The 72089-nt window shown below is 27.6% G+C and overlaps 4 protein-coding genes across 5 annotated transcripts; 3 read left to right on the top strand and 1 right to left on the bottom strand.

Annotated features, from left to right (window-relative positions):
- Positions 1-24297: 24297 nt before the first annotated feature.
- Positions 24298-25870, bottom strand: LOC113389296 (GATA zinc finger domain-containing protein 4-like). Its single transcript, XM_026626345.1, has 3 exons — positions 25559-25870; positions 24828-24921; positions 24298-24638 (listed from the first exon to the last, which is right to left on the bottom strand). Exons 1-3 carry the CDS (start codon positions 25868-25870, stop codon positions 24298-24300), a joined length of 747 nt encoding a protein of 248 aa, XP_026482130.1.
- Positions 25871-31728: 5858 nt separating this feature from the next.
- Positions 31729-36679, top strand: LOC113389295 (cytochrome P450 9e2-like). The gene is made up of 8 exons (XM_026626344.1): positions 31729-31931; positions 33963-34126; positions 34225-34359; positions 34729-34940; positions 35013-35241; positions 35344-35577; positions 35799-35966; positions 36383-36679. Exons 1-8 carry the CDS (start codon positions 31729-31731, stop codon positions 36556-36558), a joined length of 1521 nt encoding a protein of 506 aa, XP_026482129.1. The 3' UTR covers positions 36559-36679.
- Positions 36680-45603: 8924 nt separating this feature from the next.
- On the top strand, positions 45604-54618 carry LOC113389369 (cytochrome P450 9e2-like). Of its 2 annotated transcripts, none has more exons than XM_026626417.1 (9): positions 45604-45730; positions 50126-50289; positions 50414-50548; positions 52741-52943; positions 53020-53254; positions 53431-53664; positions 53727-53818; positions 53879-54047; positions 54442-54618. In XM_026626417.1, the coding sequence occupies exons 2-9, from the start codon at positions 50145-50147 to the stop codon at positions 54615-54617; spliced, it is 1389 nt and encodes a 462-aa protein (XP_026482202.1). In that variant the 5' UTR covers positions 45604-45730; positions 50126-50144; the 3' UTR covers position 54618. The 2 variants fall into 2 exon arrangements, with proteins under 2 accessions (XP_026482202.1, XP_026482201.1); XM_026626416.1 differs by lacking the exon at positions 45604-45730 and adding an exon at positions 48769-48930.
- A 9531-nt stretch (positions 54619-64149) lies between these two features.
- LOC113389294 (cytochrome P450 9e2-like) lies at positions 64150-71977 on the top strand. The gene is made up of 11 exons (XM_026626343.1): positions 64150-64251; positions 66015-66221; positions 67195-67358; positions 67445-67579; positions 70108-70310; positions 70386-70508; positions 70541-70619; positions 70796-71029; positions 71092-71183; positions 71249-71417; positions 71785-71977. Exons 2-11 carry the CDS (start codon positions 66019-66021, stop codon positions 71958-71960), a joined length of 1578 nt encoding a protein of 525 aa, XP_026482128.1. The 5' UTR covers positions 64150-64251; positions 66015-66018; the 3' UTR covers positions 71961-71977.
- The last annotated feature ends 112 nt before the right edge of the window (positions 71978-72089 follow it).

Below are 72089 nucleotides of genomic sequence, written 5' to 3'. Positions count from 1 at the left end.
AAAACATTTGACTTGTATTGATAAGATAAAGAATTGATCAAATTTTCATAAAGGCAGGTCTAGCGGTTTCGGAGATATAACAAAAAAAGTAAAAAAAAATGCCATTTGGCGGTCAAAAATGATCATTAGACATATACACATCAAATTTTCAGATATTTTATAGAGATTTTAACAATAAGTATAAATTTTGTTTATTTTCCTATGGGTTCCGTATCAATGTTTACCCGTTAGACAGCGACGCCGCGCTTACGCGCTTTATATTTCGTCTCTATGCAGTTAAAGCAGTACGATTGCTCTGAAAAACAAGTTCAGATCTTCCAAAATATGTCAAATTAAAGAAAACATTTTTAAAAAAAAAAAAAAAAAAATTGAAAAAAAATTTTTTTTTAAAATTTTTTTTAAAAAAAATTTTTTTTTCAAAAAAAAGTAATTTTCTGTCCAATTTATAGTTTCTTAAAAATCTTATTTTTTCAAAGTACATTTTTTTCAATTTTTCAATTTTAATCGTTTTTAAAAAAAATAATAATTTTTGGTACGGGAAGTTCCAGCAATTTGCCCTAAGGCACGATGCCCTAATTGCCTTAAGACAGAATTCCACTTACAGCTAGTTACTCTCTTAATTGATATAAAAATGTTATACTTTTATTTTGCATATTGATTGAAATCATATTGAATTGTTCAACAAATAATAATTGTTGAAACTTACTTTTTAACTTTTTTTATTTTGATTTTGATAACGTGAATCAAAATTGATTTTTATAATTTCGAATGATAATTTATTGTAACTAATATGATATTTGCATTTGAATAAAGAATTCTGAAATGTTGAATAATAATTGTTGCAACTTATTTTTCCATATTGTTAAATTTAAGCATTTTTAAGTGTCTACTTATAATTTTAAAATACTTATAATAATTTTTATAAATCGAAATCATATAGAAATGGCAAAAAATCAGAATTTAAATTTGTTTGATTTCTGAAAACAAAAATAATTTATATAATAATTTAAATTGTCAGTCTGAAATTATACAAACATGCTAATGTTTGCAATATAATATAATATTATAGCTTTTAATTTTTACAATGCGAATGAAATAAAAATATTGAACCTTTATTATAGTGTTACAAATTAGAAATGATCAAACTTTCTCTTATAATTAGGAATTTGTCAATGAATTCATTTAATATTTTTAACTTCCCGTAGGGCAAGTTATAGTAATCGCAAAAAAATCGAAAATGAAAATTTTTATATATCTTTACGTTTCAGAGGTTTCTGAACATTTTGGCATACCTTAGAAAAAATGGATGTATGTGTGTGTGTGTGTGTGTGTATGTGTGTGTGTGTGTGCGTGTGTATGTATGTATGTATGTGTGTGTATGTATGTGCGGATACAAATTTTCGTCGACGATTTCGGGAACACGGATCAACCGATTTGAATAATTCAAAAAACATTCGATCCGTATTGATAAGGAGACGTGCTGATTAGTTTTTGGCAAAGGCAGGTCAAGCCGTTCCGAAGATACGGGGCAAAAAATTCCGAAAACGGTAACTCAGTTTTTAAGAGAACGGAGCGTCCGATTTTAATAATTCAAAAAACATTTTATTTGTATTGACAAGATGAAGAATCGATATAACTTTCATGAAGGTAGGTCCAGCGGTTTCGGAGATATAGAGGAAAAAGTAAAAAAATGAGCCATTTGGCGGTCAAAAATGATCATTAGACATATGCACATCAAATTATCAGACATTTTATAGAGATTTTAACAATAAGTATACATTTTGTTAACATTCCTATCGGTTCCGTACTAATGCTTATGCGTTAGACAGCGACGCCGCGCTTACGCGCTTTATATTTTGTCCCTATGTAGTTAAAGCAGTACGATTGCTTTGAAAAAAAAGTTCAGATCTTCCACAATATGTCAAAATAAAGAAAAAAAAAATTTTTTTCAAAAAAAAAAAAAATTTTTTTTAAAAAAAATTTTTTTTAATTTTTTTTTTTTTCAAAAAAAAACTAATTTTTTGTCCAATTTATAGTTTCTCAAAAATCTTATTTTTTCAAAGTAATTTTTTTTCAAAAATGTTAATCGTTTTAAAAAAAAATAATAATTTTTGGTACGGGAAGTTCCAGCAATTTGCCTTAAGGCACGATGCCCTAATTGCCTTGAGTCAGAATTCCACTTACAGCTAGTTTAAATATTTTTTTATTCTGGTTAGTGCAACTGATTTAAGTTTAAATCAAAACATATGATATTTTAGTACATTTACGATTTATTGACTTATAATGCACTAATTATAATTATTTATTTTCATTAGCCTGTTATTTCAATTAAAAATCTGACGATGAGCTTTTCTACGTTTTAGTCTGTTATTTATTAAATTAGATTAAATAATATTTAATCATTAACAAAAGTCCATAACATCATTTAAATCATATAATATATTATTTTATTTTTAATAAATCTTTCAATTAATCTATTGATCTGATTTTTAAATATTGTTTTTATGTTTCATACTAATTTTCAAATTTAAATAAAAATTTTATCTGCAAAATACTTTAAAGTAAACAAGAAATAAATATTAACAAAATCATTTTTAAATCATATACATACAATGCATGCATTTAAATATTTATTAGTGTATTTTGTATTAACAAAACTACTCGTGCTTTCTGAGCTTTTTAGATGAACTTTTTGGCGAATTTCAAAAGTGAGGCTAGAATTTGATTCTCGAGGAAAATTGTATTATTTACTACTTCGTAACGAAATAATTTGTAATAAAATGTTCAAATTTTTTTAGTAAAAATAATGCTATTAACAATCAACATGCAGTCAACTTTTTACATAGATCATATAAGGTCTCCCCAAAATTTGAAAAAATTATTTTTATTCCTAAAAAATTTTAACCTTATTAATAAAAATAATGCTGCCAGCTATTGTGTTTTCATTAAATATTAGATTGGCTATTAGACATAAACTGTGTATTTGTTCCTTCAAACTTGAAGTATTTTCCTGCTTTGAATATATTTAAAAAATAATATTTTTTATTGATTCATTTATGATATCTCTCTTTTTAAATAATTTTTGTTAACTTTTTTTAAAATAAAAAAATATTTATATCCTCATGTAAATATATACAAAAACTTTTATTATGTGCACTGTTCTTATAACTTATTTTCAATATATTTTTTCATGTTCATCATTCAAAGACTTTCGCAAAATTGAGGAAAAATAATTTTTATTCCTGAAGAATAGCCCAAATAAAATAATACTGTTATTTTTGAAATTATTGATGAAAATGATGCATTTTTCATGCTTGAAATGTTTTTCTTATTTGAATATATTGAAAAAAAAATATGAATAAATTTAGTAAAATATTTTTCATTATTCCCACATCTAATAAATTGATGTGTAATTGAATATTACCTCTTTCGAATAAATTTTTACAATTTTGTTTTCAAATTCTGAATGATTATATGAACTTTGTTTTGTAAAAAGATTTTTGTTTTTAAATAATATACCAAGATACCAAGATCAAGAATTAATTTTAATTAAAAATAAAAATGTTATGTAACATAAACTATATTTTTACATTTTTACTTAAAACGTTTTACCGCTCTGAATATATTTTTTTAAATAAAATATAACATATAGGAAATTTCTTTTTATTATATCCATTTTTATAATTTTTTATGTATTATATTCACTCTCTTGAATAAATTTTTGCAACTGTTTCGTTTGCCAATCAAAAATAATTATAAGAATTTTCGAATAATTTTTTATGCATATTATGATTTTAGGCAAATTATATTCATGACTCCTAATTATTTTTGTGGTTTTCTATGCTAATTATATATCTTATTCTCTCAGCATTCTGGAAAAAAAATTTATAATCCTGAGAAATATTCAAATAATCTATCGAAGCATCTGTACTTTAATATTTCATATTCCATCATTGTTTCGAAATATATTTGCATTTAAATATAATGTAAAATTTTGCACCCAAGTAAAAATATTGGTGAACAAATTCTCGATAATAAATTCTTCGATAGAATTCCCTAGTAAATCTAGAGAATTTAAATACCAGGTGAATTTTTATATCAGTCGGTCATGATTGATAAAATTTTGTTTCAAATTTAGAAAAATACTTATAAGCTGATCTGTTCAGAAAAAACAATATATATTTTATATCTTCACGAAAAATAATTTTGCTAATGGTTATTTTTAATGTTAAATAAATAAACAATATATTCTTGATATTTAAAAAAATGTAAAGAATTTCTCAATATTGTGTACATTTTTTGCTTATTTTATAAATTTTATATTATTTATATTATTATCGATATTATTGAATCCAATTAATTGTTTAAAAATGAAAAAAAAAAAACAAAAATAAAGTTTCATAATAATTGAGCTGTCAGCCATTTACACGTTGGTAAATAATTTAGCTTTTACATATGATTTTAATTCATTTTGGTTGTAGTATTAGTAACACAATATTTAAACAATTTCAAATGAAAAAACATAATAAATTAATTTAGTTTATACGGATTTATAATTTGATATTACGTTAATACAAAACAATGATTATATCTGAAGAAAGACTATTATTTCGGTATAAAAAACTAATAATATACTGTTTTTAAGGTATAGTTTCACTAGCATTTATTTTTTATTAAGTCAGATTCACTTGAAATCTATTATTCTTGTGAATCGACTATACAAGATATTAAAATATTATCTCATTATTAAAATATGAAAGCTCTGATTGTCAATATGCCGAAATTCGGTAGCATTTTTCACTTTCTGAACAAATGTTAACATTTTCAAAATAGTTCATTATTAACTAATTAATTTTTTGAATAGATCTGGTGTTTGAATTAGTGAAAAAAAATACATGAGAATCTTATTTTTACTGAATTAATTTTATTAGTAATGCCTTTTTCTTCTTATTATCGAACAAAAAGGCAAAGAAATATTTATTAAAAATTTTATAATATTAATTATGTGAATTATTCTCAAACCCCATTGTAAAAAGATATGTTAAATTTATGCATAAATATATTTTCAAACTTTCTTTTTAAATATATAAAAATATATTTACACTTTTCATATTCATTTTTAATTTTTGGATAATTTTTTTTTAATTTCAAGATTAATTTGTGCAAGTCTGTTGATGAATTAGTCAAATTTGGATATTCTTTTATTGAGTCTTGATACTTAAATTAATTTATGTGAATATATTTTTGGGATACAATATGATTAATAATACTTTTAATAATAAATTTAATTTTCATTTTAGTTTCAATAATATACAATGTATGCATGTAAATATTTATCACTGTATTAATAAAACTACTTCTGATCTCTGAGCCTTTTAAATAAGTTTTTATGGCAAATTTTAAAAAACAAACTAGATTTTATTATCTGCTCATATTTTTTTGTACAATTTGAGTTTTTGTGCAAACAATTTTATGAAAAGTGGATTTATGAAAAAACAATAAATAAAATGATTTGATTTTTATGGTAAATTTTCTTAGCTATTTTCTTCGTGATAATATTATTTTTGTACTGGAATGTTAAATATATTTAGATAGAAATGATAGAAATAATTCATGTGTATTATTCAAAGTTTTTCTCAAAATGATTTTAAGTTCTATAAATAGAATATAAAGATATAGATAAAATATACATATACATGATATATAAAAGCTACTGATTATCAATTTCAAAAATATTAATAAAGATAATGCTGTCAACTATTATATTTCTGATAAATAATTTAACATAATTTGTATTTAACATAATACCATTTAACATAATTTGTATTTCTTCCTCCAAACTAAAAGTATTTTCCTGCTTTAAATATATTTTGAAAATGTATAGAATATAGTAAAATATTTTTCATAAATTTATATGTAAAATCTCTTTTGAAATAATTTTTGTGAACTTTTAATTAATTATTCAAAGTTCAGAAAAATAATGATGAAGTCCTTCAAAATGATTCCTAATTATATAATATTAATTGTTATGAATATTGTAATAATTTTTCATCATATTCTCTCAACATTATTTAGATATTAAAAAATAATTATATAAACAATGTTTTTTTTAAAATATTTTCAAAAAGAGTAATGAATTACTTAATATATAGCTGTTTATTTTTTTGTATTTATAACTACTTTTACTAAATGAGCTTTTGCGGCAAATTAAAAAAAACAAGAATATTTTTATCCTGTATACAAACAATTTTAAGAAAAGTTAATTAATGAAAAAATAGTAAAAAAATTATATGATTTTTACTGTAGATTTCATTTCCAAGGATTTTGATCTTGATGAATATTCCGAATAAAATAGTGATATTAGTTATTAATTTCATTATTAATAAAAATATTATTGCAGTTGACAGTATTAATTTTCGTTGAAAATAATATTATATATGTAACAAAAGTTGTATGCAACATAAATTTTGATATGTAAATATATATATTTTCTCTCTTCCGTAATCCGTATACGAACTTTTGTAACTGCATTTATTTTTCAAAGCTGAAATAATTCTATGCACTTTACTGTAAAATGATTTTTATTCCTAAAAAATGGGAACATCAAATACTTCTAATAATTATTAATTTTAACTTTAATAATAAAAATAATACTGTCAGCTAACAATTTGAAATAATTTTATTCTCTGAATATTTTAAAAAATAAATCTTGAATTAATGTTTGTAACATGTTTTTTACTATTTTGTTAAATCTCTTATATAAAAAAATAAAAAAACTGCAAAAGTTGAATTAGTATTCTACTATCAAATAATCCATTATTGTATACTGTACTATATACTAGTTTTATGTGAACAAATTTATGATATATTACAAAATATATGTTGTATATGATCGATTATTCTTTTATTTTGTGAGAAACTTATATAATATCATTTGATTCTCAAATATTACAATGATAAAAATATTAAACAAATGATTGTTTTTTAAATTATTTATTATATATTGCATATTTATTATTTAAATCAGATTTATAGTTGTAGGAAAAGAATGTGTTAAAAAACCAAGATTATTATATTAATATTGAAACAATCTGTCGTGTTTTATACTCCACCAATTTATATGAATGAATTTATGATATATGAATAATTATAAACATATTTATTTATTTTATGAAACAATTTCGTGATAAAATATAATTCTCAATCATAATGATATTAAAAATACTGAACAAATGAATTTTTACAAAATTTGCAATATGTTTTCCATATTTATTATTTAACTCTGATTTAGAATTATTAGAGGAAGATGTATTAAAAACCCAATATTATCGTACTGATATTGAATTAGTATATTATATTTTAATTGATCTTTGTTATGAATAAATATGAATATGATATATGAATAAATATGAATATATTAATAGATTTTATGCGAAAATTATGTGGTATGATTTTATTTCAAATTTTATGATTAATGAAAATATATAAAAGTTTTTTAATATTTTTTACTCTTTTATAACATATTAATATATATTTGACTCTCTTATTATACATTTGGTTTGAAACCATTTTAAATTGTTAAACCAATAATAATTGTTGAAACTTACTTTTCAATTTCTTTTGCTGTTTTATCATATGCCTACTTAAAATATGAAATAAAATTGATTTGGATCATTTCGAATGATAAATTATAAGAACTAATACTGTTACAAATTCGTTTTAATTATTTATTTATAATTCTTTTGATATAAATCATTTTATTGTTAGTTATTTAAATTACTGTTACCTATTATCGCGTACTGCTGAAAGACTATGTGTGATATTTATTAACTTTGATAAAATTTAAAAACTTTTTTGGAATATACTACTAATATTTAAGGCACTTAGGATATTTAAGGCATCATTCGATTTTGACCTTATCATCATTTTTGGATAAAATATATTTAAAATAAAAAATAATGCTCTCAACTATTTTGCACTCATTAAAAATTACATTGGATATTTAATACAAATTATATTTGCTCTTCCAAACTTAAAGTATTTTCCTGCTTTCAAAAATCAAAAAATATAAAATATTGTAAAATACGACTTGTAATAAATTGATATGTAATACCTCTCTTTTAAATCAATCTTTGTTATATTTTCAAAAATAAACTATTGTATAAATTATTATTATGCCGAAACTTGGTTTAAAACTTTCTGGACAAATGTTTAACTTTGACTTTGAGAATATTTCTGGTGTGAATTAGTTGAAAAATAAAAATCCATAAAAATTTGATGTTATCTAAATTAATTTTATCAAAAAAATCTTTTTACCGCCATTGCTGCAAGTTTTTTTATTATCTAAACAATAAGGCAAAGTAATATTTATTAAAAATTCTACAGTTTTAATTATGTGAATTATTTTCAAACCCGAATTTTTAGAAAAGAATATGCTAAATTTATGATTAAATATTTTCGAAGATTTTTCTTTAAATATACAAATATTTGAATTTTTCTTATTCATTTTTAATTTTATGATCATTATTTTACATTTGAAGTTTAATTTGTACAAGTCTGTTGATGCATTATTCAATTTTGGATATTCTTTCATTGAGTTCAACTTTTCATACTTTTAATATTAAATTATGTATTACATAAAATGAACCAATGGATTACATCAAAACTAATCAAACTTAAAAAAAATCTATGTATTTGAATTTTTTAATATCATTAACTGATGATTTTTATATGAGATTAGAATGTTATTGTTGAAGTATTTAAAACATTTGCTAAATATTTTGATAAATTATCAAAATGAGTTCTTGATCCTATTTATGATACTATATGGACCTATTTGTAAAATAATTCTAAATATATTTTTGGGATACTGATATATGATTATTTTTTATTTTCAATTAAATATATTCATTTGAGATTTTTGTATTTAAAACTAATTTTTTACTAAATGAGCTTTCGAGGCAAATTTTAAAAGTCAAACCAGAATACTTTCATTTTTTATACAAATAATTTAAAAAAAGTAAATTTATGAAAAAATAGTAAAAAAAAAAATTATATGATTTTTACTGTAGTTTACCAATTGATTGATGGTGTTTTATCTTGAAGAATACTCCGAATGAAATAATACTATTATTTATGAATTTTAACATTAATAAAAATATTACTGCAGGTGACGGTATGAATTTTCATTGAAAATAATATATGAGTAACATGAACTAATGTTAAATAATATATAAATATATATATATATATATATATATATATATATATTTTCTCTTTTGTACGAACTTTCGCAATTTTTTTATTTCAAAGCTAAAATAATTATATGATTTTTGTTACTGAAAAATATTCCCAATCAAACAATTTTATTAATTATTAATTTTAATGCTCATAATAATTACGATATTGTTTATAATTTATAATCACCACTTAGAGTAATTTTATAATCTGAATATCTTATAAAATAAATTTTAAATTATACTAAAAATACTTTTAAATATTTCAAACTGTAATATTATCTTTTAAATTAATTTTGGCAATTAAAAACAAACTAAAATAATCATGTGTACTTTTATAATTCTTGTTATTACTTTAATTATTATGTGTCACATTTATAGTTAAAACTCTTTCTCAAAATTTGGAAAATGTGTTTTTTATGCCTGATGAATATTCCTGTTAATATTAATACTATCAAAAAAATCTTTAAAATTATTAATAAAAATAATGCTGTCATCTTATATATGTTCTTTCAATTTCTAATGTTTTTCTGCCTTAAGTATATTATAAAAAAGTATGAAGCAAAGTATTGTTCATTACCCCATTTATATAAAATGTGATATTTCAATAAATATCATATTTCGAACAAATTTTTGCATTGTTTTGTTTGCCATAACTAAAATGATTATAAGAACTTACACTGTTTTTATGCACAATACGATTTTTTTCTAATATTTTTCTAAAGACTCGAAATTATATTAATTATTATGCGCTCTAATTTTATATCTTATTTTCTCAATAATTTAAAAAAAAATTATAATCCTGAGAAACTTCCAAAAATATATTTATTAATTATTCGAAACCAATTTACTTTTAATATTTTGGAAAAAAGTAATAAAGTACTCAGTACAGTTTATTTTTATAACTATTAAATTATTTTAAATGAATTTCTTTCATTTCATCGAAAATACATTAGCTCGATATTGCTTTTTAGCAAGAATTTTATAGACTAAGTATAATAAAATGTAAAAACTTTTCAATAATACATTCAAAATTTACACCTTAATATAATATTTATTTCAAACATAATTTTTCTTTTAAGAAATAATAATCGTTAAAATTATATATTGGTTAAACAAATAGTTGCTACTTTTCCAAATTTATATGAAGTAATATGAGTCTGATTATAATGTAAGGAATAATATTTTTCATGATACAGAATCCAAATAATTCAATAATGTTTTCAACTTTTAATACCAATACTATATTAAATATTTTGCTTGATTTATAATATTCAATCATTTACATGAATTACATGGTCAAGCAAAAATATAAATAATTTTATTTTCAAGTATTTTGGAGATTTTTTTAAAAAAAAAGAGTAAATGTTTATCACTCAAACTACTTCAATTATTTGCTTTGGTTAACCTGTTAATTAAAAACACTGACATTTTCTACGATTGATCAAAATTAGTCTTCATTAAGAAGTTCTATTCTTTATATTCAATATATCATGTACTATTTATGCTTAAATAAATGAATATATTTCCAAGAAACATTAATTTTCAACTATATAAACAGCAGTTTCGACTACAAAACAAATGTTAGTTTTAATATTTCAAACTGATATTCAAATTTGCATTTAAAGTTTTATGTGATTTTTTCAAGACTTTTTACCCCTTCAATAAATATTGATATAAAAATGTTATGCTTTTATTTTGCATATAGATTGAAATCATATTGAATAGTTAAACAAATAATAATTGTTGAAACTTACTTTTTAACTTTTTTTATTAGTGATTTATATCTTAAAACAGAATCAAAATTGATTTTTATAATTTGGAATGATAATTTATAGTAACTAATATGTTATTTACTTTTTAATAAAAAATACTGAAATGTTGAATAATAAGTGTTGGAACGTTGTTGTTGTTGGAATTGTTTTTCCATCTTGTTAATTTTGAATATTATCAAATGTCTACTTAGCTTAAAATATTTATAATCATTTTCATAAATCTAAAGAATTCATAAAGAATTTAATTTTGTTTGCATTATTGGAAACAAAAATAATTTATATACTAATTTAAATGGTAAGTGTGAAATTATACAAATATGTAAACAATATAATATAATATTAAGGCTTTTAATTCTTACAATGCAGCTGAATTAGAAATATTGTACCTTTATTATAATGTTACAAATTAGAAATGCTTCAAACTATCTCTTATAATTAAGGAATTTGTCAATAAATTTATTTAATATTTTTTATAAATATTTTTCATTCTGGTTAGTGCAACTGATTTAATTTTAAATCAAAACATTTATATATTTTAATACATTTATGATTTATTGACTTGTAATGTACTTGTAATTTATTATTAAATATTTATTTTCATTAGCCTGTTATTTAAATTAAAAATCTGACGATGAGCTTTTTTTGCGTTTTACTTTGTCATTTAATAAATATTAATAATAGTTAGTCATTAACAAAAGTCCAGAAAGCTATTTATATTATGTCATGCATTATTTTTTTAATAAATTTATCAATAAATATATTGATCTAAGTATTAAATTTTTTTTATATTTTATACTAATATTCAAATTTGAATAAGTTTTTTATCTGAAAAATACTTTACAATGCACAAGAAATAAAAAATAATAACAAATTGTCTTTTGTATATATACATATAAAATGTATGCATGTAAAAATTTACTAGTGTTTGTTATATTAATAAAACTACTTGTGCTTTCTGAGCTTTTTAGAAGAACTTTTTGGTCGAATAATAAAAGTCAGACTAGAATTTGATTTTTTTGATTTTCTTCGTAACAAAGTAATTTGTTTTAAAATGTTCGAATTTTTTTAGTAGGTATAATCACAATTCATATTTATCATCAAAGTCGTTCTCAAAACTGAGAAAAATGATGTTTATTCCTAAAAAGATATTTCAAAAAAATGCTGCTAATTATCAATTTTAACATTATTAATAAAAATAATGCAGTCAGTAGATTGGCTATTTAACATAAATTGTGTATTTGTTCCTTCACACTTAAAGCTGCTTTGAATATATTTTAAAATAATATTAAATATGCAACATATTTTTTATTGATTCATATGTAATATATCTCTTTTGAAATAATTTTTGTTAACTTTTTTCAAACTAAACAAATATTCATATACACATGTGAATATATATATATATATATATATATATATATATATATATATGAACCTTTATCAGAAATATTAACATTTTTAATAAAAATAATGATGCAGTATTATATTTGTTATTTCAATTTCGCACGTTTTTCTGCTTTATAAAAAATATGAAGTATATTTTTCATTACTCCAATGATTTAAATTGATATGTAATTTTAGACCATCGTTTGAATAAATTTTTGCAACGTTTTTTATTTCAAAACTAAAGTAATTATAAGAATTTTTGGTACTATTTTTATGAATATTGCGCTTTTTCCATCACATCTTTTACACGACTAGCAATTATAATCATTATGATTTTATATCTTATTTTCTCAAAATTTTGGAAAAACGATTTGTCATCTTAAGAAACATCTAAATATTTCTAAGACTATATTTACTTTGAATACTTCATATTAAGTTATCATTTGGAAATACATTTGCCTTTGAATAAAATGCGGTTTTTGCATCCAAGTAAAAATACTGGTGAACTAATTTTCAATAATAAATCCTGAGAAAAATTTTTGGCGACTCTAGCAAATTTAAAGACCTGATAAATTTTTAATTAATAATAATTATAGCAATGGTTTATGATTGATATAATTATCTTTCAAATTTAATTAAATACATAAATACTTTTTATCGGCTCCAATATAAAAGCTAGCAACATGTTACAACATTTTTCTGTAAAACGAATATAATGCATATTTTTCATAAAAAATAATTTTGCCATTGATTAATTCTACTTTTAAATAAATAAAAAATGTTTATATTTAATTATTATTTCGAAATATATTTGCCTTTAAATATAATGTGGTTTTTGCATCCAAGTAAAAATATTGGTATTGTTGAACCAATTTTCAATAAGAAATCCTGCGGTTGAATTCCTGGTAAATCTGATGAATATTCAGTTTGATAATCAATCAGTCCATGATTAATTTAATTATATTTAAAATATCATTAATTAATGTCACTTTTAAATATATGCATAATGTATTTTTAATATTTTTAACAAATAGTATTTATTATGTCCATTTTTCGCTTAAAAATTATTTTGAACAAATATCTTTCCATATCGTTTATATCATTGGCTAGATATTGCTTTTTAGCAAGAATGTTTTATAATAAAATTCAAAAATTTTATAAATTTTATTTTCACTTTTTAATAAAACATTTACACTTCTATATAATATTCAGTTCAAATTGGCTTCATATTATTACCTTTATAGTGATTATTACCATATAGTTTATTTGAGTATAATTATAATATAGCAAGTAAACTGATTTTCTTATTAGGGAATGTAAATATTTTATCATAAAATTTCATTTATTCAATTTTTGCTACTAATGTTATTGAACTATTTTTTCTTTGATTGTTTAAGGTGTGCAATTTTTTTTCAAAAATCCATTTTGATTTATAAATAATTTGATAATACTCATGGCTAAACAAAAAAATTTTTAAGACAAGAGACAAAAAATGGTTTACTTACTTACTTTTGAATATATTAGATTGGCTATTTAACATAAATATTATATTTGTTCCTTCATACTTGAAGTACTTTTCCGCTTTGAATATATTTTAAAATAATATAAAATATGCAAAATATTTTTCATTGCTTCATATATCTCTTTTGAAATAATTTTTGTTAACTTTTTTTAAACTAAACAAATATTCATATATACATGTGTGTGTGTGTACTCTTATTTTTTTTCCTTGTATTTTCATAGAAAATAGTTGACATGATTCAGAATTGCCAATAAACAAACACTAATTGTTGAAACTTATTTTAAGTATTATATGTAACTGCTTTTATTGTGAAGTCTTTATTATGAATTTTGTAAAATTGAATCATATTGAATTTTAGTATGCCAACACCCATCACTAAATCTAAACTTTAACTTTGCTTGGATTATTCGAAACAAAAATAATCTATACAATAATTTAAATTGTCAATCTGAAATTATTTAAAATGTTCACAATATAATATAATATTATAGTTTTTAATTCTTACAAAAAAGCTGTAACAAGAAAATTTTATCTCTATTATGATGCATCAGTTGTTTATAATTCCAAATTTGTCAATAAACACTTTTATTATTTTACATATAATTTTTCAATTTAATTTGTGCAAACCGAAAATTTTTTTACAATAAACAAGAAATAAGTATTAACAAAATCATTTTTAAATCATATACATAGACAATGTATGCATGTAAACATGTATGCATTTATATTAGTGTTTGTTATATTAATAAAACTACTTCTGAGCTTTTTAGAATAACTTTTTTGGCAAATTTTAAAATTCAGACTAGAATTTAATTTTTAAGGTAAATTGAATTATTTGCTTTGGAACGAAATAATTTGTAATGGAATGTTCAAGAATTTTCAGTAGAAATAATGCTACTATCACATATTTATCATTCGAAGTCGTTCTCAAAATTTGAAAAAATGATTTTTCCTCCCGGAAAATATTCCAAGCAAAAAATTCTGCCAATTATCAATTTATTAAAATAATGGAGTCAAGTATTAATTTTAAATGAGATTAATATTGATTATTAAATATAAAATACGATAAGCCGAAAACTAATAATTTCATCAAGTGTATTATTGTATCTTTATTAAAATTATTATATTCTTTTATTGAGTTCAACTTTTCATATGTATTTTTTAATATTAAATTATGTGTTGTGCATATTAACCCAAACTTATCAAACTTTTAAAAAAATGTATGTATTTGAATTTTTTAATATCATTAACTGATGATTTTTTATGAGATAGGAATGTTATTGTTGAAGTATTTAATACATTTGAGAAATATTTTGATAAATTATAAAAAGTTGATTTTGATCCTATGTACAATGCTATGGACCTAACTGTAAAATAATTCTAAAGATATTTTTCGAATACTATGTTGAATTTTGATTTTATTTCATAATGTTTATAATTCCAAATTTGTCAATAAACACTTTTATTATTTTACATATAATTTTTCATTTTAATTTGTGCAAACCGAAAAATTCTTTACAATAAACAAGAAATAAGTATTAACAAAATCATTTTTAAATCATATACATAGACAATGTATGCATGTAAACATGCTTGCATTTAATTAGTGTTTGTTATATTAATAAAACTACTTCTGAGCTTTTTAGAAGAACTTTTTTGGCAAATTTTAAAATTCAGACTAGAATTTAATTTTTAAGGTAAATTGAATTATTTTCTTTGTAACGAAATAATTTGTAATAGGATGTTCAAGAATTTTCAGTAGAAATAATGCTACTATCACATATTTATCATTCAAAGTCGTTCTCAAAATTTGAAAAAATGATTTTTCCGCCCGGAAAATATTCTAAACAAAAAATTCTGCCAATTATCAATTTTAACATAATTAATAAAAATAATGGAGTCAAGTATTAATTTTAAATGACATTAATATTGATTATTAAATATAAAATACGATAAGCCGAAAACTAATAATTTCATCAAGTGTATTATTGTATCTTTATTAAAATTATTATATTCTTTTATTGAGTTCAACTTTTCATATGTATTTTTTAATATTAAATTATGTGTTGTGCATATTAACCCAAACTTATCAAACTTTTAAAAAAATGTATGTATTTGAATTTTTTAATATCATTAACTGATGATTTTTTATGAGATAGGAATGTTATTGTTGAAGTATTTAAAACATTTGAGAAATATTTTGATAAATTATAAAAAGTTGATTTTGATCCTATGTACAATGCTATGGATCTAACTGTAAAATAATTCTAAAGATATTTTTCGAATACTATGTTGAATTTTGATTTTATTTCGTAATGTATTTATTAGAGATTTCTGCATTATAAACTTTTACTTGAGCTTTTTGGGAGAATTTTAAAAGTAAAACTATATTTTTTATATGTTCATATTATTTGTACAATCTTACACATTATACAAACGTTTTTCTAAAAAACGAATATATACTGTACTTTTAATATTTAAAAAAAAAAAAATTACTCAGTATTATTTAAGTGCTACTTTAGCTTATTTCATAACAATTATTTTGAATAAATCTTTTTCCATATCGTCGATATCATTGGCTCTACATTGCTTTTTTAGCAAGAATTAGCTCTTTTAGCAAGACTATAAATAATATGTAAAAATTTTGTACATTTTATTTTTATTAACTTCCCGTAGGGTAAGTTATTGTAATGGGCCGAAAATCGGAATTGAAAATTTTACATTTCTCGACGTTTTGAAGGTTTCTGAACGTTTTGGCATACCTCAGAAAAAATGGATGTGTGTGTGTGTGTGTATGTATGTGTGGATACAAATTTCCAGTCACGTTTTAGGGCGCACGGATCAACCGATTTGAATGGTTAAAAAAACATTCGATTCCTATTGATAGGGAAAAGAGCTGATTAGTTTTTGGCAAAGGCAGGTCCAGCCGTTTCGGAGCAAAGAGTACAGAAAATAAAAATCCAATTTTTGAGAGAACGGAGTATCCGATTTGAATGATCTAAAAAACATTCAATTAGTAATGATTGGGAGAAGTGTTTATTAGTTTTTGGCAAAGGCAGGCCCAGCCATTTCGAAGATACGGAGCTAAAAATGCAAAAAATGGCAGTTTTTGAGAGAAATAAGCGTCCGATTTAAATGATTCAAAGAACTTTCAGCTTGTCTTAACAAAATAATTGATTTTGGAAAAAAAAATTTTGTACCAACTTTTTTTTTTTTTGTATATCGAAAATATTCCAGATTTTATTTTTAATTCTGACTATAGTTCTAATATACTTTACAAATAATTTCAACTCTGCAATTCAGTTTATATAATTCTTATAAATATTAGACAATATTACAATATTTATAATAATCTATTTGAAAACTTCCAGTATTCCTCGAACATTTCGTTACGGTACGGGAAGTTCCAGCAATTTGTCTCAAGGCACGATGCCATAATTGCCTCAAGACAGAATTCCACTTACAGCTAGTTTTTCAATAATTCGCGTACAATTTACACCTTACTTCTGTATAATATTCAGTAAGATAAAACCATATTACTAGAACTTTTGCATATTATTTATTTGACGTATTATAAGTCGGTCTATATAAACAACAGTTTTGGCTACAAAACAAATTACAATTTTAATTAATATTTTAAAGTAAAATTTAAATTTGCTTCCCAAGTTTTAAATGAAGTTTTTCAAGACTTTTTACTCTCTTAATATATATTGATACAAAAATGATATACTCATATTTTGCATATTGATTGAAATCATATTGAATTGTTAAACAAATAATAATTGTTGAAACTTGCTTTGCAACTTTTTTCATTAGTGTTGTATATCTGATATCATAAATCAAAATTGATTTTCATAATTTAGAATGATATAATTTATAGTAACTAATATGCTATTGACATTTTAAAAAAAATTCTGCAATGTTGAATGATAATCGTTGAAACTTATTTTTCAATTTTATAAATTTTAAGTATTATCAAGTGTCTACTTATAATTTTAAATATTTATAAATATTTGAATATCTCAGTGAATCAGAATGTAATTTTGCATGGTTTAATCAACACAAAAATAATTTATATAATTTGAATTGTCAGACTGAAATTATACAAATATGTTTGCAATATGCAGCTTTAATAATAATATTTCACCTCAATTATAACGTTTCAAATTAGAAATGCTTCAAACTCTCCCTTATAATTAGAAATATGTCAATAATTCATTTAATATTTTTTATATAAGTTTTTTTATTCTGGTTAGTGCAGCTGATTTAAATTTAAATCATAATATTAATATGATATTTTTATACAATTATTTATTTGTAATGCTCTTATTAACTTCCCGTATGGTTATTTTAGTAATGGGCCGAAAATCGAAAATAAATAGCAAAGAGTGCAGAAAATTTTGAGAGATCGGAGTATCCGATTTGAATGATCTAAAAAGCATTCAATTAGTAATGATTGGGAGAAGTAATTATTAGGTTTTGGCAAAGGCAGGCCCAGCCATTTCAAAGATACAGAGCTAATTATACAGAAAATGGCAGTTTTTAAAAGAACTAAGCGTCCGATATAAATGATATAAAGAACTTTCTGCTTGTTTTAACAAAATAATTGATTTTGGAAAAAAAATTGTCTCAAAATTTTTTTTTCAATTTTTTTTTTCAAAAAAAATTTTTTTTATATATCGAAAATAATTCAGATTTTATTTTTAATTCTGACTAAAGTTCTAATATACTTTTCTAATAAATCATCAACAAAATGGTTCAAACAAGAAGACTCAAGAAGAAATGGCCAAAGAACCTGCAATATTAAATTACATACAGACAGCTATAGATTAATTCTAGAAAAGGAAATAATTTATCACATATTTATCATTCAAAGTCGTTCACAAAATTTGAGAAAAAAGATTTTTATACCTAAAGAAAGTATTCCAAATAAAAATTCTGCTAATTATCAATTTTAATATTATTAATAAAAGTAATGCTGTCAACTATGTGTTTTCATTAAATATTAGATTGGCTATTTAACATAAATTGTGTATTTGTTCCTGCTTAACTTAAAGTATTTTCCTGCTTTGAATATAATTTAAAATAAATGATTTTTATTCCTGAAAAATATCCCAAATAAAATAATATTGTTAATTTTGGAATTTTTGATGAAAGTGATGCATTTTTCATACTTAAAATTGTTTTCTTCTTTGAATATATTGAAATTTTTTTTAATAAATATAGTAAAATATTTTTCTTTATTCCAAATTTCATAAATTAATGTGTAATTAAATATTCTCTCATTTCAAAGCTAAAATAATTATATGAACTTTTAATAATAATTTAGTTTTGTTTGGTTTATGAAAACAAAAATGATTTATATATTAATTAAAATTGTCAGTCTGAAATTATACCAATATGTTAATGTTTGCAATATAATATAATATTATAGCTTTTAATTCTTACAATGCAGCTGAAATAAAAATATTGAACATTTATTAAAATATTACAAATTAGAAATGATCAAACTCTCTCTTATAATTAGAAATTTGCCAATAAATTCATTTAATATTTCTTAATTTTTTTTATTCTGGTTAGTGCAACTGATTTAATTTTAAATCAAAACATTTATATGATATTTTAGTACATTTACGATTTATTGACTTATAATTAATTTATTTTCATTAGCCTGTTATTTCAATTAAAAATCTGACGATGAGCTTTTCTACGTTTTAGTCTGTCATTTAATAAATATTAATAATATTTAGTCATTAACAAGAATCCATGATGTCATTTATATCATATCATGTATTATTTTTATTTTAATAAATCTATTAATTGATCTATCGATCTAATTATTAAATACTTTGTTATATTTCATACTAATATTCAAAATTGAATAAGTTTTTTATCTGAAAAATACTTTACAATAAACAAGAAATAATCATTAACAAAATCATTTCTAAATCATATACAACAATGTATGCATGTAAACATTTATATTAATTCGTGTTTGCTGTATTAATAAAACTACTTCTGCTTTCTGAGCTTTTTAGGAGATCTTTTTTCTCGAATTTTAAAATTCAGACTACAATTTGATTTTTGAGAAAAAATGTATTATTTACTTCGTAACGAAATAATTTGTAATAAAATGTTCAAAATTTTTTTTAGTAAAAATAATGCTATTAATAATCAACATGCAGTCAACTTTTTACGTTCATTTAAAGTCTCATCAAAATTCAAAAAAAATATTTTTATTCCTGAAAACTATTCCAAATAAAACTGCTGCTAATTATCAATTTTAATATTTTTAATAAAAATAATGCTCTCAACTATTGTGTTTTCATTAAATATTAGATTGGCTTTTTAACATAAATTGTGTATTTGTTCCTTCAAACTTAAAGTATTTTCCTGCTTTGAATATAATTTAAAATAAATGATTTTTATTCCTGAAAAATATCCCAAATGAAATAATATTGTTAATTTTGGAATTTTTGATCAAAGTGATGCATTTTTCATACTTAAAATGGTTTTCTTCTTTGAATATATTGAAGATTTTTATTTTTAAACAATATACCAAATGAAAAATGCTGCTTATTATCTATTGCGACATTTGTATTTCCCAAATTCGATGACATTAAAGAAACGAATCTTGATCAGCTCAGCAAATTCTTCCATAATGCCCTCATTTAAAAATATAATAATTCGTGTTAATATAAAATTAGACGTGTAAATCAGATGAGAAACATGTTTTTATTCATTTCTTGTATTTAGTTATTCATCATTTGCAATAAACCATATAAAACAGTTCTCCCATGAATTTTCTAAATTTTCCATAATTTTGAAAACAAATATTGACCGGTTCATCTGAAAAGCAGATTTGAATATTGCGCCACGATTTTTTACCCCTCTGGCCACACTTCATTTCTACTGGGGTAGTGATGGATCGTGCCTCAAGGCAAATTGCTAGAACTTCCCGTGCTGTAATGAAATTTCTAGGATTTTAAATATATTATTATGAATACTGTAACTTTCAATATTCGTATTTTATAAACAAAATATAAGAGCTTATAAATTGGACGACGACGTCTATAAATGTTTGAAGAAAATGCAAATGAACAAAACTGGATCAAGCGGGGTTAGAATACATAATATACAATATATAGGTAACATATGTGTTATATTAATCTCTTATATCTTAATTTTACTGTCGTTAACAAACCTAATTATGTAAGGATAACAAGTCAAATTTTGCAATAATATTGTCAAATTAAAGGGTTTGATCAGTGTTTTTATAGAGTGTAGTTCCTCTAACAATTTTGCCCTGCTTGCCTCAAATCTCGTATACTACATTCTAGTATGATGTGTTCCGATGTTCCGCTTGATGCTCCACAAGGACATAAATCTGTCACTATTATTACCAGCCTTTTCAGGTGTGCAGGGAAGTTTCCATGGTTAAATCTCAGCCTCGTTATTGCTACGATAGTACCTCTGTTTGCATCTGGATATTTCCGAAACCAGGGTTTCATCTTTAGTTTGGGGTTGACTACCTTGTAGTATCGTCCCTTCGTCTCCGACGATCTGTCCCATTGCTCTTTCCATTCGTCCAATATTTTTTTCTTTAAATTATTCATATAATCTTTTCTAGTCGCTAGGTTGATCCTCGTACCATATTCTGTAGCCCATTTTGCTATTGAGTCCGCTTCTTCGTTTCCACTAGAACCGGAGTGCGATCTAGTCCATAATATTTTAACTATATATCCGTTCTCCAATAGCTGTATAAGTCTGTTCCACACTTCGTATACTAATGTCTCGCTTAATCGATTAGTAAGGAATAGATTTTTCAATTTATCTATGCAGCTTTTGCTGTCGGTAACGATGACCACCTTAGTGACTTTGTGACTTTCGATATATTCAATTGCTTTTTTAATAGCTATTAGCTCAGATGACCAAACTGAAACGAACTCTGGTAGTTTATATCCTATTTTGATATTATCGTTTTCATAAAATAAAGCGCAGCCAGTTTTGTTACTAATTTTTGACCCGTCTGTATATATAACTTTATAATCGTTTATGTTGATTGTATTCGTATTGAATATTTTTTCTATGTTATAACTGTTGTCTAATGTGAAAAAGCTATAATACGGGTGTTAATTGTATTTATTTGTATCTCCTCTTGTTTCAATTATCTTTAGATAGCTATATACCAAGCTTGGTTTTGGTCGATTTCTCCAATAGTCACTTGTTAATGTATCTATGGCTACATTCTTGATATTTTCGATTGTTCTATTATTTTGTACTTGGTATTTTTTAAGTACAAATTTATCACTTAAATATTGGAATCTTGAATGTAAAGGCATTTCTCCACCTTCCACCAACAAGGCGTTTGTAGGTGTGGAGATCATTGCCCCTATGCACAGTCTCAAACACTTATATTGAATTTTTTCTAGCTTTCTGCAGTGAGAAGAGTTATTGAATGCTAGACTTCCATACTCCCGTGATGGTCTAATTATTGTTTTATACAAATTCAGGGCTGTGGTAGGGTGAGCACCTCTGGTAGGACGTTATCGTACGCACCTTTAATATCGCTAAATAAAGCAACGACATAGTTGTTTTTTGCCATTGATAGATATAGATCTGTTATAAAAATTGGTAAGTTGTCATATGTTCCCATGCCCTTTCTAAATCCACATTGGGATTTGGGAAGTATGTCATACTTTTCTACCCACCATTCTAATCTTCTCTTGATCATTCTATCTTTGACTTTTGCAATGCAGGAAGCCAAAGATATGGGTCTATAAGATGAAACTAAATTTGGGTGTTTATTCATTTTTCTGATAAGTATTATCATTTGTTGCCCCCTTCTATTACTTCTGGATTAAGCCAAACTTTGTTAATTATATCTACCAGTATACTTTTAGCTTGTGGTGTCAAATTTGCAATCATTGAATATGATATGCCGTCTTTTCCAAGAGCTGTGTTGTTGCTTCTCTTGATAGCTATTTCCAGTTCCCACAATGAGAATGGTTCCATCAGATTGTTTGTTTCTCTTTCCAGGACAGTTTTATTTCTATTGCCAAAGCCATTTTTGGCACCCGGTGGTGATAGATAGTCTATGATTTCCTCACTAATTTCTTCAGGGATATTACTATATGTGTCGGTCCCGTTCGTGTGTTTCTTGAGACGTCTGATCATTCCAAATACTTCTTTGACTGAAGTATTTGGATTCAATTTGTTGACGTATTCCTTCCAACTGTCTTTTTTCTTCTTCCTGAAAATGTTTTTGATTTTCTTGTTTATATTCTCACACGTTAAATAGTTGTTATAGTTGGATTCGTGTCTATAAGCTTTTTCACTCTCTTTCCGTTCCTTTATTAGCTGATTGCATTCGTCATCCCACCACACTGGTTTAATGAACCTAGTATTAATCAATTTTTTCCTTTTTGGAATGCTTTTTTCTGCCGCTGAGTTAATTATCCGTATAAAATCTGTGTACGCTTTTACGGGGTCACTTACACAAAATCCATTTAGTTCATCGTCTAGATGTATTTGATACTTTTGCCAGTCTGCTTTATTGAGGTTCCATCCAAGATCGTTATTTTTGAGTTGAGGAACTTCTTTTTGTTTCAGAGTTAGAATTATGGGGTGATGATCTGAGCCCAGAGACTCATCGATTACACTCCAATCTATTTTGTGCGCTATGTCCTGAGAGCAAAATGATATATCAACTGCTGTAAAATTGTTTTTAGATCTCAGAGTTGGATTTCCATCATTGAGTATAAACAAGTCATTGGACTCTACGGATTCTAGTAAATTATTTCCCATTCTGCTATTCCATTTACCTCCCCATGCATAATGGTGGGCGTTAAAATCACCGCACAAAATGAATGGGTTTTGGAACTGTGACAATATATGATTCCATTGACTTACTAAGATATTGCTGTTAGGTGCAACATAAATGGATATAATGGTCAATTTGGTGTTACAGAACATAAATGTTATTCTTTTGATTTGGCACTTGTTTACATCTATTGTGCCTATATTAATATTCTCTGTATTGAGTACCGTGATATTATCCTTGACTATTATAGCCGTACCTCCATATCCATCATTTCTATCGTTGCGGAAGATCTTGTAACCTCTGAAAGTGCAGTTGTTACCACCTTTTAACCATGTTTCTGAGAAGGCCGCTATTTGAATCTTTTTCTCGTATAGAAAATGTTCAATGCAGCCTTTGTTGGCAAACACTGATCTACAATTGTATTGCAATATTTTCAATTCCTGTGTCATTCTTGTCATTTCGGATTTGTTAGGTTTATCTGATCTCTTTCCATCCGATTAATTATGGCCATTAGCACTTGATTATTTTTTTGGTTGGTAGGGTTAAAAACATCCTTTAGTCTTTGATTATGTGGTTCAGAGATATTTGCTCTGATGTGCTTGGATTTGGTTGTAATCCTCTTTTCTGTATATTCGTCGTCTCCTTCTCTTTCGTTTTATCTCTGTTGTCCTCTTTTGTCATTTTCGTATTTGCGTTTTCATTTTTTTTAAATGGTATTTTATTTATATTAGGTGACGCTTTTCGTGCATCGTTTTCTATTTTATTGTTATTATTAGAGTTTTTAATGCTGTTGTCTGTGGTTGGTGTCTCAACGCTAGTATTGTGTAGTCTCCGTTTCTTGGGCTGATTCACTTCCGTATTTTCTGGTTCTTTATCTCTTGTGCGTTGTTGGTGATCTTGAATATCGGGAAAAACTTTTTTGTTTTGTAAGTCTAGTCAAGTTGTAATTATATTTGCGTAGGGTCGATTCTCCAAAATCCTTTTTGCTTCATTATAACTTGCATTATTAAATTCCATTATTTCCTTTAATTTAATTTGTTTTTTGTAGACTTCGCAATTTTTGTTAATTGCCTGATATCCATTGCCGCATAATGCACATTTGGGTTCTTCCTCCCTGTTATCGCACTCCTTGTAGTTGTGGTTACACGAACAATGTCCGCACCTGACACTACTTCGGCACTGTGTGGTCACGTGACCATAACATAACAGTTATAGCATTGGATTATTTTGTTGTATTGACTCACCCGACACTTCACCGCATGTATTGTTACTTTCTCAGGTAACCTTTGGCCTCTGAAAGTTAGAACGCATACGGGCGTTTTACATAATCGTTGTTTTGTTTTTTAAGAATTCGTTTGACTTCTAATATTTCCACTTCAGATTTTATATGTTTCAAAATATGTTCTTCTGATAGCTCGGTGTCTACGTCGTATATTACTCCCTTTTTTATTACAGTAGATAGTGGTATATATGCCCTTGCGCCGATCTCTGAGAATATATGGTCCACTACCAACTTATTTGTGAATTTGTAGTCATAACATTCAATTTTGATTTTGTTAATTCCAATAGCTTTAATTTCCTTAATATATTTGTCCATCTCTGGGTGCTTGTTAAATATCTTTCTTCCTAATGCCATGTGGTGTAGTTTGCCTATGTTTTTGTTCATCGATTCCACATAAATTAAAAATGGTCCTATGTCTTTTTCTGTGTATGACACTGTTTTAAATACTTTAGTATTTCTCGATTGATTATTTTTTTCATATGTATTCTCATTAATCTTATCGTTGGTTTCTAAATTTTCATTAATATTAATTACCTCATTATTATTATTAGTTTCTTGGGAAGGTTTGTCCCCTGTGAGATTTTCACTAGCACTGTTTTTCCCTCGAGTTGTTTCTAGATTTGTTATTGTTTTCATTGGCTTGCTGTTTGATACAGCGTCACTTTCTTGCACTGAATTGATTGTTCCTTTAGGTGTAACATCACTATTTAATTTATTTAAATTAGCGTTTGTTTCAGTTTCCATATCTTCTCCATAACATATACGCAATGCGTTTCCTATGCACGGACCTAATTGTATTTGTTTACGGTCATCGTCGGGACCCTCTCCGTAGGGTCCACTATCCATTGTATCACTATTTCAACTACCTGCTACGGATTACTCACTATTCAACACTGAGGTCTTTATCGTTCGAACGCTCGTTCCTGACTCGAATTGCAAAGTTAAAATTATTTATATTAAGTTACATTTATATTAAGTACAAGAGTTTTAAAATTCTAGCTAGAATTAAGATTAAAATTCGATTTTTTTTTCATATATAAAAGACATGCATTTTTTTTAATTTTTGAAAAGAACGTTTTTACCTTCCTGAACCAATCGTTTCTTTGCGGTTTAGAATCATTCGAATTGGATGCTTAGTTCTCTCAAAAACTGCTATTTTTTACATTTTTAGCTCCTTATCTTTGAACGACTGGGCCCAACTTTGCCACAAACTAATCGCTACTCATCATTACAAATTGAATGTTTTTTCAATCATCAAATCGGATTCTTTGTTGAATCACATTCTTCTGTGCCTTCCAAGAATCGTCCAAAACCTAATATCACTGCTGCTTCTATCAGGCTGTCCGATGCGGATATAGAACCTGGATACTTGTGGCTGCAAGGCCACAGCTTATACATCAAGGCCACGGACTAACCATAAGAACCTCATAAGAATATTTTTATTTTCTCATTTTATCGGTATTGTATCACTAGTATAGCTGTGTTTCATAGTTGTATTTGTTTCTATGATGATAGCATGACATCGCTAAAATTTGAATTCCAACTCACAAATTGCTCATGGTCAAGTCTATTTATCATCTGAATACTAGCTAGTTATTTAATTAATTCATTCTCAATTGCTCGGATATATTTTTCTGAAGTCTATTCGACAGTAACTGACTCGCAGTTTGTATATAAACATTTAAAAAGATAGTGATAGTGATGTCAACTTAACAACCAAATTTATAATATAATTGTTATAAATTTTAGAAATGTGTAGTGTTTTTAATATATATAGTTTAGTGCTTTAATATATCATTTTGCGCAGATAAAATAAAATAAGGTGTAAAAATATTTATAAACTAAAATTAAGTCAGTGTAGGCATAAATTTGTTCCCGCATACTTGTAAGTTTTTGCATATAGATCTGTTACTATATGCAAAAATTAAATATTGTTTCCAAAATAGTAAAGCCGTAAGCTTTAGTAAACTAGTTGGTATTGGTATTTTGCCTTGAGGCAAGTTACATGATTTTTCCGATATGTATAAATAATCGACTTAATCAATAAAGAAAATTAATTTATGAGTGATTAAAAGTATTTCGAGTGGATTTATTACACATAATTAAAAATGAACAAACTTGTTAACTGGAGTATTTTCTAAAAGCAAATTTTCAAAAATCAATAATTTTTTATAATTGAACCAGTTTCCATAGGACTTTAATGGTTTAGTATGTTCATTAAGATTGCTCTATCGTTATATTAGGTAAATTGTCTAATTTTAATTTAAACAAACGTCAAAAAAACTACTCGTTTTCTCAAACTTTGATGAATTTTTAAAATTAAATTACTTGTCGTAAGGCCGCAATATTACAGTAAGTTCTATAAGACCATGATATACATCGCCAAAGAAAGTTTCATAAAAATCGGCTTAATTTTTTTTTCAACAGTTAATTACAAGAGAATGGCTCGGTAGATTTTCACCTAAAACTTATCAGTTTTAGTCCGAACTAATATCTTTCAAACAGTTTTTGATTTTTTAAAATCGATTCGGTAGAATGAGCTTAAATGTGGACGAAAAGTTTAACACTCTTTTGCAAATTACAAAGAAACGGCTCGGCAGATCATCTCACAAAACTGACAAACTATAGTGCTCATTGAGATACATCGAATGGCTTATAAATTCCTGAAATAGGTTCAGACGTTTTTGAAAAAAACGTCGATCAAAAGTCTAATTTTGACAAATGCCAAAAAAAACGATACCAATTTTTGCAAACTTTGACGAATTTTTAAAGCTGAACCAGTTGTCGTAGAACCGTAATATTTTAGTATGATCTAGAAGACTATGGTATCTACCGTCAAAAAAATAATCATAAAAATCGTCAAAAAATTTTTTTTTGAACTTTATTACAAGAAAACGGCCCGGCCGATCTCTACCAAAAACTAATCAGCACGATTCCCAATCAATATCTTTCGAACGGTTTTTGAATTTTCAAAATCGATTCAGAATTGCGGGCTAAAACGTGGACGAAATTTTTTTCACTTTTTTGCGATTTATAAGGAAACGGCTCGGCCGATCGTCGCACAAAACTGACAAACAATAGTCCTCGTCGAGATACATCGAATGGCTTTTAAATTTTTGAATTCGGCCCAACCGTTTTCGAAAAAACGTCGATTTACGGCAAAAAATCTGTTCACACACACACACATACTTTTTCCAAATTTGGTCTCATTCGATTCAGAATGGCTTGAAACGTCGAGAAAACATAAAATTAGAGAATCGTTTTTTTATGAAAACATAAACTTCTCCTTCGGGAAATTAATTACTGAATATATAATTAAATCAACTAGAAATAAATTCTCGTTTTTACATTAAAATATTTTAATGATATAATTACAGCTTGTAATTGCCGATGTGCCATGAATAAGCATTTTATAAATATTGTCTTGTGAGATGAGTAAAAACAAAACTCATCTTAGCAATTACAAATAAAATACAAATTTGATAATCGATAATGTTTTCCAGCAATCAGTCGATAAGAATTTTTATCTTTATTTAGTTATCATGTAAAATTTTTGAATGTTGTATATATACGCGTGCAAATTTTCAAGCAACGTAGTAATTGTGTATACCACTAATAAATTAATATATAATCAGTAAAACTTTTTTTTGTAAGGTAATTAAATTTTTTTTTAGTTAATTATACTTGTTTTAGTTAATTATACATATGTTCCATATATGTATTTGCTTTAATAAACTAGTGGTGAATGGCATCGTGTTTTGGGGCAAATTGCTGGAACTTCACATACCGTTGTTAAACATTGTAAAAAAATCAATAATCAATAAAAATTGATATTTAGTGGTGTATATGGCATCGTTCCTTAAGGCAAATTGCTGGAACTTTCCGGACCAAAAATATATTTTTTTAAAAAAAGAATATTTTTTTTAAAACTTTCAAAAAATTTGATTTTTGAGAATTTTTAAATGTTTTAAAAAAATTGACTTTTTTGAAATAATTTTTTTTCCTATTGTGAATATATTTTGGAAACTTTGAACTTTTTTTCAAAGCACACGCGCTACTTTAGCTGCATAGAAACGAAATATCGGAGCGCGTAAGCGCTGCGTCGCAGTCTAACGGACAAACAATGTTACGGAACCCATAGAAATATCGGAGCGCGTAAGCGCTGCGTCGCAGTCTAACGGACAAACAATGTTACGGAACCCATAGAAATGTAAACAAAATGTATACTGATTGTTAAAATCTCTATAAAATATCTGATAATTTGATGTGCATATGTCTTTGACCGCCAAATGGTCAACAATTTAATCAGTTCTTTATCTTGTCAATAGAAGTAGAATGTTTTTTGAATTATTAAAATCGTTCTCTTAAAAACTGAGTTACCGTTTTTGGCACTTTTTGCCAAAATCTTCGAAACGGCTCGACCTGCCTTTGCCAAAAACTAATCAGCACGTCTCCTTATCAATAGAAATCGAATGATTTTTGAACTACTGAAATCGGTTGAACCGTGTTCACAAAATCGTCGACGAAAATTTGTATCCGAACACACACACACATACATATACATCAATTTTTTAAAAGATGTTCAGAAACCTTTGAAACGTAAAGATATATAAATATGTTCATTTTCGATTTTTTTTATTCAAAATTTTCAAAATATTTCAAAATTGAAAGTTTATTTTCCAACTAGTTGGTTTGGTATTTAGCCTTGAGGCAAGTTACATGAACTTCCCGATATATTTAAATAATCGACTTAATCAATAAAAAATAAATTAATTTATGAGTCATTAAAAGTATTCCGAGTGGATTTATTACACATAATTGAAAACGAACGAACACTTTGACTCAGAGTTTATCAAAAATCAATAATTTTTATAGTTGAACCAGTTTTCAGGACTTCAATGGTTTATTATGTTCAAGACCAAGTACTCTGATATCTGATAGCTATCATTATACCAAGTAAATAGTCTAATTTTAATTTTAACAAATGTCAAAAGAGCTACTCATTTTCTCAAACTTTGATGAATTTTTAAAATCAAACTATTTGTCGTAAGGCCATAATATTTCAGTAAGTTCTATAAGACCATGGTATATATCGCTAAAAAAAATTCCATAAAAATCGGCTTAAATTTTTTTTTTCAACAGTTAATTACAAGAAAACGGCTCGGTAGATTTTCACCCAAAACTAATCAGTATTATTCCCAACTAATATCTTTCGAACAGTTTTTAATTTTTTAAAATCGGTTCGGTAGGATGAGCTTAAATGTGGACGAAAAGTTTAACACTTTTTTTCAAATTACAAAGAAACGGCTTGGCAGATCGTCGCACAAAACTGACAAATAGTAGTCCTCACCGAAATACATCAAATGGCTTTTAAATTTCTGAAATCGATTCAGGCGCTTTTGAGATAACGTCGATCAAAAGTCTAATTTTGACAAATGTCAAAAAAACTATACCAATTTTTGCAAACTTTGACGAATTTTTAAAGCTAAACGAGTTGTCGCAGGGCCGTAATATTTTAGTATGACCTAGAAAGCTATGGTATCTACCGTCAAAAAAAAAATCATAAAAATCGTCGAATTTTTTTTTTTAAAAACGTTATTACAAAAAAACGGCCCGGCCGATCTTTACCAAAAACTAATCAGCACGATTCCCAACCAATATCTATCGAATGGTTTTTGAATTTTCAGAATCGATTCAGAATTGCGGGCTAAAACGTGGACGAAAATTTTTTCACTTTTCTGCAATTTACAAAGAAACGGCCCGGCCGATCGCCGCACAAACTCAGAAACGATAGTCCTCATCGAGATACATCGAATGGCTTTTAAATTTTTGAAATCGGTCCAGCCGTTTTGGAGAAAACGTCGATTTACGGCAAAAAATCTGTTCACACACACACACACACACACACATACTTTTTCCAAATTTGGTCTCATTCGATTCAGAATGGCTTGAAACGTCGAGAAAACATAAAATTAGCGAATCGGATTTTTTGATGAAAACATAAACTTCTCCTTCGGGAAGTTAAAAAAGTCTTTAATAACTTTATTTAAAAAATGTAAAATTTCTCAAAAATCGAATTTTCTCAACGTTTAATAATTTTGTTTAAAAAAATACTTTTTGGTACGGAAAGTTCGATCAATTTGCCTCAAGGCACGAGGAGCACAACTAGTTCCATACACAACTAGTTCTTCAAATTTTCTCAAAATGTTGTTTGAGCCATTCAAGTCACTTGATCTATACTATATAAACTATATCAGTGAATCCATATATATGAAAACAAAACCTGTGCTTCAATAATTTAAAATCTCTATTAAATATCTGATAATTTGATACGCATATGTTCAATTACCAACTTTGCCATTTTTTTCTTTTTTCTCAATTAATAATTTTAAAACCAAATAAAATATTTTTTGAATCATTCAAACCAGTCGATCTGTACTCTTGAAATCGTGAACGAAAAATTGTATCCAAATATATATTCACACCCAAAAACACACTCACATACACAACACCCATACATCCATTTCTTTCTGAGGTATGCCAAAATGTTCAGGAGTCCTTAAGCGAATATAATATTGAGATATTTGCACATTTTGCATTGAGACAAATATCGAAATTTAGCATGTTTAATAATTGTGACATTATTGCAATTAATTTAATAATTTTACAAGTTATTAATGTAATGATGTTTCATTTACAGCAACATGTGGGGCTTACTTTCACTAGGGGCCTTTCTGTTATGGGTCTTCTACAAATATGCTACATGGACCTTCGACAGATTTAAAGGAACCAATGTTCCTTACATGAAGCCAGTGGCCCTCATAGGCAATTCTTTGAAATTTTTGTTAAAACAAGAAGATATGATTGAAAGTATAGGAAAACCATATACAAAATTCCCTCGGGCCAGGTATGAACTAGTAAAAAAAATAGAAAATAAAAAATGATAAGTTGGAGATAGAAGGCACTAATTGAAAACTCTCGCGACCCATAGTTTAAGAAGTCCTGACCTATACAATAAGATTGCACAACAATTACTGAATTATCCTCATTAGGGAATGCAATACCGATGGAAAATTTCAATACCGGTATTTCGGTAATTTTTCATTTTAAAACCGGAGTACCGGTAAATTACAGGTATTTTTATTACCTTACACAAACGTAAACAAAATTGAAAGTTACTAGTACAAATATAAAAAAATGTATATACAACTACAACTATATTCAACTAAACAATAAAAACAATAAGTTTATTTTTTAACTAATAATTTAACAAAATTATATCCAATTTAATTAATTCATTGTCACTATATTGAGTACTTTTCACCAAAAACGAACTTATGAGTAAGAAAGACCAAAAACTTATAAAAAATCATATTACATTATTATAATAAACTGTATTGTCTGTATCCGATGTGTTATTAAACTAGCTGTAAGTGGAATTCTGTCTTAAGGCAATTAGGGCATCGTGCCTTAAGGCAAATTGCTGGAACTTCCCGTACCAAAAATTATTATTTTTTTTAAAAACGATTAACATTTTTGAAAAAAATTTACTTCGAAAAAATAAGATTTTTGACAAACTATAAATTGGACAAAAAATTACTTTTTCTTTTAAATTTTTTTTTTTTTAATTTTTCAAAGCAATCGCACTGCTTTAACTGCATAGAGACAAAATATAAAGCGCGTATGCGCGGCGTCGCTGTCTAACGGGTAAACATTGATACGGAACCCATAGGAAAATAAACAAAATTTATACTTATTGTTAAAATCTCTATAAAATATCTAAAAATTTTATGTGCATATGTCTAATGATCATTTTTGACCGCCAAATGGCTTTTTTTTTTACTTTTTTCGTTAGATCTCCGAAACCGCTAGACCTGCCTTTATGAAAATTTGATAAATTCTTTATCTTGTCAATACAAGTAAAATGTTTTTTGAATTATTAAAATCGGACGCTCCGTTCTCTTAAAAACTGAGTTACCGTTTCCGGTACTTTTTGCCCCGTATTTCCGAAACGGCTAGACCTGCCTTCGCCAAAAACTAATCAGCACGTCTCCTTATCAATACGAATCGAATGTTTTTTGAATTATTCAAATCGGTTGATCCGTGTTCCCGAAATCGTCGACGAAAATTTGTATCCGCACATACATACACACACGCACACACACACACACCCACACACACACACACATACATCCATTTTTTCTAAGGTATGCCAAAATGTTCAGAAACCTCTGAAACGTAAAGATATATAAAAATTTTCATTTTCGATTTTTTTGCGATTACTATAACTTACCCTACGGGAAGTTAATTAGTATAATCTCCAATATTTTTTAAAAAATAATTTTCTACACTAATTTAAGATCGGATACTTTGTCAAGATAAATAATAAGTTACTATAATTGTTGAGTATTATTATTTATCACATTGTGATGCTTATCACAATAATAAGATATTATCATAATTATTATGTATAAAGTTAGAAAAAAATAAAGATTACGCAGAGGTAATCTGTATGATATAAAATATTTTGACGCAAATATCATTTAAAAAACCGTTAAATTTTTACAAAAAAAGATGAAACAAACACCATTATCTATCAGTCCAATTCTATTAAAGCCCTTAGTAAAGCAATAAATATTCAATTTAATGACGAGTTGAGATAATATTTGACATTTGTTTATCCTATAGAATCACTTGAAGATATAGCTGTTTATGCGATTATGGAATTTAAGGATACATTTGTTCCGAGAAATTTAAACTTTAGTGTATTTTGTATCAAATAGCGCTTATGTAAAAATACCGAAAATACCGATATTTTTGGGGTAAATACCGGTAAAATTACCGCCGAAAAATCGGGCGGTTTACCGGTATACCGGTATTGCATTCCCTAATCCTCATGATGATAAGAAATATTATTTGGAAATGATTGTTTTTATAGATTTGTAGGAATCTTTCAAATGCGCTTACCATCAATCATGATACGAGATCCAGAACTCATTCGTCAGGTGGCTGTTAAAGATTTTGATAGTTTCACAAATCATAGACCATTTGTCGACCCTGCTCTAGAACCACTATTCGGAAGCAGCCTTTTTCTTCTAAAAGGTACAACATACAACTATTTTGAATATACTTAAGTTTGCATTTAATTATTCAACTACTTTGAATTTAGTTTAAGCAATATATAAAAATATTTTTTATAGATCAGAAATGGCGCGACATGCGATCTACCCTCAGTCCAGCTTTTACTGGGAGCAAGATGCGACTCATGTACGAATTTATTATTGAGTGCGCAGAACAACTGACTGATCATTCACATGAGGAAGTTGAGAAAAAAGGTAACAACCTAAATTCATCAATTTCTTTTCAATTACGGAGATTGTATTAGAATCAGGGTCTTTCTGACCCAGCTTCATAACATACAAGTGACGATGCAGTTTATGTATAAAACGCTTGAATGCACAACAAATACATGACATTTTGACTAATTATTGACATAAATTTCAAAATTATATCATCACAATTTCAAATATTGCTAAATTCAATTTTCAATTATTGCTTAAGTCGATTATTTACACATATCGTAGAATTCATGCATCTTTCCTATAGGCAAAATTCCCTTTACACCTAGATAGTCTTATTCCTTAAGGCAAAATACCATTTACACTTAGGATATCCATGTTCCTAAATAGCAGTTTTTTTCTCAGGTACTTTGGATCTAGAAGTGAAAGATCTCGTTACAAAGTATGCAAATGATGTAATAGCTTCATCTGCTTCATCTGCATTTGGAATTAAGGTAGACACTTTAAAAAATCCTGATAATATATTTTACAAAATGGGAAGAAAAGTTAGCAATTTTTCTGGATTTTGGGTCAGCTTGAAATTTTTTGCTTTCTTGCTGATACCTCACATCATGAGGGTAAGCAACATATTTCTAAACATCAAACCTTCTAATACCGAAGGAATTGTGTTTAACAAATTTTATATTTAGGTTCTCAGAATAACTTTACTGGATCAAGATTGTGGTAAATTCTTTCGCACTTTGGTGCACGATACTATGGATGAAAGAGAAAAGAAAGGAATTGTTCGTCCTGATATGATTAATTTGCTTATGCAAGCCAAAATAGGAGGTTTGAAGCATGAAGTTGATGTAGATGAATCTTCAGGTTTTGCCACTGTTACTGAATCTTCAATCACCAAATCATCTACCCATAAAAGAGGTTGGTGAGATTACATACATACTTCATTTATAAATGGCTATGACTTAACTTAACTTCTAAGTTCCGACATAAACCTGTCACTTGATGAGTTAAAAATTTCAGTTTGGTCAGATGATGAGATTACTGGGCAAGCAATGATCTTCTTTTTGGCTGGTTTCGAATCAATTTCTACATCAATCTGCTTTGTTGCATACGAATTAGCAATAAATCCAGATGTTCAAAAAACTCTGCAAGATGAAATAGATGCAGTTTGCGTTGAATTGGAACAATCCAATCAAAAACTAGTAGATTATGAAAGATTGCATAAGATGAAATACTTGGATATGGTCATATCAGGTAATAAATTTTAATTTTGACTCATTGGTTTCAATTCATAAAGTTATGAATATCTATTTTATAGGGTTTAAGAAAATGGCCAGCAGCACCATTCACTGACAGAGTTTGCAATAATGGATACACTTTGGAGGATTACGACGGAAATAAATTTGAGGTTGATGAATTCATTTGATAACAAGAATATTTTATGAAAAATATATCAACACTATGATCATTTACAGGTGAAAAAGGAGAAGCTCTAATGATTCCAATATACAACATACATCACGATGAACAATATTATGAAAATCCGCATAAATTTGATCCAGACAGATTCAGTGAGGAAAACAAACAAAATATAAAACCTTTCACATACATGCCTTTTGGAGTTGGACCTAGAAATTGCATAGGTACCAATAATAATATAGCTATTATTATAATATATCACTTACATATTAAAATTATATATGTCATTTATAATCACTTCGTCTCTATCCGACCAAAAATATTAAAGGTCAAATAATTAGGAATATTTTATTAATAGATAAGGAAATTTTATTATTCTACTAATGTTAAAATTAAAATTAGTATTTCATAATTAAACTAATAGTAAAATTATTTAATTTTTTATAGACCATGGTTTTATTTCAACGCTTCACTTACTTCGCTCAATAAGAAAAACCAAATTGTACAATTTGTTTTAATAAAACTTCTTTAGGCGCGACTAGGGAGTAAATCTGTACAAATACAACGAAAATTGCGTTACGCCCGAGCTGTTTGTCATTTTGTATAAAATACTTCTAATATATCAATTTTTGTTTTACAGGATCAAGATTTGCTCTTATGGAAATGAAAGCGTTACTCTTCAATATTTTAAAAGAATTCGACATCGTACCTTCCGAAAAAACTCAAATTCCATTAAAACTGTCAAGAAATTCAATTCAAATGAGACCCGAGAAAGGCTTTTGGATGAAGTTGAAGCCACGGAAAATGAGAAATTAGGTGCAACTGGCATGAAATTTATTATGATAATTATTTTCTATTATATAAATATTTATAACTAAAATATTTTCATTTTTAAAATATTTTAGTTTCTTTGATTTCCTGCAAACTTTTATATGAAACAAACAGATATCACACCAAATCGTATGTAAAATAATGTTCGAGTTTAATATTATTCTTAGAAATATTTTTAACATTAAAAACAAAATTTTATTGTTAGTATAAAAAAGTAGTATCATTTGATTTATAGGGGCTTTCACATAGCTTCCACATATAAAACAGTAGTGGCATCACTTTTCGCTAGATCAAAGTTGAAATAAAACAAATTAAGGCAAATTGTTGAAACTTTCTGCAACATAATTAAAATTTATTAAATGCTTTAATTTTTTTTGAAAATTTTGTTTTTTTAAGCTTTAAAAGTTCTAAAACCTCTGAAAGTGCATATATACAAAAAAATTCATTTTCATTTTTTAGCGATTACAAAATTGCAAAAATAAAAACAATAATACAAAATATTGCATTGAGGAAGAACAAAATCGTTACATAACTTCCGCTGGCGTGAAGGACTGAAATTTAACAATGGCTCAAAGAAAAAACCTGCTCGAGTACCTAAACTCACAAGTAGAAACAATTTAAACTTTTATAAGATGTTTAATTTGAATATTCATTATTAACTTCCCGAAGGAGAAGTTTATGTTTTCATCAAAAAATCCGATTCGCTAATTTTATGTTTTCTCGACGTTTCAAGCCATTCTGAATCGAATGAGATCAAATTTGGAAAAAGTATATGTGTGTGTGTGTATGAACAGATTTATTGCCGTAAATCGACGTTTCATTAAAAATGGCTGGAGCGATTTCAAAACTTTAAAAATCATTCGATGTATCGCGATGAGAACTAGCGTTTATCAATTTTGCGCGACGATCAGCCAAGCCGTTTCTTTGTAAATAACGTAAAGTGAAGAATTTTTCGTCCACGTTTTAGCCCGCAGTTTGAATCGATTTTAAAAATTCAAAAACCGATCGAAAGATATTGGTTCGGAATCGTGCTAATGAGGTTTTGGTAGAGATCGGCCGAGCCGTTTTCTTGTAATAATGTCTTAAATTTTTTTTTCGACGACTTTTATTATTATTTTTCTGACGGTAGATACCATAGTCTTCTAGATCATGCTAAAATGAAATAAAATCGTTTAGATTTAAAAATTTGTCAAAGTTTGCAAAAATTAGTATCGTTTTTTTGGCATTTGTCAAAATTAGACCTTACATCCACGTCTGCTCAAAAACGCCTAAACCGATTTCAAAAATTTAAATTATTTGATGTGTCTCAATGAGGACTATCGCTTGTCAGTTTTATGCGACGATCGGCCAAGCAGTTCCTTTGAAATTTGTTAAACTTTACGTCTACATATAAGCTCATTCTACCCAATCGATTTTAAAAAATTAAAAACTGTTCGAAAGATATTAGTTGATAATGATACTGATTAGTTTTAGGTGAAAATCTACCAAGCCGTTTACTTGTAATTCGTTGTTGAAAAAAAAATTGAGCCGATTTCTATGAAACTTTTTTTGATGATATATATCATGGTCTTATACAACTTATTGAAATATTACGGCCTTACAACAAGTAGTTTAATTTAAAGATTCATCAAAGTTTGAGAAAATGAGTAGTTTTTTTGACGTTTGATAAAATTAGACGGTTTACTTGGTATAACGATAGAGTACATGGTCTTAATGAACATATTAAACCATTAAAGTCCTAGGAAACTGGTTCAATTACAAAAATTATTGATTTTTGAAAATTTGCTTTTAGGAATTACTCCGAGTTAACGTGTTCATTCGTTTTCAATGATGTGTAATAAATCTATTAGAAATACTTTAAATCACTCATGAATTAATTTATTTATTGAATAAGTCGATTAATTACACATATCGGGAAGTTCATGTAATGTGAAAGCACATTCAGCTCTGTATCTTTGAAATGGCTGGACCTGCCTTTGCCAAAATTCAAATCGGATACTCCGTTCTCTTAAAAAATCGATTTGTATTATCTGCACTCTTGGCTCCGTATCTCCGTAACGGACCTGCCTTTGCAAAAACTAATCAGCACATCTCCATATCAATAAGAATCGAATGTTTTTTTAACCATTCCAATCGGTTGATCCGTGCGTGAACGAAAAAATGCGGACATACAAAACACACACACGCACAGCCATTTTTTCTGAGGTATACCAAAATATTCAGAAAATTCAAAACGTCGAGAAATGCAAAAATTTACATTTTCGATTTTCGACCCATTACTATAACTACCCTACGAAAAGTTGATAATATACTTATTTTTCTGACTCTATCTTTATCAACAACTAATCAGAAGGATTCCAGGATTCAATCCTTAAAACAGTTCATAAATTTCTAAATTAGTTCAGGATTATTGGCGAAAACGATGATGAAAAAAAAATGACACTCATGAACTATAAAAAAGTACGATGGTAAAAAAAAAAATTAAAACACCAGACCTTATTGAATTTTATCTAACGATTTTTAAATCTTCAAAATCTGTGCAGCTGTTTTTGAGAAAATATGCAACAAATGTCAAACATTGTGTCACATGCACATTCATATAGACACATACCTTTTACAATTTTAGTGTCAAACGATTCAGAAAGACTAGTGGTGCATGACATCGTGCCTTAAGGCAAATCGCTGGAACTTCCCGTACCCAAAATTAATATATTTAAAAAAAAAAACAATTTTCTTTTAGAGCTCTGAATAATCGATTTTTGAGATTTTTAATTTTTGTTTTTTAAATTGACCTTTTGAAAAATTTGATTTTTTTCATACTTCGAAATATTTTGGAAATTTTGAACTTTTTTTCAAAGCAATCGCGATACGTTAAACAATCGAAGCGCGTCGGCAGTGCAATGGATAAACATTGGTACGGATTCCATAGAAGTGTAAACAAAATTTGTTCTTATCATTAAAATATCTATAAAATATCTGATATCAGATGTGCATATGTCCAATGATCATTTGGCATTTTTTTGACTTTTTTATTGGATCTCCGAAACCGCTAGACCTGCCTTGCCAAAAACTATGGACATCAGATTTTCATTTCGTCAATACAAATAAAATGTTTTTTTTAATCATTCAAATCGGACGCTCGGTTCTCTCAAAACTTGAATTACCATTATTGGCACTTTTTGCCCCGTTTCTTCGGAACGGCTGAACCTGCCTTTGTCAAAAAGTAATCATCATGTTTCCTTATTAATAGGAATCGAATGTGTTTTGAATCACTCAAATTCGTTGATCCGTGTTCTTGAAATTGTCGACAAGAAATTGTATCCGCACATACATACACACAACACGCGCGCACACACGCACACACACACACACACACACAATCCATTCTTTCTAAGGTGTGTAAATGTTCAGACACCTTCGTAACGTAAAGATATATAAAAATTTTAATTTTCGATTTTTTGCGATTACTATAACTTACCCGACGGGAAGATAATAAAGAAAATATATAATATGTCGACTAATGTTAAAAAAATATCTATTGAGTGTTAAAACGATACATTTGAAACATAGTTTGATAATATATTACTGAAGAAAAATTAAAAAGGAACACGGACGAAAAAAGTGATAAATGGAGAAATACTGCAAAAAGTCTGAAAGAAAAAAAAACACTACTAGATATGATTATAAAAATCGAAACTGTCACGAACTCATATTAGGAAAATGCCCCAGACTTTATCGAAGGTAAACTAGAGAAACTAAATGCTCCTGGACGATAAGTAATGTAGATGACTTACCCGAGAAGAGAAAACACAGGGTATTAAATGACTAAGAACAGGATACAGAAACATCAAATCAGAAGTTCCGGAACTAAAAATTTAAATACAAACAAAAAGAAAATGAGGTACTCTAATGCACTGCCTTTAGTATCTGCCTTTGGTCAAAGCACCAATCATAATAATAATAATTAGTAATCATAATAATAATAATTAGTAAAGTACGATACCAAAATTAACTTGACTCGCACATTTATCTCTTTTTGACCTTCGTTAACATAATCATTACCATTTTTGTAGCAGATAGCATAATTGTATTCGTTTTTCTAGTCATAGCATGACAACGCTAAAATTTGGATATATTAAAACACGCAGACTCACAAAGGATTCATGGTCATATATATTTATTATTACATGACGGACTTGTACAATTAATTCGTTCTCGGTTGTTTAATATCGACCTGACATTCGTCTTACCATATACGAGTTGTGAACTGGTCAGTACTGATGCGCAGTTTGTATACAAACATTTAAATGAATAAATTTAAATAAAAAGGTTGTTAAAAATAAATATTAAAACAATAATGAAGTATTAATAAAATACAGGTGAAAATTGCTACAAAATTATGTAAATGTGTGTTTACGCCAAAATAGACGTGACAACGTCGCATTAATTTTAGCGTAAGAGATTTGCATCTTCCAACGATGCATGGACATTTGCGACCCAAGATCGGCAATTAAGTTGCCCTCTAGATACCTGAAGCCGGCCCTAACAATATAGTCTAAATCCAGTCGCGAAACTATTAACATAGTCTAGACTCGGTCGCCAAGCTATCAACATACAAATATTCCAATATTATATCAATACAAAACTATATCATACAAACAGTGTAAATTATATTCTATAAATAAATAAGTGTAAATCTACTTGTTATCAATCAATATTTACATTTTAAAACGGTTGATAGAGCCACTAATTCTATCTGGTCCTTCAGCTTATACTTCAACAAAAAACATTGGTCCTTCGAGCCGGATGTGATCGCCAGTGCGAAGGAATAATTAAAACATTTAATCAAAAATCAAAAATTAAATAAAGTGGAAGTTCTAAACAAGACAGGAAGTTCTAACTTTGGCGCTACACCAACGAACGAGCGAAGCAAGCAGCGAGTGAATCAGGTTAGTCAAGCATTCCCTTCCTATCTGTCTCTCCACATTTAATAATTAGAGTTCAATATAATATGTGTCAAAATGGAATCATCAAAAACATTAAAGTCACTAAATATCAAGCAACTCATAATTAAATCGCGATTAGCATCTATCGAAAAGATTTGCAAGCAATGGTCAAGCATACCTGTTTGTGAGTTAAATATTTTAGATATAAACCGCTTTATCGAATATGTAAAACCTTTTTTAAAAGCATATGAAGATACGGTTATCGAAATAGCAACATTACTAGACGACGAAGAGCAAATTGATAATTTAATTGAAAACGAATTAGACGAGTTTTATGACAAATACAACAAATGCTTGGCAACATTATTAAAACTTAGTCAAGTTTCATTAAATAAATCAGATACTAGTTCGGAAAGTAAATTAAATTATACCACAAAAAACAATGCAGGTAACATAAAACAGCCTCAATTTTATTTACCTCAACTAAATGTTTCTAAATCATTAACGATATCTAATCATAAATCAAACTTAGAAGCTCAAATACACACATCTACGGAAATACACGAACCATACTACGATATACAACATGTCACTGAACAATGCAAAAAATATTTTGTTTCTAATGCTAAGGCTATGCCTAAAACTAGGGCAATTGACGGAAGTTTTGGGACTAAAATCAATTTCGCAAAAAATATCAAAAACATAAAATGCAGTAAACAAATAACATTAAAACGTTATATTTCATATGAATACAAAAATCTATTCACTGAATTCATAAACGCATGTACACCTAAAATATGTTTCTATATACCCCATCACAGCGTGTTGAAGTCGAACAATTCAATAATGAATTTTTGCGTATTTTCCGAAAAATCTTTTAAATTCAATACAAATGTGTCGTTAACTGAGTTACAACTTGTTTTACCGACTATCCAAAATAAAATCTTTTCCATTATACCAAATTTTAAAATGAATACGTTAGTACTTACGGTCGATAATGTCGATATAAAGAAAATGATAAAACAAGTTTCAGTTCAGGCTAGCGACAGAAAGATGCACCAAACAGTTTGGAGCAAAACTTCTAACGACAAAATAAATATTAATCAAATAAATATATTTTTGTCAATACAATCATCCAAACAAAACATAACTAAACAGCTTAAAATATTCGAAATTCTCAAAAATTATCCTTACGTTGATAGTTTATTAACTAGAGATAATACAATAATGAAACTATTATTCATTAACAACAATCTTACTAAGCTTTTAAAACAAACTCAATTAAATCCTTATCAATTGAATTCTAACTATTCAAAACTTTTAATTCATACTATAAATATCGGCGAACAAATTACAAAATCTCTACATACATTGTCGAATTTATTTTTATATTGTTTTAAATTTAACTATAAGATTAAAACAATAAATCTAATAGCGAATAAAAGATCTATTTTATCAGCTACTGTTCAAACATATGATACAAGAGATTTTTTATATCCAATCAACAATTTAATTAAACTAATAATGCAAATTCTAGGGCGGTCGAACTTACCACATCACGAGGAAATTTCCTCAGAATTACAAAATGCATTAAAACAGTTTTCTACAAATATGTTAGAAAACACATTAAAGTGTAATGAAATCAAAACTACTAAACACTTAAACATTAAAATAAATATATTACTTATATTTTTCGATAATCGCCTAAGCACGAAATCAAATGGCTACACATATAATCCGCGTATAAATGTGTTTTATATCAGGTCAAATTCTAGCTATAAAATAAACCTAATGGTAGCAAGATCTAGAATAACTCTCGCACGTATATACCTCAAGCTAAGTACGACACAATTACTAGCAGCTCTTGCACAAAAAATGAAATATGCATTAAATATTACGTTTGATAAAAAATTATATTGGAGCGATTTTAGTATCATCCTTATGGGATTAAAATCTCTATTTTACAAAATAGAAACTCTTTTTGCCAATAAAATTATTTTATTCACACCGAAACATACGCAAACTATTGGTTGCATGTCGAATCATAAGACAGACCAGCGAACTCCACTTCACGCAAGTGCTATACATAATCTATTAAAATCATCTTTAGTGGTAAGGTCCCTTTGACAAATAACTGCAACGCGCGATTAAAATTGTTACAATTTTATTAAACTTAAACGTGTAAAAAATAATACACTTAAATTATAATTAAACGTAATCGTATAAAAATAATACACCTAAATTACAATTAAACTTAAACGTGTAAAAAATAATACTAAATCAACAAAGAATAGGACATTGCATGCTCTATTAATAATTCACAAGATCAATTATCACAAAATATGACAGTCAAGCAAGACATAATTACAAGCAAGAACTTGCGTACGCATCATACAAATATCCAAAACTTAAATACATTTATACTATTATTAGATGAAAATGGAATTTTGCACGTTGGGGTTCAGACCAAATACTTGAATTTAATCTAAACAAATGTCACCCCATAGCGCTGTCCAAAATTCCACTCGTCTATCAATTTCCATACCTAAACATGAACATTTAAAAATCATAACACCACTTTGCACAAATATCTATTAGCCTATAGGAACTAAATGCTTACTTAAATATTATATGTACATGTTTCCAAATGCAACACACATATATTCATCATTAATGGGCAATTTAGCTACATTGGTACTATCCCGCATTAATCTTTCTTTACATGCGAATTCTTAGTTACAAAAGAATATCATTAAACAAGAGTGTATAAAAAATGAAGGCTTTTTTATGACTTATATTTTCGCATATCTATTAAATACATAATACATTTCTAATCGAACTTTACAAAAATACAAAATACATTTATAATCGAACTAATATCTGGTTTAACACTAAATAGTTTGATAGCCATTTTTAACACAATTTTGACGCAACGCACAAATCTTGTAAATTATATTTATATAAGGAAACTAATCTTATAAACCTTATAAAGTTTGCAAAATAAATAAACTAAAACCAGATTATAAATAATATAGTCAAATGGACTATATCGAGGTTTCATATACCATCAAATTTTCATATAAAGATCATCTAAAGAAATTTTGTAAATTTTCGAAATTATTTTCTAATTCTAATTCTTTACGGTAATTCTATATGGTTCAAACACATATCGGAACATTATTGAACTCGAAACCAATCTCTTAAGCTCCAATCCGCAAAATTATGATCCATTAATTCCTAATCACTTCCATATTTAAAATCCTCAATCTCAGCTCCCTATCCATCAATGCTTGATATTCTTGGAAACACCCTTGTTCACACCAGGAACTTCAAAGAAAAACTTGTGCAACAAGAGTACAAGAAATGCGCCAGGGTTGCAGACTACGACAAATGGCAAGTACAACTATCGTAAACAGCTGAAATGGGGAATTTGGTAGTGGTCAGAAAGGACAATTTACCTTCACTACATGGACGATTGGGGCGATTTCTAGACACACACCCAGGAGATGATCAACTTGTGCGCGTGGTAACAATCAAGACTGAAATTGGTGTAGTTAAACGTGCAGTTAATCAAATTGGTGTATTACAAAAGTCATAGACAATATAATCAAACAACAGACTATAATTAACTTAGAGTGATAAACTATAATTTTAATTTTGAAATCATATACACTATATTATTTCAAGGGCGGGAGTATGTTTACGCCAAAATAGACGTGACAACGTCGCATTAATTTTAGCGTAAGAGATTTGCATCTTCCAACGATGCATGGACATTTGCGACCCAAGATCGGCAATTAAGTTGCCCTCTAGATACCTGAAGCCGGCCCTAACAATATAGTCTAAATCCAGTCGCGAAACTATTAACATAGTCTAGACTCGGTCGCCAAGCTATCAACATACAAATATTCCAATATTATATCAATACAAAACTATATCATACAAACAGTGTAAATTATATTCTATAAATAAATAAGTGTAAATCTACTTGTTATCAATCAATATTTACATTTTAAAACGGTTGATAGAGCCACTAATTCTATCTGGTCCTTCAGCTTATACTTCAACAAAAAACAATGTGAATGATACAACGTTAGAGATTATGAACCGTATAATTTAATGATGTGTAAATAATTAAAATAAAGGATACCTACCAAATAAATATCAAGAAATATACAGTATTGATAGTGGAAATTTTACAACAAAGCCATGTAAGTTAAAATATATATCAAATATAAATAAGTGCTATTATAATATAATAGAGAGTTCCGTGGTCTAAACTCACGAACTCGTGTGGACGGGGTGAGTTTGAGCCCCGCTTTAGACAACATGACATCGTGCAGTAGCAATGACCGTTTTAAAACATATATAAAACATATGTTTACAATTTAAAATAGCGCATTTCGGGCACTGCGGTGTGCAATGGCAAAAAAATATCTCTCACATTGCTCTTCCCTGAATCGAGTTGGAGTTTAACTCAACTCAGACACCTGCCCTAGGGCAGTACTACGCGTTATTATTTTTATTATAATATACTATTTATTAATTCAGGGTTTTGCTTTTTCTTAAATGCACATAAAAGACATTTCAACTGCTTTTGTTTTGTGTGGAAAATAAAAATTAATAAATCATCCTAGACACAAAATAATTATGTTCAAGCTTCATGAAAATATATTGTTTTTAATAAAGAGCGTTTTAAAATTTTTTGAAACTTCTTGATATTTTGTTCACATAATTTGAATTTATATTTTAAATTAAATATTGATATAAGTGATTTAATAAAGAATCATTAACTCATCGGTTACAAAACTTTGAAACTTTTTGGTTATTAATATTGCGTCGTGTTTTATTGAAATAATTTAAATAAAATAACCTTTTTTTAGAAGCTTAACAATTTGAATAGATTTGAGAAATTTTATTATTTTGCCAATTTTCAAAATATCTAAATGTTTGCTAATTTAAAAAAATCGAATCTATTAGCAACTTCACCACAATAAATATCAGAATTATTACCAATTATTAAAAAGTATTAAACATTCAAATGATAAAATATTTTAATAAATATATCTAATTTTATATTTCATAAATATATAAGAATTTCTAAAAAATCATTCTTATCAATTTATATTTCAATAAAGTACAACAGAAGAAATCACTAACTAATTTTAAACATATTATTTAAACATTTTTTATTATCTAAAGATATAATATTTAATATTTTTTATTAAAAATTTTTTTTAATATTATTATTTATTTATTTTTAAATTTGTAAATGCTTTACCAATTTTAAAAAACCACATTTCATTAAAAAAATAAACAATTAAACAAAATAATTAATTTTTATTAATTACTATTTCAAAATAGTATCAAAATGTAGTTATGTTAAAATAAATATAATCAAAACTAATTTGTTTATATATTGAACAAAGTCATTTTTAATGATTAAAAAAACTTTGAATTATTTCAATGAAATGCAACCATATTAATAACCAAAAAGTTTCAAAAATTTGTAGTTCTTAAATTAAGAAGAATCTAGCTTTTACAATACTTGATTATAATCATTTAGGAGAAGTTACCCCATGAGTTAATAAAATTTTTATTAAATTACTTACATTAATATTTTATAAAGCAACAATTACTTGGATAAAATACCAAGAAGTCTCAAAAAATTTGTAAAGGCTCTTTATTAAAAAGAGTATAATTTTCGTGAAACTTATTTATTTGATTTCATTAGAAAAATTTTTTAAGTAACGATTATGAAGTTTTGAGGTCTTAGTTTTAATATAGTTTTAATATATATAGCTATAAGAGCAATAAATAAAATTTTCGATTCAAGACATATATTAAGAGTTTATCATTATTGCTAATACTGATTACGTATTATGTAAACTTTTGAAAGATATATAATTTTTGCAAGTACTAATCGCAATTATAATTTATTCAACAACTATAAATAATTATCAAGTATTTCAGATAATGATGATAATTTGATATATGTAACTATATCAATTTTGCATAAAATTGTATTCTATAAAGTTAAAGCACCTGTAAGTGATAAATTAGTTATGAATATTTAAATTTGATTATCAAAATTGTGAATTATATATTTTGTTTAAATATAAGTACTTTATAATATTATATAATCCAAAGCAACAACCGTTTATATTTTTGGAATCAGAATATAACTTTTAACATATCAGAAAGATGTCGGATCGAATAAAAAACTAGCTGTAAGTGGAATTCTGTCTTGAGGCAATTAAGGCAATTAAGGCAAATTGCTGGAACTTCCCGTACCAAAAATTATTTTTTTTTTTTAAAACGATTAACATTTTTTAAAAAAAATTACTTCGAAAAAATAAGTTTCTGACAAACAATTAGACAAAAATTTTTTTTAATTTTTTTTTTTTGATTTTTTTTTTGAAAAAAAAATGTTTTCTTTCTTTTGACATATTTTGAAAGATCTAAACTTTTTTTCAAATCAATCGTACTGCTTTAACTGCATAAAGACAAAATATCAAACCGCGTAAGCGCCGCGTCGACGTCTAACGCGTAAACATTGGTACGGAACCCATAGGAATGTAAACCAAAATTATACTTATTGTTAAAATCTCTATAAAATATCTGATAATTTGGTGTGCATATGTCTAATGATCATTTTTGACCGCCAAATGGCATTTTTTTTTACTTTTTTTATTAGATCTCCGAAACCGCTAGACCTGCCTTTATGAAAATTTGATCGGTTCTTCACCTTGTAAATACAAGTAAAATGTTTTTTGAATTATTAAAATCGAACGCTCCGTTCTCTTAAAAACTGAGTTACCGTTTTCGGCACTTTTTGCCCCGTATCTTCGGAACGGCTAAACCTGACTTCTCCAAAAACTAATCAGCACGTCTCCTTATCAATACGAATCGAATGGTTTTTGAATTATTCAAATCGGTTGATCGGTGTTCCCGAAATCGTCGACGAAAATTTGTATCCGCACATACATACACACACACGCACACACACACACACACATACATTCATTTTTTTGAGGTATGTGAAAATATTCAGAAACCTTTGAAACGTCGAGAAATGCAAAAATTTTCATTTTCGATTTTTTTGCGATTACTATAACCTGCCCTACGGGAAGTTAAATATTTATGATCGCGTAAAAATATATAAAATATATATTTATAATACAATCTTTTTTTAAAATTTCAGCAAAATGATAGCCTTAATAATATTAGGAGCTATTTTACTCTGGGGATTATACAAATATGGAACTTGGAACTATGATAGATTTAAGGGCACGATTGCTCCTTATATAGAACCAGTACCCTTTACAGGAAATTCTTTAAAATTCATTTTAAGACAAGAAGATATGATTGAGAGCATGGGAAAATCATATACAGCGTTTCCAAATCACAGGTAATAATTAAAAAAAAACATTAATAAACATAACAAAACTAATCGTATATCAACTGCAGATAATACTTGAATTCTTTCATAATTTTTTATTAAAAATTGACAAATTAAAAATTGTGGAGTAATTTGACAATTATATAACCTTCCCGAAGGAAAAGTTTGTTTTCATCAAAAAATCCGATTTGCTAATTTTATGTTTTCTCGACGTTTCAAGCCATTCTGATTCGAATAGGAACAAATTTAGAAAAAGTATGCGTGTGTGTGTGGATATATGTGAACAGATTCTTTGCCGATTTCAAAATTTTAAAAGCCATTCTCGATGTATCTCGATGAGGACTAGCATTTATCAAATTTGCGCGACGATCAGCCAACACGTTTTTTTGTAAATAGCAGAAAAGTGAAAAAAATCGTTTACGTTTTAGCCCGCAATTCTGAATCGATTTTTGAAATTCCAAAAACCGTTTGAAAGATATTGGTTGGGAATCGACCTGATGAGTTTTTAGTAAAGATCGGCCGAGCCGTTTTCTTGTGATAAAGTGTTAAAAAAAAATTACGATAACTTTGATTTTTTTTTTACGGTAGATACCATAGTCTTATAGATCATACTAAAATTTTACAGCCCTACGACAAGACGTTTAATTGTAAAAATCCATCAAAGTTTGCAAAAATTAGTATCGTTTTCTTGGCATTTGTCAAAATTAGACCTTTCATCGACGTTTGCTCAAAAACGCCTGAACCGATTTCAAAAATTTAAAAGCTAGTTGATGTATCTCAATGAGGACTATCGTTTGTCAGTTCTGTACGACGATCTGCCAAGCCGTTTCTTTGCAATTTGAAAAAAAAACACATATCGGAAAGTTCATGTAACTTGCCTCAAGACAAAATACCAATACCAACCAGTTTCAACGTGTTATCTGTATGACCGTTTCATTGAAATGGTTCAAGCTTTCTAAACGAAACTTCACCACGAAACTCAACCACGGTAATTCAATTTTCTATTTTATATTGCTATTTTGAAAACTTTCAAATTAACTTTGGGTACCATGGTATTAAAAGTTATCATAAGGTATTTAGTTTTGTCTAATATCTTAATTAAGACTTAGTTAAAAGAAACTCCAATAAAAAGCTGCATAACTATAAATTAGGCTGATTGTAACCTTATATTAGTTCCCATAATTAAATAATGGTGATTTTATAGATTTGTAGGAAACTTTCAAATGGGCTTACCTTCCGTTTTATTGAGAGATCCTGAACTTATTCGTCAAGTAGCCGTTAAAGATTTCGACAATTTTCCAAACCATCGTGTTTTCTTCGATACATCAGCAGACCCACTAATTGGAAGCAGCCTTTCCGTTTTGCAAAGTAAAATAATTTATCATTAGTAGACTTATTTTATTATTAGTAGATGTACCAAATGGTGCGAAGTTATTGGATAAGTGGTACACAACTTTAAATATCTAAGATATGTAATTATTATATTTTGTAGATCAGAAATGGCGTGACATGAGAGCTACCCTCAGTCCAGCTTTTACTGGAAGCAAAATGAGACTCATGTACGAATTTATTAATGAGTGCGCACAGCAATTAACTGATCATTTGCATGAAGAAATTAGTAAAAAAGGTAAGTGTAGCCAATTTCTATTCAAAAAACATAGATTGTTAACCATGTCTGTAAAAGTCTCAAAAATATATCAACTAACAAAACGAATTAGAAACATTTAACTAGTAACAGTTATCACTTCACTCAATAAGACCGTAGAAAAACTAAGAAAAACCAATTTTTTATTTTATTCGATATAGTTTTTTTCGAAGACGATATACCGATTATAACAAACTTCGGAATTTTTTAAACCTTTTTTGTGGTACGATTTCGACTTAGCCACAAAATTCGGCCATCATCTCATCATTTGGAAAAAAAAAATTCAGAGCGAGCATTTGTGAGATCTGAAAACAGAATATGGCCGCTGGGGATCTAGAGAATATTGTGAGTGGAGAAGCAATTCGGAGCCCAATTCATGTTTTTTGCCACTATTTTCACGGATTTGTGACTTGGCGCGTTATCCTGATGAAGCAGCGCGGTTTTCTTTTTCAAATGGGGCCGTTTTTTCTCGATTTTATTTTACTTCATGTAGGGCAAGTTATTATAGTAATCGCAAAAAAATCGAAAATAAAAAATTTTATATATCTATCGAAGATATGGAGAAGAAAGTGCCAAAAACGGTTTTTAAAAGAACGCGACGTCCGATTTGGATAATTCAAAAAACATTTTACTTATATTAACAAGATGAAGAACAGATCAAATTTTCATGAAGGCAGATCTAGCGGTTTCGAAGATCTAGTAAAAAAAAAAGTAAAAATAAAGCCATTTGGCGGTCAAAAATGATCATTAGACATATGCACATCAAGATATCAGATATGTTATAGAAATTTTCACAATAAGTATAAATTTTGTTTACATTTCTATAGGTTCCGTACCAATGTTTATCCGTTAGACGGCGACGCGGCGCTTACACGCTTTGATTTTTCGTCTCTATGCAGTTAAAGCAGTATCACTGCTTTAAAAAAAGTTCAGAATTTCCAGAATATTTCAAAATAAATTGTTCTTCAAAATGTCTTTTTTTTCAAAAAAAAAAAAAAAAGACATTTTTGTCAAAAATTTATAGTTTCTCAAAAATCTAATTTTTTCAGAGTAATTTTTTTTCAAAAATGTTAATTTTTTCAAAAAAAAAAAAAAAATTTGGTACGGGAAGTTCCAGCAATTTGCCTTAAGGCACGATGCCATGCGCCCCACTAGTTCAAATATTCCAATAACATCATAGAATAGTCACTATTGATGGTCTCGTCTTACTCTATATAGTTGATGAAGATCATTACTTGCAAATCCCAAAAAAACTGACGTCACAACCTTGCCAGCTGATTGTTTGCATTTTTTCTCGTCATTCGACTCTGGAGTGTAGTGGTGAAGCCAGATCATATCTGCAGTGACATATTGATGCAAAAACTTAGTTTTATTTCGATTAAACAGCTCCAAATACTCTTACGAATCATCAACTCGTTATGCTGTTGGTCAAATTTGAGTTCGCGCGGCACCCATTTAGCCCAGAGGTTTTTCCTATTCAAATATTCGTAAACGGCATGTCCAACACATTCTATTGATGTCTTTAGGGTGTCAGCTATCTCGGGCAATTTTACTGCTCGGTTTTCCTAAACGTTTCTTTTTAAACGAACGTTTTAAAACGAACTTTTTTATATTTTCCGGTGTAACCACCTCAATTGGCTTTCCAGAGTGTTCAGCTTCATCAGTCTCTGTATGGCCACGATTAAAATTAGCGAACCACTTCTCCACCATTTGCCTCAATTTAGCACAGTCCAATAACATTTATTAAGTAATACTTTGGTAGCAATGGTATTTTTACCCACTTTTTAAAAAGCAATTGTGAATCAACCCACGAAAACTCGAAAGAAGCGTCACTTGAATCTCTATAACTTTTAAACTGACGTTCGGATCATCATAAATGTTGACATAAATCTTCTTAAAATTGCTTTCTAGAAATAATATCGATGATTACATAGCTACATCATCTATGGATTATCCTAAGGACTTATTGAGTGATCTAATACCAGCTATACCCATGGCGTAGTCGTTGATTGTTTAGAAAATGTATAATTTTTTATAATTTGAAGAATTGTAAAGTTCAATACACATAGTTTTGAAGCAGTTTGCATAAAATATTACATTATTGGACATTTATCATTAATGAGCCAAAATTACAATTCGCCCAAATATATTTAACAAATACTTCTCTTTCACAGGTGCTTTGGATTTAGAAATTAAGGATCTGGTCACAAAATTTGCTAACGACGTTATAGCAACCTCTGCATTTGGAATAAAAGTAGATAGTTTAAAAAATCCTGATAATGAATTTTATAAAATGGGAAAAAAAGTAACCAACTTTTCGGGAGTTTTAGTAAACTTGAAATATGCCGCCTTCGTAATGATGCCCCAAGTTATGAAGGTAAATTGAGCTTCCTTATAAATAAAAATCATCATCATAATCTGTAATCAGCTCTTATAGTTTTTTTTATTTATAGTTTTTCAAAATGACTTTACTCGATCAAGAATGCGGTCAATTCTTTCGTACTTTGGTACATGGTACCATGGATGAAAGAGAAAAACAAGGAATTGTTCGTCCTGATATGATTCATTTACTTATGCAAGCCAGAAGAGGAGCATTGAAGCACGATGCAGGAGCAGATGCAACTCAAGACACAGGTTTTGCCACCGTTACTGAATCTTCAATAACAAAAACACCAACTCCTAAGAGAGGTAAGTGGTAAAAAGTAACATCAGTAGTAAGTAAGTATTTTGATCTCGCTAATTCAAGACCCACTACACAACTTTGTCCTTTCAGTATCATTTTGTAGACTACTACTTTCTATAACATTTCTTTAAATTTCTGGTTATAATTCAACCATCTAAACTTAACAAGTTGATAATTACAGCATGGTCAAATGACGAGATAACTGGTCAAGCATTGCTCTTCTTCTTTACTGGTTTCGAAACAATTTCTGCATCAACGTGTTTTATTGCTTGCGAATTAGCAATAAATCCAGATGTTCAAAAAACTCTTCAAGATGAAATAGATGAAGTGTGCGAAAATTTGGAACAATCCAATAAAAAACTAGTAGATTATGAAAGTTTGCATCAGATGAAATACTTGGATATGGTCGTATCAGGTAACAAGTTTTATTTTTGACCCATTGGTTTATATTCTCAAAGTTATGAATTTGTATTTTAGAGGGTTTAAGAAAATGGCCAGCAGCTCCATTTACTGACAGGGTTTGCGTTAATGGATACTCTTTGGAAGATTATGAAGGAAATAAGTTCAAGGTTGATTAAACTAATACTATCTCATCAAATTTCCAATTCATTGATATTTGGTTATTACAGGTGAAGAAAGGAGAAACTGTGCTGTTTCCAATATACAATATACATCATGACGAAAAATATTATGACAATCCGCATAAATTTGATCCAAGCAGATTTAGTGAGGAAAACAAAAACAATATCAAACCATTCACATACATGCCTTTTGGTGTAGGACCTAGAAACTGCATAGGTGAGTATACAAAATTAATAATAAAACCTAAAACTTGTTCAATTTCTTTTATATATGTACTATAAAAATTAATATTTTACTCATCAGATAATTTGATTTTTTTTATTAATTCATTTGACTAATTCTGCTAAAATATTAAGAATGATTCATTTCTAACTAAGGTTTTAGAATTGAACATTGGCCAATAATTAAATTAATTACTTCTCGATCGCTACTTTATTGCATTACAGAAAGTATCGCAATATTTTTAATAGTACCCTAGATCAGCTAGTTTTTGCATAAACATTTTTAGCAACAATTTGATCAAAACCTTAGTCAGTAAAATGTCTTTGTTCTAAACGAAGACGAATAAAAACTAAAATTTAATTTGATTTTTATTTATTTTTATATCCAGGTTCAAGATTCGCTCTGATGGAAATGAAAACATTGCTCTTCAACATTTTGAAAGAATTTGACATAGTGCCTTCTGAAAAAACTCAAATTCCATTAAAACTGGCAAAGGGTGTGATGCAAATGAAACCACAAAATGGCTTTTGGGTAAAATTACAACCACGAAAAACGAAAAAATAAATACGATAGATATGAATTGATAGATTATTTGTTTATCATCAACAAATTAATCATATCTTTGTGACATATAAAAATGCTTTCTCTATATGTACAATTTTGTCATTTATCTTATAAACAATCTAATATTTTTGATTAGTGAAAGATGTGATTGATATTTAATGAAGTTTTTCCTTGTTATTAATAAGATTAGTCATCTTTTTTCATCTATATATATATATATATATATATATATATATATATATCAATATTTTCATCTTTTATATATAATATTCAGCAAATAAAAAAAAATTGTATTTTTTTAAATCGTGCAAGCTTATAGTATTAACAATTAGGTCAACTAAGTAGAGTTTTTAATTTAATCATAATTCAGTATGCTAAATATTCAGTATTTCAAATAGCTTATAGTTTGATAGGTTATTTTTTGTTGGAGCATCCTAAATTTTTGTTTACTCAAATAAGAATATCGGTTTAGTGAAAAATCAATAAATTATATAAAAACTTTTTATATTTATAATAAAAATTATGTGTATAATTAATCATGTGCAATAATTAATTTTATGTAATAGCTTTAAAATAACTACCTTAATAAATAAAATAAATTGCAGTTGCACAAGATAAGTAAATATTCTCAAAGAGATATTAAACTTTTCTATCAAGTAGCACATAAATAAATTCATATATCATATTATTATACAAAAAATGAAGTCTTACTTGTATTAAAAATAACAAGTTATAACAAAAAGTGAACAATATAAATATTCTACAAATATTTTTTTTATTTAATGAGATATTTGTTCATACCTTAGGAAGAACTTCAGACTAACTATACAATCCATTCTAGATCTCCTAATTAACAAGTTGACCGAAAGGTTATAAAACAAAAAAAATATATATTAAAGCATTTGTAAAATAAATATGAACAAACAATATTCATATATGTCAATTTACCAGAAGCAATTAAAAATCAAATCGAATACCTGACATTAAACATTTATTTAATTTACTTATTAACTTCCCGTAGGGTAAGTTATTGTAATGGGCCGAAAATCGGAATTGAAATTTTTTACATTTCTCGATGTTTTGAAGGTTTCTGAACGTTTTGGCATACCTCAGAAAAAATGGATATGTGTGTGTGTGTGTGTGTGTGTATGTATGTATGGATACAAATTTCCAGTCACGTTTTCGGGCGCACGGATCAACTGATTTGAATGGTTCAAAAAACATTCGATTCCTATCGATAGGGAAAAGAGCTGATTAGTGTTTGGCAAAAGCAGATCCAGCCGTTTCGGGGATACGGAGCAAAGAGTGCAGAAAATGGAAATCGACTTTTTGAGAGAACGGGGTATCCGATTTAAATGATCTAAAAAACATTCAATTAGTAATGATTGGGAGAAGTGTTTATTAGTTGTTCGCAAAGGCAAGTCCAGCCATTTCAAAGATACGGAGCTAAATATGTAAAAAATGGCAGTTTTTGAGAGAACTAAGCGTCCGATTTGAATGATTCAAAGAACTTTCTGCTTGTCTTAACAAAATAATAGATTTTGAAAAAAAAAATGTCTCAATTTTTTTTTTTTTTTTTTTTTTGTATATCGAAATTAATTCAGATTTTATTTTTAATTCTGACTATAGTTCTAATATACTTTAAACAACTTTGCAATTCAGTTTATATAATTCTTATAAATATTAGACAATGTTACAATTACAAGATTTATAATAATTTATTTGAAAACATTCAGTATTCCTCGAACATTTCGTTACGGTACGGGAAGTTCCAGCAATTTGCCTTAAGGCACGATGCCATACACCCCACTAGTTATATATTTGTGATGTGAATTTTAAAAATATGTTTAATCTGAATTATTTTTTGCGTGATTGATTGATTAATTAAATTAAATGGTTATAATTTATGCTCCTTCTTTGCCCGGAATGTCTTCAAACACGGCGGTGTTTGTATCTTTGCTTCAACAAAATTGAAAGTTGTTTGTGTTTACAGATCTCCTGACCAAGACGTCAAGAAGTTTATAAGTTTAGTATATAATCTGTTAGATGAACTTTTTAATAAATATGATTCAATAATTGTGTGCGGTGACTTCAATATCCATTTAAACAAAAGAGACCGGATTAGTGATAGTTTCAAAGTTAGCATGGAATCATTCGGATTATTTCCTACTATTAAAGACCCTACAAGAATAACCATCTCCTCCTCATATTGTATTGATAATTTTTTCACAAATATATCTACGGTAAATTCCTGTGTAATTAATACCGGTCTTACTGACCATTATGGAATTTCGCTCTCTTTGCCTAATACTACTAATTCTACTTCCCACGTGTATCGGTATAAAAGAAAATTTAATATAAAAAATAAATTACTTTTCAAGGAACTACTAGAAAAAGAGACTTGGAATATGTTGGATCAATCCAGTTATCTTACATTTGATACATTTATAAATTCCTTTTTACATAATTTCAACACTGCTTTCTCTATATCAAAACATAAATTGAACATTAATAAAACTCAAACGTGGTACTCTCAAGGCCTATGTATTTCATATAATAAATTATTGCGTTTAGAAAGAGAATCCAAACATAATAGTAATTTTAGTTTTATGATTTATTTTTTGAAATATAGAGAAATTTTCAACGATTTATGTGAACTAGCAGAAATTAAGTACAATGATGATATTATTTTCACTTCTGATAATAAACAAAAAGCGATGTGGTCACTCATAAAATCGGAAGTTAACTTTAAAGCAAATTCTACCAATATTGAATGCCTTAATATTAATAATATAAAAATTTATGATCAGCTATCAATTGCCAACGCATTTAATAATTTTTCGTTTATGAAGCTTTTAATTTGACTAATGCAATCTTTTCTAAAATAAAAACTAATTCAAATTCCTTTTATCTATATCCTATATCCTCCGACGAATTGTCGCATGCAATTTTTTCTCTTAATAATTCTTATTCCTCAGGACCAGATGAAATTTCATCTGACATTTTAAAACAATTTTTCCCATTATTTATTGATAAACTTCTCATATGTTTTAATAACGCTATCGATAAAGACACCTATCCAAAACATCTTAAACATTCAAAAGTTAAGCCTCTTTATAAGAAAGGGGCCACTGATTTAATTAATAATTACAGACCAATTTCATTATTAAATACTTTTGATAAAATTTTTGAAAAAATCTTACATAGTCGTCTTAATAATTTTTTAACAAAAAATGGTATTCTATTTAAAAATCAGTTTGGATTTCGACAAAAATGCTCAACATCCCATTCTATATACACTTTATTACATGATATTATTTTTTCTTTTGAAGATGGTAGATTTTGCATTACAATTTTTTGTGACTTGTCCAAAGCCTTTGATAGTATCTCCCATGATATCCTTTGTAATAAGCTTGATAAATACGGCGTACGTGGTTTAGCTTTTGACTTATTTTCGTCTTATTTATCAAACAGGACTCAGTCTGTTTACTTGAGCGATGATGATAGTTCGGTAATAATATCAGGCAAATTAAATATCAAACTCGGTGTCCCTCAAGGTTCAATACTTGGACCTTTATTATTTCTTATATATATAAATGATCTTCCAAATTGTTCAGATCTTTGTAAATTTATTCTTTTTGCTGATGACACTATAGTATTATTGTTAAAGGAAATTCTTTGGAAGAAATTAGTAACAAATTAAATTTAGTAATGGCTTCAATTTCCAATTGGTTTAAATCCAATAATCTTTTACTCAATAATGATAAAACCCAAATAATGTCATTTCGTACCGTTAATAAAATTAATAATGAGATAAGCTCGCTGAACGTAAATGATACTATTTTCAAATTTTCTTCTATCTCAAAGTTTTTAGGCATACAATTGCATAAAAACTTAAATTGGGACTATCACATTGATTCTATACTAACACCTAATTTAACGAAAACGAGTTTTATGTTAAGAGTTCTTAAATCTAAGGTTAGTTTAAATTGTCTTCTCTCAATTTACTATTCCAATTTTTACTCACACATCGCATATGGAATCCAGTTTTGGGGGTTCTCTCCATCTCTTAACCGCATTTTCAAACTTCAAAAAAGAGCTTTGAGAATAATTTTTTCTATTAGTTCTTTATCTTCTTGTAAAAACATTTTTCGTGAACATAGTATTCTTACCGTTCCCAGTATATTTTTGCTCATTACTTTATCGTTTATAAAAAATAATCCTGAACGTTTCAATTTGTCTTCAATGTCGAATTCTCATTACAAGACAAGAAACTTAACTATTAAAGCACCAGTATTCAAACTTGCAACGTCTTTTAACTCAATTGACGGATTTGGAATTCAACTTTTTAACTTACTACCACTTCACATACGAAAACTAAATAATCATAAATTCCACAATACTATAGTAAAATTCTTAAAAGCTCAATATTTCTATGATATTTCAGAATTTATTAATTTTGATATTAAACAATACTTTGCTAACCAATGATAATTTAGTAATCATCTGCCTCTCATTCATGTCATCTTTTCCCTAAATTTTATTATTTAATAAATTTTACTAACCCTTTCTATATAAAATATCTTTTATTCAAATTCATTTATTAGTATATTTCTTTTTTGATACTGCGCTTTTTCCTTTTTGCAGATCCACATTAGAATTTGACGCACATTAACGGACAGGATTGATTCAAGTCTATTTTCTATCAGTAACTGTCGACATTGCATTTATTATTCCTGATCTTCTAACGGTGCCCAGAACGAAGATATTAAATTGTGCATCATATTCTGAAAACATGCATTGATTATCTAAAATGTTTCAGTTGGTCTCAACTGAATATATCTAATTTTTCTTTTCATTCTAGACTTGGGATGAACTCGGATCGCGTCACTTGCGGTTTCATGATCTCCGATATATATATATTTAATTTTTTGTTTTGTTTTTTCATATTTTAGCGTAAATACGCGTTACCCATGTTCAAAGTCACTCAGAAATTGAGTGGTAATGTTCATGATTATGTAACGTACAATAAAGCGTTTAGAGGTGAAATTTCTTTATGTCTGAGACTTTTCACCAAACTATAAACTATAAACTATAAACTATAATTAATTGATCAGTTTTTTTACAAACGTTGTTATTCAGATGAAAAAATTGATCGCCTCGTTATTATTGTAATAAGTATGTATAACCAGATTATCAATGACGCTTCGCATTTTTTCAAACATTGATACATTTTTGAAAATAAACGTTTTGCCGTAGGGCCGTAAAATTTTAAGATGTTCTATATTAAACATAAAATTTATAAAAATAAAAATTGTGATGAAAAATAGTGGCTTATTTGATACTAAATAAAAATTTAAAAAGTTATATTAAAGTCAAGTATAAATTTTATTGTAATTATTTAAATAAATTTTGAACATAATTGCATTTTACTTATTATTTTCTATAACATCTAGGGTCTAGGCGATCATGATGTGCAGGGCTGAAATCTGCTTGACCATGTTTTCGTACTTAGTACACTAAGAATCACCAGTACAAAAGTTTTAAGCAATACAGAAACACCGTTATTCAAAAAGTTCACTATCTTTCAGCCTAGTATGTCAATAATGTTTCAGACTGAGGATACTTCCTTGTGGCACCCCAAATTCGATAGTCTAAGCACTATATTCTCATCGGTTCTAGCGTGAAGTAATAAAACATAAACACTTGCATTATCAAAATAATTTTAATTAACAGAAAAGCTCAGATGAGACGAGTTTCAAGTAAAAACATATATCCGCTGCAAATATAAACTATCTATTATTTTTCTGAATTAGATAGAATACTGAATAAGTTTGGCTAGGGTATTTTTTTATAGTTTACGATAAAAACTACTATTAAAGAACATATTTCAGTACATTCAATTATATTTCTTTAAAATAAACAGATAATTTTTATTTCATTTTATTTCAAAAATTTCGAGAAGCAACAAATAAAACATCGATAGTCCTCCAAATTTATAAATAACACTTATAGATATATTCCAACTGATCTGACATCATATGTTTTAAACAGTTTTATTTGTCCAAACTTGTACATACATCATTATCATTGTTGATAACTTGATTACGTTCAAATTCACGATCTAAGCATGTTACAGCAAAAAACATCAGCCAAACACTCGATTATACAAAATAGCAAAGCCACACATAGTCAATTCATTTATCATTACATAACAAAAAAAAATGTTTCATTTTAGTCATTCATATTATGATTGCAATTCAGTTTGTCTAAAATCATGTGAACACTCGACTCTTACTAAGATAATTTATTATAAAAATCCTTGTGATCGACAATAATTAAAAAATAATTTAAAATAGGTTGCAATATAAAAATACCTTATAATAAGGAATAAAATATTAAATTGGTGATGGAATATTAATTGCAATTATCGAGTTGGATATTGCAATAACAACGCCATGTAAGATGTAAGTAGAATTAATATGCCAGAAATATAAATTATTTTAATGAATCAGATTAGTATTTAAATTTGATTGAATTCAAAATATTTTCTAAGAGTGCTATTAATTACTATTAAACTTTAAAGAATTTTCATAAATAAATGTCCACTTTTTGTTAACATAAATTAAATTTTAGAATGTTCGTTTAGACAATATATTCTAGCACTAAACAAAATTTATTAAAATTATAAAAAAAGAATCCAATTTCAAGAAACGGTTTGGCTGACGTCTAGGAAAACTAATGAACTCTTATTCATAATTTATTTGATCGCTTTTTTTGCTTATTGGCATACACTTTTAAATCTTATTTATACAAAATTAGCAACATCAGTAACGATGATCGAACTAGTACGAATTATTTACAAAATACCATCTAAAAAACGAGGCGTATTTTTTAAATTTTACTCACAGTTCAAATGCTCTTGAATACTATGTGAATCAACTGCATAATATACTCAAAAAAATAAATAAATATTACTAAATATGAAGTGAATCTATACAGTAAAAAATCAGTTATAAAAAAAAATTATAAACTTATGTGAGAAAGTTTTTATAATTTTAGTGAAAATTAGTGTTAGTGTTGATAACAAAAAGTATAAAGTATCAAATGTTCAATAGTGCAGATATAGACAGCTTTAGTAATACACATCCACACACACACAAACTCTAACACAAATTTTGATCTCAAACAATTCAAAATCATTTGTAACGTCGATAAATCATGAAATTAGCAAATCGGATTTTCTGGCGAAAACAAAAACTTCTACCCATAATTAATAATTATTTGTTACCTGTAGTTTGATTATATCCACAAGTTTCTCTACAAAAACCATGCTAATAAATTATCATAAAATGATTTGAGAATGTAATTATATATTTATAGCCTTCAGTGAAACTTGCCAGTAATTGTTCTATCTAAACTAAAACTAAAATCAATCTGAACTAGTTGTAAGTGCATTTGCCTTTTTAAGATAAATTGAATAAAATTTCTCAAAGTGAATTTGATAAGAAATCGTAATATTAATTTACTAGTGAATTTACAAGTAAACTATTGCAGATTTTTCAATTTCGTTCTGCCAAATATAGTAGGTAGTAATTGTAAAGTAAAGTTACCGTTTTTGGCACTTATTGCCCCGTATTTTCAGAACGGCTAGACCTGCCTTCGCCAAAAACTAATCAGCACGTCTTCTTATCAATACGAATCGAATGTTTTTTGAATTATTGAAATTGGTTGATCGGTGTTCCCGAACTCGTCGACGAAAATTTGTATCCGCACGCACGCACGCTGGCTCGCACGCATACACACTCACACATACACAAACACATATACACACATACATTTTTTCTAAGGTATGACAAAATGTTCAGAAATCTTTGAAACAAAAAGATACATAAAAATTTTCATTTTCGATTTTTTGTGTGATTACTATAACTTACCCTACGGGAAGTTAAAAGTGTAGAAGTAAAATGGGCTTATAGAGCGACGCAAGAAAAAAGAACTTTTCTGCATGAGGCCGTTGGAAAAATCTACTAGGAAACGATTGTTTTTTGCACGACTTTGTCAAAAACAAAATATTTGGACTAAATGGTCCAGGAGAAAAAGGAATGCAGATGCATCAATGATTTACAATTAATCAACAATAGAAAATTCGGGATGTAAAAGAAGCTCAAAACACAACGGCGTGGGAGCGGAAGTTGGAGAAGCAACTAGTGGTGCATGGCATCGTGTCTGAAAGCAAATTGCTGGAACTTCCCGCACCAAGAATTAAGTTTTTTTGCAAACTTTAAATTTTTTGAAACATTGAGAATTTTGAATTTTTTCACAAATTTAAAAAAATAGACTTTTAAAAAAATTGATTTTTTTATATTTCAAATTTTTTTTTACACTTTGAATTTTCTGAAAAATTAGAATTTTTTTCAAAGCAGTCGTGCTGCGTGACTGTTTTAGACAGAAAATATCAAATGATTGACATCAAATATCAAAGCGCGTAAACATTGATACGGAACCCATAACAATGTAAACAATACTTATATTTATTATTAAAATCTCTATAAAATATCTCAATTCGTGCATATATCTAATGATCATTTTCGACCGCCAGATCGCTTTTTTTCCCACTTTTTACACTCGATCTCTAAAACCGCTAGTAGTCCTGCTTCAGCAAAAATTTAGACGGTACTTAATTTTGTCAATACAAATAAAATATTTTTTGAATTATTTAAATCGGACGCTTCGTTCTCGCAAAAACTATATCACCTGCCTTTGCCAAAAACTAATCAGCACGTCTACCTATCAAAACAATTCGAATGTTTTTTTAATCATTCAAATCGGTTGATCCGTGTTCCCGAAATCGTCGACAAAAATTTGTATTCGCACACACACACATTCATCTTTTCTAAGGTATTCCAAAATGTTCTAAAACCTCTGAAACGCAAAGCGATATAAAAAATTTCATTTTCGATTTTTTGGCGATTACTTACCCTACGGGAAGTTTATAGTTAAAAATGAACTATAAACAAGACAAGAACGGGGAGTAAATTGAATGTGGTGCCATTATATCATAAACCTGTCTCTGGTCAAAGCGCCAATAATAATAATAATTAGTAAAGTACGATACCAAAATTAACTTGACTCGCACATTTATCTCTATTTGACCTTCGTTAACATAATAATCATTCGCATTTTTGTAGCAGATAGCATAATTGTGTTCGTTTTTCTAGTCATAGCATGACAACGCTAAAATTCGGATATATTAAAACACGCAGACTCACAAAAGATTCATGGTCATATATATTTATTATTACGTGACGGACTTGTTCAATTAATTCGTTCTCAGTTGTTTAATAATTGAGGATCGGTCAGTTCTGATGCGCAGTTTGTATACAAACATTCAAATACATGAATTAAATTAAATAAAAGTGATAATGATAATAAATATTAGATGAAAAATAATAAAGTATTAAACAAAATATAGGTGAAAATTGTTACGAAATAGTGTAAATGTAAATTTTACAACGATAGAGTTTGTGAACCGTATAATTTAACCATGTGTAAATAAATAAAATAAAGGATAGATACCTACTAAATAAATCAAAATACAGTATTAAAAGTAAGAAATTTACAACGAGACCATGTAAGTTAAAATATATATCAAATATAAATAAATGCTATTATAATATAGACTCTGGACAACCTGATATCGTGTAGTAGCGATGTCTGTTTTCATTTGAAAATATAAATCAAAAATATGTTTCCATTTTGAAATAGCCCATTAGCAATAGCAAAGAAAAATCTCTCACACTATTTTTTCTTGAATCGTGTTCGAGTTTCAGTCAACTCAGACAGCTACCCTAGTGTAGTACTACCCATTATTATTTTTATTATATTATAATATTTATAAATTTATATTTTACTTTTTCTTAAATATACATAAAATACATTTTAACTGCTTCTGTTTTGTTTGACAAATAAAAATTAATAAATCATATTAGACACTAAATAATTATGTTCAAGTTTCATGAAAATTATATTGTTTTCAATAAAGAGCATTTTAAAATTTTTTAAAATTTTTTGATATTTTCTTCTAATAATTGTTATTTTGAATTAAATATTGACATAAGTGATTTAATAAAAAATTATTGACTCATCCTATTGACTTCTCCTAAATGATTATACTCTAGTTTTGTAAGAGTTAGATTATATTTCTTTAGGAACTACAAATTTTTAGAAAATTTTTGGTTATCAGTATTTTTTCATTTTCTTGGTATAATTGCAAAATTGTTTTTTGTTTCAATTATTAAAAAATGACTTTTCTATTAATTAATTTTTTATTGTCAATTATTTTGATTAAAAAACATTTTTGATGGTATCCTAATTATTTTAATATGATTACATACTCTATATTATTTTAATATGGAAAAATTAATGACTTTATCTTTTAAGTATTAGTAAATCATCAGTCATTTTTTGTACTGAATTTTACTGAAATAATAATAATTAATAAGGATGATTTTTTATAATTTATCAAAGAATGACTTTTTGCAATTATTATATCTTTATTGATATTTTGATTAATTTAGGTAACTAAACGATTTCATTTAATTTTGAAATAAAATTTGGTTTTTAAATGTTGGAAAATTATTTACATATCTTAATTTCCTTTGAACTTTTTGGTTAGTAATATTTAACCGTTTATTTTATTGATATAATAAACAATGATTTTTGAAATTTTATTGTACATAAAAAGAATATCATTAGATTGTAAATACTTTTCCAAGTTTGGGTTTAATAATGGTAATAGTACTGAATAATAACCATTTTAAATTATTGAAAATTTAATTATTTTGAAAATTAGTAAGATGTTGAAATTGGTAAAACAGTTACAAAGTGAAAAAATCTTTTTGAATTTAGTTGATTAAAGATTATTTTTTTGAACTGAAACTACTACTGATAACGTTTTAAAAATCGAATACTTACAAATGATAATGATAACTTTTGAAAGATATATTTTTAGCAAGCACTAATCGCAATATTAATTTATTCAACAACTATAAATAATTATCAAGTTTTTCAGATAATGATTATAAATTGATATATGTAATTTTATCAATTTTGCATAAAATCGTATTCTACAAAGTTGAAGTACCTGTAAGTGATAATTAGTGATAAAGCAGATATGAATATTTAAAATTTGAATATATTATTTATCAAAAATGGTAATTATATATTTTGTTTAAATTTATAAACTTTATAAGCCAAAGCAACAACCGTTTATATTCTTAGAATTAGAATATAACTTTTAATATATCAGTTAAAGATATCGTATCGCATGATATAAATATTTATGATCGTGTAAAACAATATAAAATATATGCAATACATTTTTTTCAATTTCAGCAAAATGATAGCCTTAATATTATTAGGAGCTATTTTACTCTGGGGATTATACAAATATGGAACTTGGAACTATGATAGATTTAAGGGCACGATTGCTCCTTATATAGAACCAGTACCCTTTATAGGAAATTCTTTAAAATTCATTTTAAGACAAGAAGATATGATTGAGAGCATGGGAAGATCATATACAGCGTTTCCAAATCACAGGTAATAATTAAAAAAAAAAACAATATTAGTAAAAATGACAAAACTTATCGTGTATCAACTGCAGATAATACTTATTTCTCTCCACAATTTTTTATTGGAAATTGACAATTGAAAAATTGTAGATTAATTTGAAAATTGTATTTCAACGTACGAGGTCTGTTCAAAAAGTACCCGGAATTTTCGTTTTTTCAAAAAAATATTTATTTATTTGTCTACATTAATGTGGTCCCCTTCAAAGTAGTCCCCCCCAGATATAATACACTTATGCCAGCGTTTTTTCCAATTTTCGAAGCACCCTTGATATTCACTTTTTGATATGTCCTTGAGCACTCTCAGCGATTTTCTTCAATCGAGGAAAACCGCCGTCCTTTCATGGGTCTCTTCAACTTTGGGAATAGGAAAAAGTCACACGGAGCCATATCTGGTGAATTTTTGCACTTTGCAACACTTTATTTCATTTTTTACGCAAAATTTAATACAAATTCTTTGACTTTTCAATTCTTCCATTGTAAAAATCGCCGAGCTCAGAAAAACACGTCGAACCTTAGCGACTACCACAGACAAAGTAAACAGTGAATATAGCTGAAAATTTCATCATACTTTAGGGGCATGTATACCAACACAATAAAAAAAAATTTTGACAATCAGACACTCCAGACCCGCGAAATTTAATTATTAGTAATTCCGGGTACTTTTTGAACACACCTCGTATTTTCTGTATTTAATCACGATCAATTTAATTTTATATTTTACATTGCTATTTTAAAATATTCTAAATTACCTTTGGATATCGTGGCATTAGAAGTTACCATAAGCTATTTATAGGTTGTGTCTAATATCTTTAATTCTGACTTACATGCAACATTTAAAATCAACTCCAATGTTGATTCCGAAAGCTTCAGCATTATAAATTAGTATCGCCTGATTGTAACCTTATATTATTTCTCATAATTGAAAAGTGGTGACTTTATAGATTTGTAGGAAACTTTCAAATGGGCTTACCTTCCGTTCTATTGCGAGATCCTGAACTTATTCGTCAAGTAGCCGTTAAAGATTTCGACAATTTCCCAAACCATCGTGTTTTCTTCGATCCAGCAGCAGAACCGTTATTTGGAAGCAGCCTCTTCGCTCTGCAAGGTAAAATAACTAGCTAAATATATTGATGTAACAAATGATGCTAAGAGCTTTGGATATCTAAATTATGTGATTATTATTTTTTGTAGATCAGAAATGGCGTGACATGCGAGCTACCCTTAGTCCAGCTTTTACTGGAAGCAAAATGCGACTAATGTACGAATTTATTATTGAATGCGCACAACAATTGACTGATCATCTACATGAGGAAGTTAGTAAAAAAGGTAAATGTAGCCAATTTCTATTAAGAAAACATGTATTGACAATCATGTCTGTAAAAAAGTCTCAAAAACACAATAACTAATAAAAACGAAACATTTAACTAGTAAGAGTTCACTTCACTCAGTAAGTCCGTAGGATAACTAAGGAAAACCATTTTTTTATTTTACTCAATATAGATTATTTCGAAGACGATATATCTATTATAGCAAAATTCTAAATTTTCTAAACCATTTTTGTAGTACGATTTATACTTAGCCACAAAATTCGGCTATCATCTCATAATTTGGCAAAAATTTCTTCAGAGTGGGGTGGGGAACAGATCTAAAAAATATAGTGAGTGAGGAAGCTATTCGGAACCCAACTCATGTTTTTTGCCACTAGTCCCGTCATTCAAGCTTAAATTAGGTAAGAATCTCGGAATTCGAGATACCCAGCTGTATACTATAAAATAGCACCCTAGTTGTCTCAAAACCTACATATGGTACGTACACCTTATAATATGTAGGTTTTGAGACAACTTTAAGGGTGATATTTCAGGGTATTTACAGACTTACAGCTGTGTATCTCAAATTCCGAGCAGAACTTACTACAGTCGGTCGACTAAGAGCGTGGCCGACTTTAACGACAGTTAATGAAAGATTTTAGTCTAATTCTTTCGTGAGCCGATAAAGTGAAGCTTTGTCCTTGATGCATTGTCAACAAAGGTTTAGTTGCCGTTGATCTTTTGAGAAAGAATCACGTTAAACGCCATGAGTGCTAAGTTATGCGTCGCGTTACCAGGCTGCGCCCTTTTGCATCCACCCAAATGGTCCTCAATTATCGCAATCAGCTGCTGCCAACATATGAAAATGTTGAAGGCATTTGTACAGAATTCGATACACCTATATAAGGTTGCTAAAAATGTCGATGATTTATCAGAACGTGGTTCAAATAAAAAAGAGGAAAAAAGAACAGTGAATTTGTTTTTGCGGAATCCTGCTTTAACACTGCAGCAAGGACGAGAAAAATGAATTGCAAACTGTTTAGAAATATCTACGAAAATATCTACAAAACTATCTGCATCTTTCTTCGTATTCATGATCTAAAATGGCGCACCACAAGCCTCTGACGACTGAAAAAACATGTATTTCTTTTCCGCTTGAGCACTTGAAAATATTGATAGAGATTTTGAAAATGTCATTTTTACTGATAAAAGTTCTATATGAGCACGTACTGCCCTCATTGAGCCGTTAAATTAAAATACGAGCCGTCAGACTATAATAATCCGTTAAATTAGTAAAAAGCAGGCATCGGAGATGCCAGCCAATTGTCGACTCTGGTGGTGACTGGACACATATTGACCAAATTGCATCATTGCTTGTAACGTGTACAATGCATATATAAATATTAAAGTTTCATAAAATAATTATTTTTATTAAGTAACACGGCCACGCTGTTACTTGACCGACTGTATAATGACTGGACTACACTATTTTCACGAATTTGTGACTTGGTGCGTTGTTTTGATGAAACAGCATTCTTTTAAATTTTTCCAATAACGTCATAGAATAGTCACTGTTGATGGTCTCGTCTTTCTCTAAATAGGTGATAAAGATCACTACTTGCTTATCCCAAAAAACTGACGTCATAACCTTGCCAGCTGATTGTTTGCATTTTTTCTTGTCATCGTGTCTAGTCCGCTCGGCTAACTATCTATTCGACTCCGGAGTGTAATGACTAATGATGAAGCCAGGTGTCATCTTGATAAAAAAAACTCAGTTTTATTTCGATTAAACAGCTCCAAATACTCTTACGAATCATAAACTCGTTATGCTGTTGGTCAAATGTGAGTTCGCGCGGCACCCATTTAGCACAAAGGTTTTTCCTATTCAAATATTCGTGAACGATATGTCCATCGCGTTCCCAGGCAATTTTACTTTTCGGTTTTTCAAAATGTATCGGTGGACTTTTTTCAACATTTTGCGGTGTATCCGCCTCAATTGGCCTTCCAGAGCGTTCAGCATCGTTAGTGTCTTTATGGCCACAATTAATATTAGCGTAACAATTCTCCATCATCTGCCTCGATTAAGCACAGTCCAGATAACACTTATCAAGCAATACTTTGGCAGAATGGTATTTTTACCCATCAAAAAGAAATGACATATCAACCAACGAAATTGCTTTGAATTCATGATTTCGAAAGACTCTAAAGTAGCGTCACTAGAACCTCTATAACTTGTAAACTAATTGTCAGATTGTGATGAAATTGGGACATAAATCTTCTTAAAGTTGTTGCTTACTACAAATCATATAGATGACTACATAGCTACATCATCTATTGGTTATCCTACGGACTTATTGAGTGATGTAATGCCTGGTCGATGATTGTTTAGAAAATGTACAATTTTTTACAACTTGAATAATTGTAAATTTTAATATATATAGTTTTAAAGCAGTTGGTATAAAATATTGCACATTTATCATTAAAGTGCCAAAATTACAATCCACATCCTTTGCCTAAATATATTTAACAAATCCTTCTCTTTTACAGGTACTTTGGATTTAGAAATTAAGGATCTCGTCACAAAATATGCTAATGACGTTATAGCAACCTCTGCATTTGGAATTAAAGTTGATACTCTGAAAGATCCTGATAATGAATTTTATAGAATGGGTAAAAAAGTAACCAACTTTTCTGGAGTATTAGTGAACTTGAAATTTGCCGCCTTCTTGATGATGCCTCAAGTTATGAAGGTAAATTGTTCTTCCTCACAAATAAAACGCACCATCATAATCTTAAATTAGCTTTTAAAGTTTTCATATTTATAGTTTTTCAAAATAACTTTACTCAATCAAGAATGCGGTCAATTCTTCCGTACTTTGGTACATGGTACCATGGATGAGAGAGAAAAACAAGGAATTGTTCGTCCTGATATGATTCATTTACTAATGCAAGCCAAAGAGGAGCATTGAAGCACGATGCAGGAGCAGATGCAACTCAGGACACAGGTTTTGCCACCGTTACTGAATCTTCAATAACAAAAACACCAACTCCTAAGAGAGGTAAGTGGTAAAAACTAACATCAGTAGTAAGTAAGTATTTTGATCTCGCTAATTCAAGACCCAATACACGACTTTGTAATTTCAGTATTATTTTGTAGTCTACTACTTTCTATAACATTTCTTTGAATTTTTGTTTATGATTTTTCCACCTAAACTCAACCAGTTGAAAATTACAGCCTGGTCAAATGACGAGATAACTGGTCAAGCATTGCTCTTCTTCTTGGCTGGTTTCGAATCAATTTCTGCATCAACTTGTTTCATTGCATACGAATTAGCAATAAATCCAGATGTTCAGAAAACACTGCAAGATGAAATAGATGAAGTTTGTGAAGATTTGGAACAATCCAATCAAAAACTAGTAGATTATGAAAGATTGCACAAGATGAAGTACTTGGATATGGTCGTATCAGGTAATAAATCTAATTTTTGACTCATTATTTTTAATTCATAAAGTTATGAATGTTTATTTTAGAGGGTTTAAGAAAATGGCCAGCAGCTCCATTCACTGACAGAGTTTGCGTTAATGGATACTCTTTGGAAGATTATGAAGGAAATAAGTTTGAGGTTAATTAAATTAATACCATCTCATCAAACTGTCAATTAATTGACATTTGGTTTGGTTGTTACAGGTAAAGAAAGGAGAAGCTGTGCTGTTTCCAATATACAATATACATCATGACGAGAAATATTACGATAATCCACATAAATTTGATCCAAGCAGATTTAGTGAAGAAAACAAAAACAATATCAAGCCGTTTACATACATGCCTTTTGGTGTAGGACCTAGAAATTGCATAGGTAATTATAAAAACAATAATAATACGACCTGAAACTTGTTCAAATTCTTTTATATAAACTATAAAAATGATTCTTATGAACTATAAAATGATGCTTTTACTCAACTAGAAATTAGATAAATTTTTATAAATTTATTGAGCACTTTCAAGTCCTAGTTTGAAAACTCTTAGAACCTTTAATTTTCAAACTAAGGATTTTGTATTGAATATCGGTCAATAATTGAATTAATTACTTTTCGAACGATACTTTATCAAATTTATAACAAAACAATATCTTCGTGGTGATCAAAGAAATTAAAATTTGGTCCTAATTTTCTCTACAAAAGATTTACCATTAAATAAAATTTTCGCACTATTTTTACATGCAGGTTCAAGATTCGCTCTGATGGAAATGAAAACATTGCTTTTCAACATTTTGAAAGAATTTGACATAGTGCCTTCTGAAAAAACTCAGATTCCATTAAAACTGGCAAAGGGTTTGATGCAAATGAAACCAGAAAAAGGCTTCTGGGTAAAATTGCAACCACGAAAAACGAGAAAATAAATACGATAGATATAAATGAACGCCTATATTTATAGCATCAGCGAATGAACATTCAAATCTTATAATATCTTATTAATATATTTGTGATATGCTATTCCTATATGTACAATTTTGTCATTTAACATATAA

The sequence above is a fragment of the Ctenocephalides felis genome, unplaced genomic scaffold, assembly GCF_003426905.1.
Source record: "Ctenocephalides felis isolate EL2017-DRISC unplaced genomic scaffold, ASM342690v1 CF-g0.4_SCAFFOLD_03573, whole genome shotgun sequence".
NCBI lineage: Eukaryota > Metazoa > Arthropoda > Insecta > Siphonaptera > Pulicidae > Ctenocephalides > Ctenocephalides felis.
This window is presented reverse-complemented; position numbering and strand designations above follow the sequence as displayed.

Excerpts from the sequence above, each read along its gene's own strand:
- LOC113389294 (XM_026626343.1), top strand. The coding sequence starts at position 66,019 with ATGATAGCCTTAATATTATTAGGAGCTATTTTACTCTGGGGATTATAC. Across the intron at positions 67,359-67,444 it reads CAGCCTCTTCGCTCTGCAAG|ATCAGAAATGGCGTGACATG; the intron begins GTAAAATAACTA and ends TATTTTTTGTAG. Across the intron at positions 71,030-71,091 it reads CTTGGATATGGTCGTATCAG|AGGGTTTAAGAAAATGGCCA; the intron begins GTAATAAATCTA and ends TGTTTATTTTAG.
- LOC113389296 (XM_026626345.1), bottom strand. The coding sequence starts at position 25,870 with ATGGATAGTGGACCCTACGGAGAGGGTCCCGACGATGACCGTAAACAA. Across the intron at positions 24,922-25,558 it reads AAACTAATAATAATAATGAG|TGCCGAAGTAGTGTCAGGTG; the intron begins GTAATTAATATT and ends GTGACCACACAG. Across the intron at positions 24,639-24,827 it reads ACCCAAATGTGCATTATGCG|ATCACCAACAACGCACAAGA; the intron begins GCAATGGATATC and ends CCGATATTCAAG.
- LOC113389369 (XM_026626416.1), top strand. The coding sequence starts at position 48,884 with ATGATTGAGAGCATGGGAAAATCATATACAGCGTTTCCAAATCACAG. Across the intron at positions 53,665-53,726 it reads CTTGGATATGGTCGTATCAG|AGGGTTTAAGAAAATGGCCA; the intron begins GTAACAAGTTTT and ends TTTGTATTTTAG. Across the intron at positions 54,048-54,441 it reads AGGACCTAGAAACTGCATAG|GTTCAAGATTCGCTCTGATG; the intron begins GTGAGTATACAA and ends TTTTATATCCAG.
- LOC113389295 (XM_026626344.1), top strand. The coding sequence starts at position 31,729 with ATGTGGGGCTTACTTTCACTAGGGGCCTTTCTGTTATGGGTCTTCTAC. Across the intron at positions 34,360-34,728 it reads TGAGGAAGTTGAGAAAAAAG|GTACTTTGGATCTAGAAGTG; the intron begins GTAACAACCTAA and ends TTTTTTTCTCAG. Across the intron at positions 35,967-36,382 it reads TGGACCTAGAAATTGCATAG|GATCAAGATTTGCTCTTATG; the intron begins GTACCAATAATA and ends TTTGTTTTACAG.